Here is a 68,565-nt window from a genome sequence, read left to right on the forward strand (position 1 = left end):
CGGCTTGACAAAGCCCTGGCTGGGATGATTTAGTTGGAGATTGGTCCTGCTTTGAGCAGGGGGTTGGACTAGATACCTCCCAGGTCTCTTCCAACCCTGATATTCTAGGATTCTGTGATCTGCCCCCGAACTGGGACAGGCCAGGCCTGGAGCTCTTACACCTGCACTGGCTGGCGAGGGGATAGAATCAAGGGATGGCTCCATCCGTGTAAAGAGGCCTTGGTGTAACTGAGAATCCGGCTCACATGAGACATGAAAGAGGAGGTGAACCAGCCTGTAGCAGCCCGGGCCATGGAAACAGAAATGGACGGTGACCTCCCCCACTGTGGGCAAACCAAAGTGGTTTGGTTCGGATGTTTGGTATGGGAACGAGGCACAGCTTGTGCAGTGATTTCAGGGCTGTCCAAGTTTTCCTACTCGGAGAATTGAAATGACCCCATTTGGGTACTATTGGTTTTTGACCTGGCTCTGCCACATGCTGACTGTGTGGTCTTGGTCAAGTCCCTTAATCTCTCTCTGCCTTGGTTTCCCTGCTTGTAGAATGAGGATAACTCTCTTTTCCTACTTGACAGGAAGGCTGTGAGAATGACCAGATGCTCTGGGTTCCCCAGATGGAAGGTGCCATAAAAATACAGAGACCCATATCCATAGTATCTGTATCCCTGGAGCACTAAGAACTGTGGAGCCCCCTCCTGTACATGGGTTCTGCCCTGCTCTTCTTACCCTCAGCCTGCAATTCCTGCCTGGAGGAGGTGCCATGCAAAGCACCATCACCTCTACCCCCAGGATGGCACGGAGTCTAGCTCCAGTGACTGCCAGTTATCAGATGCCCTACTTATAGGAATGCTCTGGCTGTATGTTACTTTAGCACCAGTCAGGATCAGGCCCCATTGTGTGAGGTGCTGTACACACACAGTAAATGACTGGCCCTTCCCTGCAGATATTAGGGTAGGAGGTGACCTTGGAAACCGAGGAAGGAAAACCTGGCAGCCGAAGGACGCAGACAGGGCTGAGTAACTGCTTGTGATTTCAGGTGCAACTGACCGTTGAAGATGTCACCATCTCTTTCTCCCGGGAGGAGTGGGAGGTGTTAGCTGAGTGGCAGAAGGAGCTGTACCGAGAGGTGATGAAGGAGAATTGCGCCAGTCTGATCTCACTGGGTAAAGATCAGGGGTCGTTTTCTGGCATGGAGCTGTGGGATCTTTGGAGGGTTTTTTTAAAGGCTTTTGATTCAGGGCTAATCTCCCAACCCCGGGGATTCCTGATGGAGCCCAGCTACGCCCACTCTAAACAAACGTGGAGCAATCTCGCTTACTTCCATCCATCCACGTGGAATGGGGCACGATGGAGTCCCAGAGCACAAACGGACAGAAATAGGATTTACAGCTTTGTTCTGGTTTAAGATTAATGTTTCTTTGCAACTGACATTTCGGGGTCTGATCCTGCTAAGTGCTGAGCACCCTCAGCTCCTGCAGATGGTGATCAAGAGCTCATGGGACTGGGCCAGCTCCTACCGATGGCTCTGTAATCCCTTTATCTGTGTTCACAGGGTATCACTTTGGGAGTCCTGCCATTTTATCGCAGATTGACCCAGAGGAAGAGCCGGGCCTCTCGGATCAGCTGGATCTGAAAGGAAAAGAATCACCTGCGTGTGAGTGTGAGTGGCAACATTTACATAGTCAGTAGGCCTGCACCTGCTTTCCTGGTGCATTCAAAACACCCAGGGGCAGATCTGCTCCTGGCATGGGGGGAAGCTGATGGAGCGTAAATCGAAGTTGTTGGAGCTGTGGCAATCCCACAAGCTGTGGATCCAGTGACGTCCGGGCGACGGGCACGTCAGGAATGCAGGATCAGGCAGGGCTGGCCCTTTGAATTGCACTGGCTGCGTGCTGCTCAAGTGCTTGGTGCTATTACCGCCTCCTCGCTGCAGAAGAAGGCTCAGCCTCAGGCAGATGTGAGGGGGTTCATATTGCTGCAGAAAATAGCGAATGTTTTATTCTTGGCACCAGAGTGCACGTGCAACACTTTTCAGGGCTAATCTCGGTGCGTGGGGTGAATCGCTGTCACCTGCTAACGGCATGAGGGAGTCTTGTCTGTGCCCACCAGGGGAAACTCCCAAAGCTACACAAATTCCACAGCAGGCTCTTTCCCACTGCAGGTTAGCAGTTTAGTACAGCGAGTGCCTCGTCCCCTGTCTTCAGGACCCCCACAACGGGTGCTGATCTGTGGCCTCCCTGGAAGCAGTGCTCTCGGGCTCACTGGCCTCACCTCAGTTCAGCGTTCTCTTTGGCACAAGGCACTTAGACGTGTCGACGGTAAAACCAAATGGAAGTTTATTTAGCAAAGCTTCAGTAAAAGATTCAAATGAAAGCAAGTGAAAGGATTTGGAAACATCAGGATACAGGTACATAAAATGCTCACTAGCGCCTGTGGTTATTAGACTGGCAAGGCACTTGTTATAAGGTATTTCTCACCCAATGGGCAGTCAGTCCCTCCAGCCAGCGCTTGTCCAGCCCAGAGATCGGGGATCCCCCTTCCATCCGCTGGCAGAGCAGCGCCTCTGGATGGATAACATTGTGTGCCCTTTCTTCAGCCCTTATACAGCCCAGACTTTTCTCTGTTTTCATAATCGGGCCATCACATTAACTTCAGCTCAGCCCAGCCCTCAGGGCCCCCTATTCGGAGTCGTCTCTTGGGGTCCTTTTGTCTTTGTCAGTGCTCAGGCCTGCAGGTGGTCAGGTGCTGGGCCGGTCGTGTTCGCACTCCTGATTGAGTTAGTTCTGAGCCCTGCCCCTCCTCAGGTGACCTGCTGTGTCTCCAACAAGTAACGTCCAACGTTTTCCATAGCTCTGCAAACCTCTCGTATTCTCCATGATGATCAGGGAGTTCTGAGCTTTCGGCAGAGACCACACACGACCCTGCCCTGAGGTGAAGTATCAAGGAGGTGATTGGACATGCAGTAGATCTAATGCCTACCTGGGCATGCCTACATCACAGCCCCTCTCTGATCAGACCCGTCTTCCCTCACTTCGTGTTTTCCTTCTTGCCTCCCTTTATCAACGGGAAGTTTGCGGTGGGTTCTGTGGTGTCTGGCTGGTTGGGGATTCCCTTCCTTTGCTCAACACGGCTCAGAAAAGAAGGTGTCGACAGTGATCTCTGTTAACATGGAATTTCTGCCCTGTATTTTGGGCAACTCAGTGCCGTTCTGTGCAGGTATAATCCTCCAGCCAGTAACAGGGAAGGGGGTGCAGCTGCATTGGGACAACCAACCTTGCAACCCCCAGTAATGGTTGGGGTCAGGGCGATTAGAAATGTAACCAGTTCTCTCCCTCTGCCAAAAACAAAATTCTGCCAGTCTGTTGTTCCGGATGAAATGGCTTCTGCTCTACCCGCACTTAGCTGGGAAAGTGATGTGGGTCAGATCCAGGCCCAAATCCTTGTGGGGGGTTGTATTCATTTCACTGTTGAATTCACATCTTGGTGTGGATGGGGGGGGGGGGGGATTTTTTTACAATTCAGGTCTAGAGCACAGTGTCTGGATAGCAAATTACCTGCCAAGACACGTCGGTGGGTTTGTGGAGTCAATTTTGTCCATCTTAGGCCAAGTCTACACTACGGACCGTACAGCAGCACAGCTGCAAGGTCTCCGTGTAGCTGCTCTGTGCCAGCAGGAGAGAGCTCTCCCACCGGCATAATTAAACCACCGCCAACGAGCAGCAGGAGCTATGTCAGCAGGAGAGCGTCTCCCACCGACATAGCGTTGTCCACACTGGCACTTTCGTTGGTGACACTAATGTCCATCGGGGGAGTGGGTTTTTTCCATACCCCTGGCCAACAAAAGTTTTACCGACTAAACTGCCGAGTGTAGACAAAGCCTGAGAAGAGCCCTTGTGTTCTGGACTAAGAGCCTGATGCTACACGTTGCAGAGTTCCTCTTGCCAAGTGGATTTGTGAGTCCCGAGCAGTTCCCCTGGCAGGCCCAAGTCTCCATGTCTTGGAATCCCCCGTGAAACAAAGTCTATTGTCCTGTCAAGGTTCTTTGTCACTGACCATTGTCTGGCCATTGATTCTAATCCTGCAGATGCTCTGGGGGTCCAGCTCGAGGTGGAGAGGCACGACGAAGGGTATGATGTAAGCCTGGAACAAGTCAGTATATTACCCGGGGACTCTAGGGAGCAGGCCTTGCAGGCGTCCGTCAAGGCAGAAGACTGCCCAAGTGAGAGCAGTGTCTCCAAGCAGAACAAGAGACTGCCCACGACATTAGCTCTGTCCAGCCTGAGCGACAGGAAGTCAGCTCCAATCCCAAATCCCTCGGGGCGGGACAAGAGGAAAAGGACCCAACGGGAGAAGCACGTCTCAAAGCATGCAGATCCGGACCGTCACCAGCTCACACGTGCAGAGTGGAGCCGCGTGTGCGCTGAGTATGGGAAATGCTTTGCTCAAAAGCGAGACCTGGCAGTGCGCCTGAGAGTCCACACAGGGGAGAAGCGGTTTAAATGCACCAAGTGCAAGAAGTGCTTCGCTCAGAAGCAACAGCTGCTCAGGCACCAGGAGACCCACGTCACCAAGCCACTGTGCCTGTGCAGAGAGCGTGGGAGACATTTTCAAGCCATTCGTGATCTTCGGCGCCACCAGATCACTCACGCAAGAAAAACGCCGGTCTCGGTGATCATGGTTCCAAAGTTCACGTTTCCTGTTGTGCGTTACAATAAAACAAGCCAGGAGGCTTAATCCGCTGGGCAGCAAGTTGCACAGAAAGAACAAAAATGCAACATCTCGTTGCATGAGGGGAAGACTTTCCCCGACAAATGGAAACGTATCATGCACCCAAGATAGGAACAGCGTCCAAAAAGTGTAAGAAATATTCCCCCACCCATCTGATGGGATGGACACTTTAACGCTCATTGTTCAATCCACCCTTAATAAAACCACCGTACATCAGCACACAGGACTTGAACGGGACTATTTAAAGGGTGGTTTTACACTGAAGAGTAAAAATGGCACGTTCTTGCTCAACACAGCTGCTGGCTGTGTGTGTTTGTTTTGCCCCTGTGAAAATGACTTGAACTTAAACAATTCTGTGGATGGTTTCTAGATTCCAAGGCCAGAAGGGACATTGCAACCATCTAGTCTGACCTCCTGGATAACACAGGCCATAGAAAATCCCCACAACGATTCCTGCTGATGTCCAAGAAGGTTTAGAATCCAGCTCTCTCCCTTACCTGGTCTAGCGCTGGAGAACTAAACGGAGTCAAAGTAGTGGACATCTTTGTCGTTAAAGTCGGTCGAGAGGACTGTGAAAACGTGTGCGCGCACACACAGATCTGTCACTTAGGAAAGTCTCCAGGAATTGCTTTGTGACCTTTAGGGTGGTGTGGTGCTTCAGCTGTCTTCTGGTAGACGTGAGGTGACACAACATGTGCTGAGATGTTAGAGCTGATGCAGCCACAAGGCTTCGCAGAATCTCCAGGCAATTTTTTAAAAAGTCGAGCACTGAACAGCAGTTCCTAATGCGAGGGTGAGCTTTCTACTGCTAGGCTGTCAGTTTAAATCTCGCTGGGGTTGATAGTGATAGAAAGTGGCCCATGGGAAATGAGTATGCTGGGTCTCAGCCATTTTACCAGTAGACAGATCTCCATGTACCCTTCCTGGTATTCCCAGCAGAGAGGCTGAGGTTTGAATGAGCTGTGCAGAATTACTGGTCCTGCCTGCTAGACCTGGACTTCCCCACATCAAGAGCACGGTTTGGGTTGCTTGCACCACGCTGTCTATGTACATGCTCTGGGAATAGAGGAAGCCTGTCTCCTGGGCTGTCACCTTCCCCCAGCACCACGCTGACACACACAAACATTCAGACACTTTTTCAAAAAAATCTAGTGTGACGTTTGTGTGCCTGGTGCTTCTCTGAGCCAGGCATGGGCTTGATCTTCCTGTCCCAAGCTCCCACAGAGGAGGAGGCGCAAGCAGGCCCAGGAAGGGCTGGCATCAGCGGCGGCGTTGGGTGTGTGCTGCAGACTTCACTCGGAATGCATATTACTCGTTCACTGATGTGAATAGCAATGGCAGAAACCAGTGTCTCTCTCTCGTGCTGAGAGAAGGGATTTATTGCATTGTTGTCGCATGGGGTAGAATCGTCCAGCAGTTGGGGATGTAAAATGTTAAATGGTTAATGATCAGTATTAGTCTTACCGTTAATAGATTCCGGTTAACGTTTAAAACAGATTGTAATAGCCAACGTGCACATCAAAAATGGCACAGCAATACCCAGAGGTTGCGGGAGCTTGCAGCGCTTTCGCAGCTCAGGGTGCCGCTGGATCAGCCTGTGCCCGCCAGAGAGGGCACCGCTGGGGGCAGTCCGGCAGGCCCCCCAGCTCTGCTTCTCTTGCAGCTGGCTGCAATGGTGGGTCTGCCTGGGAACACGGATCTGCAGGAACACTTGGGTCTGCCCTGGCCCCGCTGCTCTCCCGGCAGTGATCTGCCGAACTAGCCGGTGCCTAGACACTGGGAGAGCGAGGGGTGGCAGCGCCTAGCCATGCACACGCAAACGATCCCCCAGGCCACTGCACTCCACCTCCGAGGAGAGACAGCAGGGTGGGTCCCCCCACGCCAGGGGTAGATTGTGAACTGGTGAGTGATTAAACGGTTAACGATTTTAATAGTTTAAACGGGTACTTCCTTAAACGATAGTTACATCCCTAACAGCAGTACCTGTGAATCCTGTGTAATCTCATGTTCCGTGTGCAGGGTGTTTGGAGCAATAAAAATAGTGTATTACAAACCGAGCTCTTACTGCAGATCTAATTAACTCGAGGGCATGGCCGCTGGCTTCTCAAGCACGGATTCATTACAGCCTCAATCCATTCAGCCATAGGCGCTGACTCCGGGGGTGCTTAGCACCCACCAGCCACCAAGCTCCCCTCCCTACCCTCCCAGTGTCTCCCCCCTTCCCACTGCCCCGCTGATCAACTTCTCCCCCTCACAGACTTTAAGGTCAGAAGGGACCATTATGATAATCTAGTTTGACCTCCTGCACAATGCAGGCCACAGAATCTGACCCACCCACTCCTGTAACAAGCCCCTAACCTATGTCTGAGTTATTGAAGTCCTCAAATTGGGGTTTGAAGACCTCAAGCTGCAGAGAATCCTCCAGCAAGTGACCTGTGCCCCACGCTGCAGAGGAAGGCGAAAAACCTCCAGGGCCTCTGCCAATCTGCCCTGGAGGAAAATTCCTTCCCGACTCCAAATATGGCGATCAGCTAAACCCTGAGCATGTGGGCAAGACTCACCAGCCAGCACCCAGGAAAGAATTCTCTGCAGTAACTCAGATCCCATCCCATCTAACATCCCATCCCAGACCACTGGGCATATTTACCTGCTGATAATCAAAGATCAATTGCCAAATTAATTGCCAAAATTAGGCTATCCCATCATACCACCCCCTCCATAAACTCATCAAGCCCATACGGTCCCCTCCCTCCCAGTGCCCGCTACAGTTCAGTTGTGCCATGGTGTGCAGGAGGAGCGGGGACAGGGTGTGCTCAGGGCAGGGGGCAGGAAGAGGCAAGAAGGAGTGGCGCTGGGGGGGAGCAAAGGGGAAGGGGTGGGGTGATGGCTTGGGGGAAGAGGTGGAGTGGGGGCAGGGCCTGGGGAGGAGGTGGGGGTCGAGCACCCTGCCAGGGAGAGAGGAAGCCGGCGCCTATGCGTTCTGTGGCAGAACTGACATAATGCTTCAGCAAATCCCGCTAACAGTTTCCTAAATCCCCCAGCGGAAGGGAGTCCAGTGCAGACCCCACAGGACCTACTTACCCAGCCGTAGAGAGGGGGTGGGAGAGAGTCGAAGTGGGTGTCGTTTCCAGGCCACCCTCCCCTCTTGGTTCCTCGCTGAGTTCCACCAGTTTTGACACCCCTACACTCAATAGTCCAGCTAAGGGCCGGTTAACGTGTAGCTCAGAGAATCTGGCCTTCACTTGTGCGTCTCCTCCAGCCTCCGCTCCGTCCCGACAGCTGCTGGCCTGGGCTGGCAGAGGATGGACGAAGGCAGGTCTAGTCCGTGGTGCAGGGCAAGGCACCCAGTCCCCGTGCTGCCCGCTCACTAACGGCAGCTTGTGACGCTTCCCCCGACCCCCCCCCCCCCGACCTGTCCTTAGTGGGAGGACATCTTGGCTGGGCCTGCTGTGGATTAGCTCCCACCAGCCTCCCAGGCCTCCGCTGCCCTCGCTCTCTGTACAGGTTAGTGATCGGCATCCGCCACTGGCCAAGTCCTTGGAACATCCCTCTGGCGCGCTCAGCCCTGATCCACTTGGGCAAGGGCCTTTCCATTCACCCCCTGCCCCGGTCCTTGTCATGCAGACACAGCAGAAGTCTGAAGTGCAGGCAATGCCATCTTCAGTGGGGTTAGTTTCCAGCAAGCCTCCATAATTCTGATGCCACACAGCCCTGTTTCCCAGTGTCCTGGTCCCAGCTCCGACGCCACCAAGCATTCACCCCGCACCCCCCCTGCCCGGCTCTGACGCTGCAGAGCGTTCGCCCCGCGCCCCCCCTGCCCGGCTCCGACGCCGCCGAGCCTTCGCCCCGCGCCCCCCCTGCCCAGCTCCGCCGCCGCTGAGCGTTCACCCCGCGCCCCCCCGCCCGGCTCCGACGCCACGGAGCGTTCACCCCGCGTCCCCCTGAGCGGCTCCGCCGCCGCCGAGCGTTCACCCCGCGTCCCCCTGCCCGGCTCCGACGCCGCCGAGCCTTCACCCCGCGCGCCCCTGCCCGGCTCCGACGCTGCCGAGCCTTTGCCCCGCGGCCCCCTGCCCGGCTCCGACGCCGCAGAGCCTTCGCCCCGCGCCCCCCCTGCCCAGCTCCGACGCGGCCGAGCGTTCACCCCATGTCCCCCTCCCCGGCTCTGACGCTGCTGAGCGTTCACCCCGCGTCCCCCCTGCCCAGCTCCGACGCCGCCGAGCCTTCACCCCGCGTCCCCCCTGCCCAGCTCCGACGCTGCCGAGCGTTCACCCCGCGTCCCCCCTGCCCAGCTCCGACGCCGCCGAGCCTTCGCCCCGCGTCCCCCCTGCCCGGCTCCGACGCCGCCGAGCCTTCGCCCCGCGCCCCCCCTGCCCGGCTCTGACGCTGCAGAGCGTTCGACCCGCGTCCCCCCTGCCCAGCTCCGACGCCGCCGAGTCTTCACCCCGCGCCCCCCTGCCCGGCTCCGACGCCGCCGAGCCTTCACCCCGCACCCCCCTGCCCGGCTCTGACGCTGCCGAGCGTTCGCCCCGCACCCCCCTGCCCAGCTCCGACGCTGCCGAGCCTTCACCCTGCACCCCCCCTGCCCGGCTCTGACTCGGCCGAGCGTTCACCCCGCGTCCCCCCTGCCCGGCTCTGACGCCGCCGAGTGTTCAGCCCACGTCCCCCCTGCCTGGCTCCGACACCGCCTAGCGTTCACCCCACACCCCCCCTGCCAGGCTCTGACGCCGCAGAGCGTTCACCCCACGTCCCCCCTGCCCGGCTCCAACGCCGCCGAGCGTTCACCCCGCTCCCCCCCTGCCCGGCTCTGACGCGGCCGAGCGTTCACCCCACGTCCCCCCTGCCCGGCTCCAACGCCGCCGAGCGTTCACCCCGCGCCCCCCCTGCCCGGCTCTGACGCGGCCGAGCGTTCACCCCGCGCCCCCCTGCCCAGCTCTGACGCGGCCGAGCGTTCACCCCGCGCCCCCCCTGCCCAGCTCCGACGCCGCCAAGCGTTCACCCCGTGCCCCCCCTGCCCAGCTCCGACGCGGCCGAGTTTTCGCCCCGCACCCCCCTGCCCGGCTCCGACGCCGCCGAGCGTTCACCCCACGCCCCCCTGCCCAGCTCTGACGCGGCTGAGCGTTCGCCCCGCGCCCCCCTGCCCGGCTCCGACGCTGCCGAGCATTTGCCCCGCGCCCCCCTGCCCGGCTCCGACGCGGCCGAGCCTTCGCCCCGCGTCCCCCTGCTCGGCTCCGACGCCGCCGAGCTTTGCCTGCATCCCCATGCCCCTCTAGCAGGCATAATTATACCTGCAACGCACACCCTCGGTCCCACCCCTTACATGGGCGTGTCCCATTTGGGGAGGTCATGAGTCTGGGGTCTTCGTCCCACCTCTGTTGTACCCCATGGGAGGGGTGAGGAGTGGGGTTGTGCTACCGTCAGGGACAGGCGTTTCTTTGGCCTTTCAGTGTTTTATACCTTCCCCCCAACCCCCTTGTGCCTCCCGACTGGTTGCTTGACTTGCCTGGAGATAGGGCTGGGCAGTCTTCAAGTGTGCGCTCGGCTACTCCCCTCCCACCATGCCCAGTAACACTTCCACCGTTATCATCTGTTCTGCACTTCAACTGTTCTTAGCCGGTCCCGTGATACTAACAAACCCAGCTGGCCAGGCAGAAGCAACACACGCAGTGTCTGTGTCCTTTGTTCACACATATTAGTAAGAATATAAGTGTATCGAGAATCAAACAGGCAAACAAGGTGAAAAATACAGGCCTGAATCCTCCATTATCACTTGCACTCCTAATACCACTGAACGCAGAGCTCTCGGCTGCGCTGCTCCCAAAGGAACAGAACCCGCCCGCTCAGGATCCCTGCTCCGTGTCCCACAGCTCCGGTACATGTATAGCGACAACAGGGATACGGTTAACATCAGAGAGCTGAGATTCAAGCGAGGGACAGAAAGAATGTTGGAAACAAACGGTTACGTATGAAACAAAATCATAACATGCTCGCTAGCCCCTAAACAGAACTCTCAAGGCATGGCCCCGGCTCCTGCAAGCTGGCTGGCCCCCAGCCTTTCCCCAGCCTTCTCAACCCCTTCCCATAAGATCAAGCCAACTTGTTCATATAGATTGAAGAACATAAGAACGGCCGTACTGGGTCAGACCAAAGGTCCATCTAGCCCAGTATCTGTCTACCAACAGTGGCCAATGCCAGGTGCCCCTGAGGGAGTGAACCTACCAGGCAATGATCAAGTGATCTCTCTCCTGCCATCCATCTCCATCCTGTGACGAACAGGGGCTAGGGACACCATTCCTTACCCATCCTGGCTAATAGCCATTTATGGACTTAACCTCCATGAATTTATCCAGTTCTCCTTTAAACGCTGTTATAGTCCCAGCCTTCACAACCTCCTCAGGTACGGAGTTCCACAGGTTGACTGTGCGCTGCGTGAAGAACTTCCTTTTATTTGTTTTAAACCTGCTGCCCATTAATTTCATTTGGTGACCCCTAGTTCTTATATTATGGGAATAAGTAAATAACTTTTCCTTATCTACTTTCTCCACATCACTCATGATTTTATAGACCTCTATCATATCCCCCCTTACTCTCCTCTTTTCCAAGCTGAAGAGTCCTAGCCTCTTTAATCTTTCCTCATATGGGACCTGTTCCAACCCCCTAATCATTTTAGTTGCCCTTTTCTGAACCTTTTCTAGTGCCAGTATATCTTTTTTGAGATGAGGAGACCACATCTGTACGCAGTATTCGAGATGTGGGCGTACCCTGGATTTATATAAGGGCAATAAGATATTCTCAGTCTTATTCTCTATCCCCTTTTAAATGATTCCTAACATCCAGTTTGCTTTTTTGACTGCCTCTGCACACTGCATGGACATCTTCAGAGAACTGTCCACGATGACTGCAAGATCTTTTTCCTGACTCGTTGTAGCTAAATCAGCCCCCATCATACTGTATGTATAGTTGGGGTTATTTTTTCCAATGTGCATTACTTTACATTTATCCACATTAAATTTCATTTGATCTTTTTGAAGTTCTTCACAATCTGCTTTGGTCTTAACTATCTTGAGCAGTTTAGTATCATCTGCAAACTTTGCCACCTCACTGTTTACCCCTTTCTCCAGCTCATTTATGAATAAGTTGAATAGGATTGGTCCTAGGACTGACCCTTGGGGAACACCACTAGTTACTCCTCTTGATTCTGAGAATTTACCCTTAATTCCTACCCTTTGTTCCCTGTCTTTTAGCCAGTTCTCAATCCATGAAAGGACCTTCCCTTTTATCCCATGACAGCTTAATTTACATAAGAGCCTTTGGTGAGGGACCTAGTCAAAGGCTTTCTGGAAATCTAAGTACACTATGTCCACTGGATCCCCCTTGTCCACATGTTTGTTGACCCCTTCAGAGAACTCTAATAGATTAGTAAGACACAATTTCCCTTTACAGAAACCATGTTGACTTTTGCCCAACAATTTATGTTCTTCTATGTGTCTAACAATTTTATTCTTTACTATTGTTTTGAAGGAGACTGGGGGTTCATCTACACCCCAGATATACTGTAAACAGGATAAGCCCAAGTGTTCTTGTTTTGTCCTGCAACCTCCAAAATCTAGTGACTAGCATTTTGCTCAGTCCGTTGTGAATTGTACAGTACTTAATTTGCACATGACTGCGGAAATAAAGGAAGAGGGAGGCACTCGTCAGGACCCTAATTGGGCCCTGGGTGATCACTACTTCCCACCGCCCAACACAGATGTAATGAGGTTGAGTAGTGCCCGTATAAGAAAAATTAAAACTACTGATTATGCCTCAAAAAAGTTTTTTAGCAACTTTCGACTATAAAAGCAACACGGACAAAATAAGAAAAGCAAGATTAAAGACCAGCACGGAATAAGGATTAATATAAATGGCAAGTTATACTGAAGACAAGCACAAGTACATGTAAAATTATTATTCATTAGCTACTTACTGCTATTTTAACACTATAGTATCGATACAACTTGAGATCAAGTCTGCCCGAGCAACCAGACTTCTTCACTCCATAACCTTAGCCTGCATTCACCCGAGAATACGTTACCCTTCAGTCGGCCGTTTTCCGCACGGCCAGGTACAGACGGTCGCGAAGTGCACGTCCCTTAGGTTCAGGGGGTGTGGGTCAGGTTTCCCTTATGTCCGAAACGCACACACAGCCCTGTGCCTTTGTACTTTTTATCTGATCTGTCCACTATGTCTTAAAACAGATCGACCGATGAGGGTCAACCAAATCTTTATTGTGGTTAGCGTTGTCACCTTGGCTGTATAATTTATGCTTATGTATTTTCTTGTAGCCAATTGTTTTAACTGTGAGTTAGACAAGCTGTGCCCCGGGGCACAACTTATCTCCTTTTATTGGAGTTAGAATGTGTTATCTGGCTGCAGTGCGTTTTGACCACAAGTCTTAGCTTACTTCTGCCAAGCGTGCCCCCTTCGCCTCTGCCAAGCGTGCCCTTTTTACCCTTCCTGATTTGCATCATCACCTCACACAACAAAAAATGGCCTCCTCTGACCAACCCCCAAACCACCTCTGCTGGAAAGAAAGTACTGAGCATAGCATCCTGGAATCTCAGGGTTGGAAGGGACCTCAGGAGGTATCTAGTCCAACCCCCTGCTCAAAGCAGGACCAGCCCCAACTAAATCATCCCAGCCAGAGCTTTGTCAAGCCTGACCTTAAAAACCTCTAAGGAAGGAGATTCCACCCCCTCCCTAGGGAACCCATTCCAGTGCTTCACCACCCTCCTGGTGAAATAGTGTTTCCTAATATCCAACCTAAACCTCCCCCACTGCAACTTGAGACCATTGCTCCTTGTTCTGTCATCTGCCACCACTGAGAACAGCCGAGCGCCATCCTCTCTGAACCCCCCTTTCAGGTAGCTGAAGGCTGCTATCAAAGCCCCCTCCCGCCCCCTTCTCCACCAGTCACCCCGGGGCTGGGGCAAGTAGCTAATGGGAGGAACCAGCCCCGCCCCTAACACGCTTTAGGGTGGGTGGATTTTGGACCCAGAACCAACTTCTGTTACTGGCGCCTTACACCTGGCCTGGCCGCGACCCCCGCCCCATCGCGGGCTGGGCCCTGGAGCTCCTGCCGTTCGCACGTGGGGGCGGGGTCTCCGGTAATTACACACACGTGGCGCGGCGGGGGGGGGTCAGAGAGCCCCGCAGGAGGCGCTGCCCGGGCGGAGCGGGAGCGTGCGGGGAGCCGGCGGCTCCCATGTGCAGGGCTCGGCGGGGTCCCCGCTCGGCTGCGGCGGCGCCCGGGCCATGGCTGGCGGGGCCCCTGCTCGGGTAGGAGCCGGGGGAAGCTGCGGGTGCTGGGCGGGACCGGGGGGTGGCTCCCAGCAGGGCGAGGGAGGGGCTGGGCCGCTCGCGGGGACCCCGCCTCGCCGGGCCCTGGCGGCCTCCTCGGGGGCTGCGGGGAGCAGCTTCCCCTGCTCCCGGGAACAGCTGCCCCGCTGCTGCCCCCGCCTCGCGCTCAGGGGAGCTGGGGGCGGCCCCCGGGCATAGGGCTGTAACGGGGGGGAGTCCCGGGGCTGCCATCCGCTGGTGCCAGGCAGGGCAGGGGGCGGGTTCCCCTGGCCCCACGCCGCTGGGCACCTGCACTCCATGGGGATAAGCCCTGGAGCCGGGACTGGGCGCCAGCCAAGCCTGGCCCAGCACGTGGCGTGTGCGCTAGGATCGGGGCCCGAGGTTGGGGCGCTGCTGACATGCAGCGTGTCCCCTGGCCCCCTGCAGGTAACGCGCCACCCTTCTGCCCTTCCCAATGTGTTGGCTGGGCAGAGAGACAAGGCGGGTGAGGGAATCTCTCTTGCTGGAGCCGCTTGGCTCTCTCCCCAGCAGAAGCTGGTCCAGTTAAAGATCTGACCTCACCCACCTTGTCTCTCTAATCTCCTTGCACCAACAGGGCAGACGTGCCAAACCCGTGGGGAAAAATGCAGAAATTTGGGCTTGTTTTGGGGTTAATTGGCTTGTGAGTTGCTTGTTGGCTAGTTTCAGAGTAGTAGCCCTGTTAGTCTGTATCCCCAAAAAGAACAGGAGTACTTGTGGCACCTTAGAGACTAACACATTTATTTCAGCTACAGCTCACTTCTTCGGCTGCATAGAATGGAACGCACAGACAGGAGATATTTATACGTACAGAGAACATGACAAGCTGGAAGTACTCATACCAACAGGAAGAGTCTAATCAATTGAGATGAGCTATCGTCAGCAGGAGAAAAAAAACTTTTGAAGTGATAATTAAGATGACCCACAGAAGGTGTGAGGAGAACTTAACATAGGGGAATAGATTCAATTAGTGCAATGACCCAACCATTCCCAGTCCCTGTTTAAGCCTGAGTTAATTGTATCTAATTTGCATATTAATTCGAGTTCAGCAGTCTCTCTTTGGAGTCCATTCTATGTGTTCTATTCTGTGTGTTCCATTCTATGCATCCGAAGATTTCAGTAGGCTTTAAATCAGCCCCCTGTGAGATAGACCATGGAGATGTGTTTTCGCGAGAAGCCGTAATCTCCTATTAGGTGTGGAGATTGTATATGTGCAATTTATAGAGGTGATGGAGTCAACACACTGTAAGGAATAACCCACTAGTGGGGCACAGAAAGGCGGGGTGCAGAACTATATACTCAAAAGACAAAACCTCTGGCTAGTAAAGTGCCTCCAACCAATCATGACTTTACTTTTCTCTCATGCAAGCTCCTATGTCACTGACCGATGTTGCTCGGGAGGTTCTGGTTGGTCAGAAGGGGCCTATAGCAAGTGATTGGCCAATGTATTGTGTGAGACTAAGACTTCCAGTTGTCCAGGAAGAGTGGAGGAGAGGCCTGTGTGCGTAGAGATGGAGCAATGAGGAAGCCATGTAGCAGCAGCAGTAAAGTTCAGACTACAACTTCTAAGCTCCTTTGGGGCTTTTTATCTTTTTGTTGAGGTGCTCAGATACCACTGGATAAATTAGTGAGCAGTGACTCTGTACCAAACGCAGTTCCTATTCCTGGGAGTTTACACGTGTCCAAAAATGAGACTGTGTATGAAACATCCACAGCAGAATAAAAACATGCTGCACAGCATAGAAACACGTCCCTCTGCCTGGCTGAGTCTCAGGGCATCAGCAGTCGGTGCTGAGTGTGTCCTTCTGGATTTCAGATGCCAGTGACATTTGAGGACGTCACTGTCTATTTCACCCTTGAGGAGTGGGAGAAATTGACAGAATGGCAGAAGGCGCTGTACTGGGAGGTGATGAGGGAGAATTATGATCATCTGATTTCACTAGGTAAAGAGCAGTTTTCATTGCTTGACTGCATGTTGGAGGAGCTTGACGTTCCTGGGTGGGATCAGAGATTGAGGCGAATATCTGAGCCCGCAGCTTTCCTGGTACATAAAAAGCTGCAGAGTTTTTGCAAATGAACATTGAAGTGCCGAGTCCTGGCCCCGCTGCGAGTGATGCTGCTCAGATGCGGGTGTGGATTGCTAGCGCGGTTGAGAGCCTCTTGCTCCAGGGGGTGGGAATTGTGAAGTCGAGCACAGGGTGGAAGGAGAACCTTGCAGACTGTTGTGTAATCCTGTCTTTGTGAACAGGGTATCCAGTTCCCAGAGCTGCTTTTGTGTCGCTGAACAATCCGGAGGAAGAGCCATTGCTCTGGGAGCATCAGGATCTGGAAGAAATAGAATTACCTGAGAGTGAGTAGGAACTTTACTAGCTTCCCTGCCATAGAAACGGTGAGCAGATTGTTACCATCTGAGACAAGAGCAGCAATCAGAGATGAGTATGTGTGTTGGGCTATACTGGGAAAGTGATCCAGGCCGTTATCAATCCCAGGGAGGGACCCATGGGAGAGTTTACTGTCTAGTGAAAAGAATGAATTTTTGTTTTGGGGAGATTAACTGGAGGACGAGAGCCAATGGAGTGTGGAGCTGGAATGGAAGATTCAAGGATTTTTAGAGCAAACGCAGAATGGGTTGATATCCGAATATCCAGGAAAACTCTCTGAGGCCTGGTCTACACTGGGAGGGGGATCGATCTAAGTTATGCAGCTTCAGCTGAAGTCGACTTACTTAAATCAACTTACCATGGTGTCTTCACTGTGTTTTGTCGACTGCTGCTGCTCCCCCGTCGACTCTGCCTATGCCTCTCATGGTAGTGGTTTAGTCTAGGAGTTGATGGGAGAGCGCTTGGGGGTCGATTTATCATGTCTACACTAGACGTGATAAATCAACCCCTGTTGGCTCCATCGCAGCCTGCTGATCCTGCGGGTAGTGTAAACATACCCTGAGGGGTCCATGCTGTGAAACCTGTTATCTGAACAGGACTTACTCCTGCAAGTGTGCTCCTGAAGTCTGCTTCAGAGAAGCCCTCAGCTACATCGACCTTACAACTTAATTCAATACCACACACTTCTTGAAAAACTGTTCTAACATCCAGCCATATTTTTGTCACCCGTATCTCACCTTACTCCAAAGACAGTCCTGCTGATTTCAATGGGTGTGCCTAATGCAAGGTAGCCCCGCTGATTTCAATGGCAGTGCCTAATGCAAGGTAGTCCCGCTGATTTCAATGGCAGTGCCTAATGCAAGGTAGCCCCGCTGATTTCAGTGGCAGTGCCTAATGCAAGGTAGCCCCGCTGATTTCAGTGGCAGTGCCTAATGCAAGGTAGCCCCGCTGATTTCAGTGGCAGTGCCTAATGCAAGGTAGCCCCGCTGATTTCAGTGGCAGTGCCTAATGCAAGGTAGCCCCGCTGATTTCAATGGCAGTGCCTAATGCAAAGTGGCAGAATCCGACCCGTAATTAGGCCAGGCTCACACTTGCTGCTCGCAGTGTATTGAGCCGCAGCTGTAGCAGACCTGCGTGACAAGGGCTGAAATGTCTTGGAAGCAAGTGTTAGTTGGTAACAGATTTGGTCTTTGCAACCAACACATGTGGATGCCCAGAATGTTTTTTTCTTTTTAATTCCAGCAGCTGATTTCAGGCTCCTAATTAAGGAGGATGAGGATGATAAGGAAACTGCTGAGAACCTGGGACAACTCGAGACACCGTTCAGAGACCCGGGAAAGGAATATAATTTGCTTTTTTCTATCCAGGGCAGCCTTGCTGTGAGGAGCAGACACAAACGAGCTGAAGGCCACCGGAAAGGAAAGCACGTTGGAACCACAAACCCACAGCAGCTCAGTCCAGATGAGAAACCTCACAAATGTAGCGAATGTGGGAAAAGCTTCCAGAAGCGCGGGAATCTGAAACGCCACTTTCGGACGCACAGCGGGGAGAGACCCTACCCCTGCCCGGAGTGTGGAAAGAGCTTTCGCCAAAAGCGCCATCTGGTAACGCATCAGAGAACCCATTCAGGGGTGGCGCCGTATAACTGCCCCCAGTGCGGGAGGAGCTTCAGCACGTCTGCCCGCTTTAAAACACACCAGAGCACCCACCTGGGAGAGAGGGCGATTCATTGCAGCGAGGGCGGGGAAGGCTTCCAGACACGCAGGGTTCTTCAGGTTCACCAGCGAACTCACGCTGGGGAGGAGCTGCACTTGCCTAATGACTGTGGGAGAAGTTTCAGCTGTAAGCAAACCCTTAGGGTGCACCAGAGAATTCACGCTGGAGAGAAACCGTACAGAAGCCCTGGCTGCGGGGAAAGCTTTTGCACGTCCGTGCCTCTCAAACTGCAGCAGCAGATCCACATGGGGGAGCGGCCCCATACGTGCGACGAGTGTGGGAAAAACTTCCGGAAGAGCGAGCACCTGAAGCGGCACAATCGGATCCACACAGGGGAGCGACCCTTCGCGTGCACGGCGTGCGAGAAGAGCTTTGTCCAGAAGCAGCACCTGGTGAAGCACCAGAGGATCCACACGGGCGAGCGGCCCTATCTGTGCAATGAGTGCGGGAAGAGCTTCCGGTTACGCAGGGATCTCGGCATTCACCAGCAAACCCACACAGGAAAGAGGCTCCACGTGTGTGAGGCTTGCGGGAAGAGCTTCAGCCACAGGCAGTCGCTCGTGAGACACGCGAGAACTCACGCCGGGGGGAGCACCTACACGTGTAACGACTGCGGAGCAGGCTTCGCGGTGCACAAGCAGCTCCAAGAGCATCGGCAAAGTCACGCTGCGCAGAAGGCCTCCGAGCACACCTGCAGTGAGTGTGGGAAGGGCTTCCGGAGGAGCGAGAACCTGAAGCGCCATTTTCACATGCACACAGGGGAGCGCCCGTTCCTCTGCACCGAGTGCGGGAAAAGCTTCATCCAGAAGCAGCACCTGGTGACGCACCAGAGAACCCACACGGGCGAGCGGCCCTACCTGTGCAGTGAGTGCGGGAAGAGCTTCAGCACCGGCGAGTGCCTGAAGATCCACCGGAGAACCCACACGGGCGAGCGGCCCTACCTGTGCAGCGAGTGCGGGAAGAGCTTCCGGACACACCGGGTGCTGAAAGTTCACCAGCAAACTCACACCGGGGAGAGTCCCTTCATCTGCTGCGACTGCGGCAAGAGCTTTCGGCACAAGCAGTCTCTGGTGACGCACCAGAGGACGCACGCTGGCGAGAAGCCCTACAGCTGCACCCTTTGCGGAGACGCCGTCAGGACTCTCCAGCTCCTCAGGATGCATCAGCACCAGCACACAGGGGTCCGGCTTTACACCTGCAGCGAGTGCGGGAAGAGCTTCCAGAAGAGCAAGAACTTGAAACGCCACTGTAAGACTCACACGGGGGAGAGACCTTACTCGTGCACCCAGTGTGGAAAGGGCTTCATTCAGAAGCATCATCTCCTCAAGCACCAGCGAACCCTCCACGGGGACAGAGCACATGTGGGTGGGGGATACGCACCCGTCTGCCCCCAGGGTGAACGTCTGCAGTGTCCCCTGGAAACCCACTTGCACACGGAGGAGCTGAGTGGGGAGCTCCCATTCCGGGTGGTCATTGTCGAGGACTTTCCTTTTCCTGGCAATGAGGCACCGGGGTAATAGCCTATCTGGAAGGAGATGGCAGATGAACATCTCAAGCATTGGGAACTGAATCCAGGAAAATCTCCTGGGTGAGTGAAGATCAACAAAAAGATATTGGAGATTCTCCCAATTGCTGTGAACATCTAACGAGCCACAAGAAATCCAGGGTAACCATCTACCCCTTTTAAATATGGGGAGATGTAGAAACACATATCTGGGGAAAAACTCCTCAGCAAAGTGGCCGCCTTATGGACTTAGGAATGGAAGGAATTCTTTCAGGTGTATGAACTTCTGCTCAGCCAGGGAAGGCTGTCAGAGAGCGACTTTCAGAAACAAGCAATGAACTGTTCAGCACAAGGGAGCCCACACAGGAGAGAGGCCAGATCGATGGGTGTATGACTGGAGATCACTGAGCAGAGTAATAACCAAAGGAAGGAGACGAGATGTCTAGCGTGGTGAAGGGGGAATCATTGCAAATAACAGGCGGACACGGAGCAATGGTAAATGTCGGCTGAATCTCAGTCCTACTTGTCTGTGACACGGTCTCCCAGAGGAAGCTGAGGAAGCCCCAAAGCTGGGACCTTTTACAAGAAGATTGAGCAAAGCCTGGGGGAGTGGTGCTGCCATGGCGAAGGGGAGGAGCGGTTAGGGTGACCAGACGTCTCGATATTCAGGTGTTTGTCCCACGTTCTGACCGATCTTTGTCCCAATATTTTTTGCTCTGCCGGCAGCACTTGGCTCTTTTTTTTTTTTTTTTTGCTTTGCTGGTGGACTCCCTCCCCTGCCCCTTGTGTCCCGATATTTTCTCCCTCTCATCTGGTCACCCTGGGAGTGGTTGAGGTGGCTTAATATGTGTCTCGTGTTCAGCTGCAAAATCAAGTTATCATCCACAGCAGACCAGTGAAGGGAGAAACCAGGACTCAAGTACAACAGCTGGAAATGAAAACCAGACCCAACCCACCTGTTCGAGGGGATGCCCAGGTAAGGCCAGATCCTCAGCTGGTGTGAACTGGTGTCGCAACAGTGACCTCAAAGGCGCTATCCCAGTTCACACCAGCTGAGGATCAGGCTGTCCTTCAAAGTGGTGCCCAGAGGAAGGACGTGAGTGGATTTGCTGTTTGACAACGCTCCAAGTAATGGCCCTGCAAATTTCAGAAATGCTCCTGAGAATGAGTCCTCCTCAAATCTATAGGCCAAAGGCATCCCTGATGTAAATATCCTGACTTCAGTGGCAATACACCAGTGGTTTGTTTGGCCCTTGGTCTCATGCTATAAACAGGAGATGAAGCATTGCCAGTGTTTGCGTGTATTTCACTACTTAAAGAAACAAGCTGCGTGGGCTGTCGCAGACAGGCCAACCAATTGTCCAGCCTTGGGTACAGGATATCCCATGTGCTTTGTTTCAAGGCAGTTCTATTAGAAACGTACCAAAGTTTATCTGGAGAAAAGACCCGACGGGGGGTACAGATGGGTTTTGTTTCTTTCATCGTGTCCATCGTGGAGCACCCTGAAGGGTCAAGTAGGAACACACCCAGTAACCCCCCCAAGGGCTGAAGAAAGCTCCTTGCCCCAGCAGGTGCAGAGGGAGCCTCGTGAAGCAGGTTCCCGCAGGCCGGTTACAAGAGCCCCGCTTGTGATGCTGAGCTCATGGGATAAAGCTGGGAGGCGGGCATTAGCCATCTAGAGATGTGGGGCTGGGCTGCTCGTGGCGCGGGGCGTTCTGCCCGCCTGCCGATGCCCAGGAGAGCAGGCAGCACCGCCTGGGAGGTGCAGCTTCTGGAAAAGAAATCCACGTGAGAGGTCAGCGCTGCCCACCAGCAGGGGAGGTGGGCAGAGGAGGGAGCAGGCATTGGAGGCTCCCGGACTTCTACGGGCGCTGTGCAAGAGAGGGCCAATAAACAGACTGCCCTCAACAGGAGTTGTGGCTGAATTTTGTCCAGCAGGTCTAACAGCGAGAGCATTGCGGGGGAAATTCAGCCCATGCAGATGGCCTATGCACCTCTTAAATCCCACTTTGGCCAGCGGCCCCAGCATGCACACACGTACACTGGTGCTCAGCGAGCGAGCACAAGTATCACTAGCAGTCTGGCTGTGGCAACAATGGAGACATGACTGAGCTGGGCCGAGTACAAACACGCCTGAAAGCAGCGGGTCTGTGTTCTGCACGGCTCAGCTGTGCCTCTGCTACCCGTGCTGCTGCCGCAAAACTGCTAGTGATACTTGTGCTAGCTTGGTGCGAGTGTGCGTGCACAAGCAGGAGCCTCGTGCCCTCGCACGGAGAGTAGACATAGTTTCGGAGCGAACAGCTCACGAAATGTAGCCATAGAGGCAGGTATGTTGTGAGCCACACCCTAGGAGCCGTGAGCTCCTGAGTTCTGGTGCTGACTCCCTTGGGGGCTTGGGGAGATCAGGTACTGTCCTGGTGCCCTGTTTCCTGATGGCTCACACAGGGCGGACGGGAGGGGGTTGGGAGGGTTATCTAGCACTTGAGCTTGGCTGCCGCTCGATGTCCCCTAAGGGAGTGAGCGGTGGGACGGGAGAGCAATCCGGTTAGCTGGGGTGGCTTGGAGGCTTTGGGCGGTATCCCTGTTCTGTCAGGATGTGCTGACACTGTACCGAAATGAACGGGAGGGACTCGTAGGGTAACCCTCAGCTGCCTGCTCTCCCCATGGCCTTTCTGGGGCAGGGGGGAGGTTCTGAATCAGAGGGTTGCTGGGTCTAGCTTCTTGTGTCTGTTCTGCTGGAGGCTTGGCATTAAAGCAACAGCAGGTGTGTAACATGGAAACACCTGCTGCTGCTTCATGGAATCGGTTCGGCTGATTCGTGTTCTCTGTTTCCTCTGCCCCCCACCTGCATTTTTATCCAGTGCCAGAAAAGATCTGGGTTCCGTTAGCGCTCAGCTGTGTCAACTCTCGTTTGCCACCTTAACTCAGCCCCCCCCACCCCCACTGCATTGGTGGCAGCACAACTAGTCACTGTACTCTTGGGGGCAGTGTGTCTAGGGGACTGACGAGTCGGAGACTGATAAATGTGGTTTTACAGGGACACTGGGGCATGGGACAGAAAGCACAAACCTGTGGGCGAAGTGACCCTCCCCTAAATGAACCAAGACTCTGACCTGCTAAAGATGCAGGGAAACTGCAGCTCATAGGTCTGAGTCCATCAGTGAACAGGGCCTAGGAGGGCTTCCAGTGGGGTCTACAGCTCTGGTCAAAATGACGGTGACGCTCTAGGGAGTTGCTGTGCATGACCTGGCTGGGAACGGGGCTACTGTCCCCACCCCAGCCAACCACTCTAACAACCCAGTGACGATTCCCCTCTGTCCCTCTAAGGCTGTTCAGCTCAGCGGGGTGGTACGTGCTGTCTGGCTGACTTTCCCCTGAGAGGGGCTGAGGGTAGGGTCTTTTCTGACCAGGGACCTCACTGCGGGAACTCCTTCCCCGGGATACCTGCCACAGCCCTCGGCGCTTTGCTGGGAGGGTCAGTCCAGCCGGGACAGTTTGGACTCCATTTTTTTCTCCACAAGGAAGGAAGGAGGGACTTGTATCTAAAGCATTGGCGTGGGGTCAGGCCACCCCAGGTATTTGCGGGCGTGACCCCAGCCAGCTGCTTAATCTCTTTGTGCTCCACTGTCCCCAGCTGCAGATAGAGTAAAACTCAGCTGCTTGAAAGCAGGGTGGTGAGACTTAATAGTAATGAAGCATTTGGAAAAAAGTGCTTGGGAATGGGAAAGCCCCAGGGCCTGTTCTATTTTCTACTTTGTCTAAAGAGCCAGACGCTGGAGCCTAGAACTTGGCATTTAACAATAAAATAAAGGAGCCTTTTCCCCCGGCAGTGGCTTTTCACACTCCTGCTTCATCCAAGAGATTTGGCAGCTACACGAGTACTTCGAAAACAAAATCTTCAGCTCCCTGGTAAATGTTTCCATTTTCCACCCCACCCAGCTCTTCTCTGTCCTTGCACGGCTGAGACGCTGATTTCCCAGGTTCATCACGAATCGCTCCGAGGAGGGGCGCAGAGTGAGGGCTTGTCTACGTGGCGAAGTTGACGGGTAGAACTGTAGTGGTATAATACCCGTGTAGTCCAGCTCCCGGTGAGAATCACATGGCCATGGGATCAAACACAACCTGTAACCCTATCCCGGGTGTGTTGTTCCCTCCCCTGAGACACAGGCGAGGGCCCTGTCCTTTTTCTTTTTTTCCTCCTTATACTTTGGCCACACTTGTATCATAACTTGTCAGGCCAATAGAGTTTCAGGGGCTTGAACATACGCAGCAGGTGCTGCTGTGCAAGGCTGAAGACTGGGCTAGTGATGAGAGAACATTTGCAACAGGACGGGCAAAAATGCTCAACCAGGCAGGCCCCGATGAACTTACAGCAACGTCTCCCAACCTTTTTGGGGGGAGCTACCATTTACCAGTGGCAGAATCCCAGCCAGTGTCTGCTGCCTCCCATTCGCCTCTGACCTACAAGGAAGTTGAGCTGCTCCTGACCCCGGTCTCATGCTCACGGTGCTGTGGGGCAGGCAGCAGGGTGGTGCCAGGGCTCCTGCACAGAGGCGCATCACTAAGGAGAGGGGACAGTGTGCCTCTGGTCCCAGTAGTGCTCTGGTAGGCACCAAACGTGGCCGCCTCTGCAAAACGGAGGGTACAGATCACGTAACACTGAATATGGTAACGGAATTTCTGGAGCTTTTTGCCATCTGTCCCCATTCAAGTCCCTGAGTATCTGGGCACCTCAAAGTTTAGGTTGAAGGCAGCTTGTAACTAGTCTGCTGTTTGTTACCAGTTTTGCTTTGTTTTTCACTGAAAGTGGGTTTCAATCTTTCCCTGGTGTATGTCGAATACAGGGTATCTGCCCCCCGTTGAGCTGTCTGGAAGGGCACGAATACCAACCTCAGGGCAGACTGTTAAAAACCAGGGCACAAACTCCAGATTGGCTGTGAGTTCTATACTGAGATTTCACCAACCAAGTATAAATTCCTCAGGCACTGTAACCGTCTTACCATGGAGTCTCAGACCGTCCCCTGGGGTACTCTGGTCTGTCTGGCCACCCAGGCAAGCTTGCCTGTGCGATAGATGGTCACTTACACCCAAAATCACAAGGATATTCAGGTTGTTCCTAGTCCCAAAGGACCAGTTACTTACCCCAGGTCAATTGCACTTTAGATCTCACACCAAAGGCAATCCTAGAGTAAAGGATCTACAGATTTATTAAGTAAGGAAAAGAAATGAGCGTTATTTACATGGTTAAAGCAGGTAAACGTACCCACGCAAATGAGTTACAACAGGTGATAGAGCTGCTGTAATCTGGCAGTGCTGTACATCTCTTAGGGCTAACCCAGGCACTCCAGTCAGGGCACCCTTCCTCATGCTTAGAAATGTGTCTCCTCCCGAACCTCAAGCAGCAGGGGGACCCCAAATTCTCCTTGTTGGGGCTTTTTATCCCCGTCTCCCCAGAGTCCGAACTGTTGGGCTCATTCACATGATGGCTCATTTGGTTTCAATGGGGCTCCTTGGTGGGCAGGACCGAGCATCATCTGTAGAACCCTGCAGCTGACAGATAATGCTGCTTTCCTGTGTGGTGTCTTACAGAGACAGAGGTTTACAATGCAAACACGATCACTGTACAATGGGCTGCTGAGCAGTGAGATCAATACATACAGCAGCCTACAAGCGTTTCATAAAGTCTAAACACTAATCACATTCTTAGAAGCTTGACATCTATTTGAACAACATTAACACACCGGGGAGCCAGACTGGTTTCCAGCTATGCATGGTCTGTGTTCAGCTGGGGCCTAGGGGCCTTGGCATGAGCTGGCACCTGGTCTGCCAGTGTCACAGTTGGAGTCAATTTTTTTCTGCAGTATGAAGAATACAGGGAACGTGTATTACAGCACATACAGGGAGAGAACAGCTTGAACGGTAGGAGGGGAAACAGCACAGTAAGGATAATGGAGTTCAACCTAGGTGAAGCTACAATAAGGTGGGTGCAAAGCTGGTTGGAAAACGTTCCCAGAGAGCAGTTATCAGTGGTTCACAGTCATGCTGGAAGGGCATAACGAGTGGGGTCCCACAGGGATCGGTTCTGGGTCCCGTTCTGTTCAATAGCTTCATTAATGATTTAGATAATGGCAGAGAGAGTGCACTTATAAAGTGTGCAGACGATACCAATCTGGGAGGGGTTGCAAGTGCTTTGGAGGATAGGATTAAAATTCAAAATGATCTGGATGAAATGGTCTGAGGTAAATAGGATGAAATTCAATAAGGACAAATGCAAAGTGCTCCCCTTAGGAAGGAACCATCAGTTGCACACATACAAAGTGGGAAATGACTGCCTGGGAAGGAGTCCTGCAGAAAAGGATCTAGGGTGAGAGCGGCTCACAAGCTACATATGAGTCAACACTGTTACACTTACAAAAAAAGCAAACATCATTCTGGGATGGGTTAGCAGGAGTGTCGTAAGCAAGACACGAGCAGTAATTTTTCCATTCTACTCGGCTCTGATTAGGCCTCACCTGGAGCATTGTGTCCAGGTCTGGGCACCACATTTCAGGGAAAATGTGGACAAATTGGGGAGAGTCCAAAGAAGAGCAACAAAAATGATGAAAGGTCTAGAAAACATGAGCTATGAGGGAAGCTTGAAAAAACTGGGTTTGTTTAGTTCAGTTTGGGAGAAGACTGAGGGGGGACCTGATAACAGTTTTCAAGTACATAAAAGGTTATTACAAGAAGGAGGGAGAAAAATGGTTCTCCTTAACCTCTGAGGACAGGACAAGAAGCTATGGGCTTAAATAGAAGCCGGGGCAGTTTAGCTTGGAGATTAGGAAAAACTTCCTGTCAGGGTGGTTAAGCACTGGAATAAATTGCCTGGGGAGGTGGTGGAATCTCCCTCATTGGCGATTTTTAAGAGCAGGTTTAGACAAACACCTGTCAGGGATGTGATAGATGGTGCTTGGTCCTGCCGTGAGTGCAGGGGACTGGACTAGAGACCTCTCAAGGGCCCTTCCCGTTCTACGATTCTATGGTGCGGGTGGCTGTGGCGCTCCCATCGCCTCTTGCTGCTCAGGGCTGCAGCTGCTCCTCAGCTTCCACCGCCTTCGCCCGCTTGCAGGCCGTAAGCTCTGCCTGGGCAGGGGGAGCTGGCTGCAGGGGGCAGGGCCCAGGAGCATGGGCCGGAGCAGGTCAGTCTGGGCTGCTGTGGGGAGCCCCAGACCCTCCACCTGCCCTTGGCAGCATGCCCTGGCGGGTTGGATGTGGGTCATGGGCTGCTCTCCACACCCCCCCCCATCGCTTGTGCTTCCCTCTGTGCTGCTGCTGGTGGGGGGGGGGGCTGCCTTCAGAGTGGGGGGAGGCAGAGAACAGCAGCTGCCAGCAGGTGTAATGTCAAAACCTGCTACCTGACAGAATTTGCTATTGACTTGTACTGAGCATGTGCGAATGGATTGAGCATGCTCAGTAATATCTGCTGAAGCCACTGCCCTCTCTGTGCCCTTACTTGGGATTAAAATCTGCTGCCTTCCAGTCACAGGGTTTCAAAGGCAAGGGCGGGTCCAGGCACCAGCGCTCCAAGCGCGTGCTTGGGGCGGCAAGCCGCGGGGGGCGCTCTGCCGGTCACCGCGAGGGCAGCAGGCAGGTTGCCTTCAGCGGCATGCCTGCAGAGAGTCTGCTGGTCCCGCAGCTTCGGCAGACCTCCGGCAGGCGGGCCGCCAAATCCACAGGACCGGAGACCTCCTGCAGGCAAGCCGCCGAAGACAGCCTGCCTGCCGTGCTTGGGGTGGCAAAATACCTAGAGCCGCCCCTGTTCAAAGGGGGGATGAGCAGGGGGCAGAAACGACTGCACAGTTTACATGCACCCTCCCCCTGCCCCCACCCCCAAAAAAGTGTGCCATATATTTTGAGTATTGAATCCCTTATCAGTTTATATAGTCATAGGACTGGAAGGGACTTCGAGAGGTCATCTAGTCCAGGCCCTGCACTCATCGCAGGACCAAGGACAAAGTATATGTCTGCATAACTTCTCCTAGCAGTTCACAAATGTGTCTTATCTGCTGCTGATTTCCTGAATTGCACTTTCTTGTAATGAATTTTAAATATAGCTTTGCTCCTTCTAATTTACTTTTAAAAAAATGTTTTTACTATTCTTATTACTCGTAGCACTTCCATCATTTACCTTTGTCAACGTTGTGCAGATGGGTATCATGCTATTTAAGTTATAGCTTAATAGCAAATAATCATTGAAAATATTTATAAGTAATTAGTTGCTAGTAGTTTTAGCAATGACACCTGTGTTTCTAGTATTGCACTTCCTATATTTTACTGTGACTTTTCTATTGGAATTTTTAATTCAATTTTTTTCTTTTTCTAGCACAAATGTATTCTGTTGGATCATGTGATTTCCAGTCTGACAGATTTCCTGGCCTGGTGTCAAAACATCTTCATTTTCATTTCATCCACCAATGGGGAGTGCCGTTCTCAACTCTTATTTTGCCTCTCAATCCAGCCCTTAGTGATTTTCCGCATGTGTGTTGAACCTGGTTCCCAAATATTCATTAAGGGCAGCATACTATCAAATATTAAATCCTTCTCAAAGGCAAAAATCTACTATAATTTTTACTGTACATAAGAACAACCACACTGGGTCAGACCAATGGACATCTAGCCTAGTGTCCTGTCTTCTGACAGAGGCCAGTGCCAGGTGTTTCAGAGGGAATGAACAGAACAGGGAAATTACTGAGTGATCCATCCCCTGTCGTCCAATCCCAGCTTCTGGGAGTCAGAGGTTAAGGACACCCAGAGAATAGAGTTCTATCCCTAATCATCTTGGCTAATAGCCATTGATGGACCTATCCTCCAGGAATTTATCTAATTCTTTTTTAAACCCAGTTATACTTTTGGCCTTCACAACATACTGAACACACATCTACAGCCCTAAGATTGCTTGACAACCACACACATTCAAAAATCATGAGTTATGCACCCCCAAGCCATGACATTTAAAAAAGAAATAAATGAGATTGGCTTCTCTTCATGTGCCCTTCTGATCTTCAGCCTTTCAGATGCAGGAGGCCCAGATCCGCAGAAGTAGGAGTCTAAACCCCTGAGTGAATCTCGGCCTCGCCTCATACTTTTGCTGTTACCTCTCCCGAACAATTCATATATCTAAGGCCATATCTACACTACAAACTTGTTAAGTTATGTCAGCATACAGGTGTCACTTGTGCATGTGCCTGGTTGGCTCCTTGTGTCAGCGGTGAGCATACGCCCAGGAGCGCTTGTTTTGATTCAGAGTGCGGTGCATAATGGGTACGTATCCCTTGTGCAGCTCATCACCGTCCACTGCACTGTATTTTGGGAACACATGCTGGGGCCCAAACGGTCGCACAGGGGTGACTGGGAGCATGGGATCAGCTTCCCATAATGCAGCATTCACCATACCATAATTTTATACATGTCCCATAATTTTTGTACCTTTTTTCCTAAATTCCACAAACCCTCCTTACAGGGGCCCATTTCAGATGGGCGGGGGGGGGGGGGACCTCACAACTTTATCCGTGATTCCAAGGGCTACTTAGGCAACTGAAAACTCTAGTTTCTTTGCAGATCATAATTAGAAATTAGCTGACAGGAGCCCTGCATCTAATTTCTATATAAAGAAAGAAAAAAACAAACACACACAAATTAAAGCCACATTTTAAGTTTATATGCAAGTTTAGAACAATCAGGAGATAATACAGCACGATATTCCCAATCCCAAACCTTGAGGTGTCAGTTTTGGAGCCTTAACACAGATATCAGCAACACAAGTTTGATACTTTGTACACTATCGATAGTAGAGATAAATAAAAATAAATAAAATCTGCTTACAGACACACTCTGTGTTACTGCCATTATCTACTCTATTTTAGTCAACTGTTTCTCACTCCACTATAAACATATTTACTTAATTTTAACATGTGGTTAAGTTTTTCTCTTTTATTAACAGGAATTTATTTTGCTGATTAATTCAGCATTTATGTTTACTGATCTCAATCATGTACATGACTCACTAACGTTTGACTCTGTCATTACTATTAGCAGCAGACATGGTACCACATTTATTTTCATCTGTATTAAATTATTTTACAGATATAATTAAAAATACAATTTGAAAATAAACAACCTTCATCTGCACAGTGTCTAAAGTTATGTGTTTAGCTATTTTTTTATACCGGCACTGCTAAGGTGAGTACAAGCTAAATTTACATTCTAGACGCATACTATTATTATTTGACTGTACCACTTTAAATAATAAATGACAAAGCACAATATGTAACAATGATAATTACTCCAGCCAGGACAGGTTAGGCATTTTAGCACTTGCTACTCAAAGAATTCAATTTAAGCATGAGAGAGAAATAAAATTATGAAATGCACAGACCAGACCAGAAACTAAAATAACAGCACTGTGATCCTTAATGAACTCTGAAAGATACCAGAATGTGTGTGTCTTGCGCATTTCGACAGGAAGTACCAAGAAGTAACAACAATAATACAAGGGTGTGAGGGCGAGAGAAACTGTGCATGTTGCAGGGAGAGAGAGAGAGAGAGTGTGTGTGTGTGTTGTGGGAGTGCATGAGGGAGACTGTGTGAGAGAGAGAGGGAGACAATGTGTGTGTTGGGAGGAGTGTGTGTAGGGCCTGTGTGCCTGAGTGTGTCAGCGCGCCGTCTCTTTAAATCAAGCCCTCAGGAGCCTGAATGCTTGTTCAGCACAGAAGCAGCTGCAGCTCCCACTCCTGAGCCAGAGGCGCCCTGCCCCCCCCAGCCCCCTGCTCAGCGGAGACCCACTTGGGCATACCCACCTCTAGCATTGGGCACGCTCCCCCAGTGCCACGCCAGCCACAGAAGGGGAGACGCCCCAGTGGCAGGAGCTGGGTGGCCAGAGCTGGTGGCAGCTGCTGGCCGGGCACCCAGCTCTGGGAGGGGTGGCTATGGGAGAACTAAGGCAAATATTGGGGTGGCAATAGCCCCCACAACACCCCCCCCAGCACTGCCCCGGCTATGGAACAGACCTGCCTCGATGGCAGTGGTGTGGTAGCTGTGTCAGTCCCAGGAGATTAGAGAGACAACGTGGGGGAGGTGATGCCTTTTATCAGACCAGCTGCTATTGGGGAGACAAGCTTTCGAGCCACACCCAGCTCTTTAATTCTTAGCTGTCTGGCAGGTGCTTTCGGAGGGCGGCAGCAGCTGATTTTGACCTGCCAACTATAGGCACATTTTGATCCTCAAAGGGAAACGCATTTCGAGGCTTTCCACTCTGCAACATCAGGCTACAGCCTCGTGGTGGAACAAAACCAAACGCCCAGCAAAGAAAGCGAGAAGCTTAATAGCAGGAAATATTTAGCTCCTCTACAGCTGCCTGGTCCGAGTTCATATTCGTCCTCTCGCCTCCACTTAGAACAGCTGCGCCTGTTTCGTTGTCAGAGCTCTGTAACGCTGGACCTCTTCCCAGGCATCGGACAAACTTTATCCCCCACCGAAACCTCTAGATATATATACACGTTATGGAAGTCAGCATGAGAGTCCCTCTTTCAGAGGGGGAACGGAGCGAGAAGGGAAGTGACTTGCCCAGGCACAGAGGGACACAGGAACTGCCTTTTCCAGGCGAGGTTTGTACCCGGACCTGGCTCCCCTTCATTGTGAGCTCCCCGGATACCAGTCATAGCATTGCTGTATCTAACGAGCAGCCACTGAGCAGATCAGTGGAACACACTGTAACCCTGGGAAACGAGGCTGGCACCAGGGAAATAGTTAATATTGGTGGAGGAGTTGACAGAGGTGGGGGCTGCCATGCTGGAGCCGGGAGGGGGAGGATTCCTGGCTGCGGGGAAATAAGGGTGGGAGTCACAGCAAAATCTCCCTCCCTAGTAGGATTCCACCCTCCTGCCTTCCCCTGTACCACTGCCCTGCCGCGGGATCCTGAGCGTTCCTTCAGGCTGGGAACCAGCAGGAGGTGGCTCCTTGGGCTGGCCAGGAAGCAGGGAGGAAGTGGCTTCGCATGGAGAGTCTGGGTATGTCTACACTACGGGATTATTCCAATTTTACAGAAACCGATTTTAGGAAACAGATTGTATAAAGTCGAGTGCACGCGGCCACACTAAGCACAGTAATTCGGCGGTGTGCGTCCATGTACCGAGGCTAGCGTCGATTTCCGGAGCGTTGCACTGTGGGTAGCTATCCCGTAGCTATCCCATAGTTCCCAGGCTCCCCCGCCCATTGGAATTCTGGGTTGAGATCCCAGTGCCTGATGGGGCAAAAAACATTGTCGCTCGTGGTTCTGGGTACATCCTCCCCCTCCCTCCGTGAAAGCAACGGCAGACAACCGTTTCACGCCTTTTTTCCTGGGTGAACTGTGCAGACGCCATACCACAGCAATCATGGAGCCCGCTCAACTCAAGGGTCTGTGCAGGGAGGTGGGGTCAGCAAGGTGTTCGGGTGCTAGGGGGAGTCGGGGTGATTTTTCTCAGCTGGGGAAGAGAGGCACCAAGTGTACTCATCTCCAGTGCCTCCCTGCACAACCCAGAGGAGCGTCCCCACAGCCATAGGTAAGTTACACTGCTGAATTCAGGAAGGGCCAAGTGTCTGCGTCTTCAGGGGCTTGTGGGCATGGATGCCCCGAGCATCTCTGTGATCTTTACCAGCCAAAATGGTACCCTACAAAATAACAATACAATCCCTCCCGTTCTCCAGGGTTCAAAAAAGAACTAGGTAAGTTCATGGAGGACGGGTCCATCAATGGCTATTAGCCAGGCTGGGCAGGGATGGTGTCCCTGGCCTCTGTTTGCCAGAAGCTGGGAATGGGCGACAGGGGATGGATCACGTGCGGATTCCCTGTTCTGTTCATTCCCTCTGGGGCACCTGGCATTGGCCACTGTCGGCAGACAGGACACTGGGCTAGATGGACCTTTGGTCTGACTCAGTATGGCCGTTCTTATGCACATCAGTGGTCTGATCTCACTTCACCTGAGCTGTTGCTGGAAGCAGCCCTTTGTCTCTGTAGCTCTCCTGTTTCACTCTGGGACATTCTGTTTTACAGCCAGAGCCCAGAGCAGCCCTAGGAACCCAGCCAGTTGAATATTACAGACCTGGCTGTTTTCCATGCAACTGCTTAGCACGCAGCGTGTTCCGAGAGCAGGTTCTCAACAGCTGCAATTGCCAACACCACGGAGCTCTGCGGTTTGATTTTTCCTCCCCACTCTCCTTTCCAGCTGCTGACACACTTGGTTCCTGATGTTCAGCATCCCCGGCGGCTACCTGCAATCTGGGGAGCTCCCTGGCCCGACACTCTGACTTTGCATCCAACGCAGTGTTAGGCCTTGATTCGGTAGCTCTGATCTATGAGGTTTGGCAGGTGGAGGCTGCCTGTCCCACCCGCTGCAAGGCCTGGCACTGTGGCTACCGACAGTTACTCGGGGTCCTCTTCCTTCTGCACAAACCACACGGCTAAAGGTCTAATCATGGATTTTAAGGCCAGAAGGGGCCGTTGTGATCAGCTAGTCTGGCCTCGTGCACAGCCACAGAACCCCACCCCGCAATCCCCGCACCAAGCCTGTATTTTGTGGTTGAACCAGAGCAAGTTTATTACAAAGCAGCCGTTTCTGTGGGAATTTTCAGGGGCTGTGCAAGATTCGACTTCAGAGGGAAACTTTCCCCACCTGCTTCCATATGTATCTTTCCAAGCAATCCAAGTTACAGCACTTAGAAGAGGCAGCATTTCAGAGAACGGAGTTCTCCACCTTAACTTGAGCAGAGCCACGGGAGGCCAGTCACTCCGCTAAACCAAACAAGGAGCCATGGCCCTCCTTTAAAACAAAACCCTTTCCCCTTAGCCCAGTCTGTGGGTCAGGGCTTTTCATTCCCTGAGCTTTCTGGAATTTGGACAGTCCCCCCCTTGAGGTAGGGAATGTCCCCCAGTCACTTCAAATCCCAAACGTTTACATGCTCAGCTGCACCAGTTTAACAGGTCTGATATTGACCCTCTTTACTTAAAAGGACCAAAAACTCATGTGAACACTTGTCTCTCTCTTTAAACCAGGCTTACTTCATTTATTTTAAACTGACCAAGAACAGATTTAACCTAAGCCCAAATAAACTTAACTAAGAGTGTCCATACAGGGCTTGTACTGGTTTAACTAAACTGGTGCAAACGTGTGTGTAGACAACCCCTAAATCAAAAGTTCAGTCTCTGTAAAATGAGCAAACCAAACCAAACCAAACCAAACAATAGATAAGCTGCCCCTTCTTCTCAGAGACCCCTCCCGGCTTCCTCTGAGTCTCTCCCACATTTGAAGGAAGGCAGATTCTTACATACCCCACCCCAGCCCTTCCTCAACAGGCCTATTACAGTCCTGGCTTCTCTGGAGCCTACAATTCCCAGACTGCCTTGCTCTGTGGGTCTGGTGAAAGAGAGGCTGGATGCATCATACAGAACCAGCTAGATCCCTCAGTATTAAGAACAGAGGGTTCCAGCCCCGCCTGCACCTTGGAATCCTGGCTCAGGCCCTGAAGAGGGGCAGCAGTCGGGAGATATTTCCCTGACCACACCCTGCCCTCCCAAGACCACTCCCGCTTCCTCCCCACATTCCTAACTCACAGATACGTCTCTTGGAGACACTCCTGGAATGGGGCAGCGCTGGGCCCGGAGGGCTGGTACATGTCCAGTGTGGTGCTGTCCACGCCCAGCTTCCATAAGCACGAGGTTATGGCTTCTTCCCCGCGTGGCTTTTCAGGTGCTTGGCCAGTTCGTTCTTCCGATGGTAGCTCCTCTGGCACTGGGGACACTGGTATGGCTTTTCTCCGGTGTGGACCCTCTGGTGCGTGGCGAGCTCCTTCTCACTCCGGAACCTTTTCCCGCACTCGGCACATTCTGGTCGCTTTTTTGTGTGGATTCTCTGGTGTTTGCGGCGTTGCGAGACCCGGTTGAAGCTTTTCCCACAGTGGCTGCAGTTGTAGGGTCTCTCCCCGGTGTGGGTCCTCTGGTGATCCGTGAGCGTGCTCCTCGTGCTGAAGCTCTTCCCGCACTCCGCGCACGGGTAGGGGCGCTCCCCCGTGTGGATCCTCTGGTGCTTGACAAGCCCGTTCCGGCGGCGGAAGCTGCTCCCGCACTCGGTACATTTGTAAGGCCTCTCACCGGTGTGGATGCCCTGGTGGGAGGCCAGAGCCGACTTGTGCCGGAAGCGCTTGTCGCAGTCGCTGCACTGATAAGGCCTCTCTCCCGAATGGATCCGCAGATGATATTTCAGGCGGGAACTGGTGGCAAAACCTTTCCCGCACAGGGCGCAGGGGTACGGCCGCTCCCCAGTGTGGATTCTCTGGTGATACCTCAGCCCTGGCCGTGTGGTAAAGCATTTTCCACAGTCGGCACATAGGTAGGGCCCTCCCTCCCCGGCATGACTTTTCTGGTGCGTCAGGAGCACCTTCCTCTGAATGAAACTCTTCCCGCACTCCAGGCATTTATGCGGCTTCTCTCCCGTGTGGGTTTTCTGGTGCTGGGTCAGGTAGACTCTCTGGCTGAACCTTTTCCCACATTCTGTGCATTTAAAGGGCCTCTCCCCCGTGTGGATGGTCTGGTGCGTGAGGAGGTTGGACTTCTGGCTGAAGCGCTTCCCGCACTCGGCACACTGGTAGGGACGCTCGCCCGTGTGGATTCGCTGGTGCGACACGAGGTGCTGCATGCGGCTGAACCTCTTCCCACATTCGCTGCACTCGTAAGGTCTCTCTCCAGTGTGGATTCTCTTGTGCGTGCTCAGATTCTGCCTCCTGGTGAAGCTTTTCCCACACTCGGTACATTTCAGCAGCTTCTCTTTTGTGCTGCAGCTCTGGAGATCAGGGTCGCTGGAGAGTTTGCTGGATCTTCTGGTTTGTTTGCACAAAACTTTCTCTTTGAACGTTTTTGATGAGGTCCCTTGAGCTTCTGGGTTTCCACGACATCCTTGCAGGTCCGACTCCCTTTTAGTTTTCTTCCTGGACCAATTCCCTAATGGAAAATTACAGAGAAATTCCGCACGGATGATAGGCTTCATATTAGAAATCTGTATCGTGATGAGGTGGGAATTAACTGTCTAACCACTGTGAAAGGTCAAGTTACAGACACTCTCCAGGTAAAATTCATACCTATTCCATGCAGAACAACTGCATTAAAGGAACGTTATTTCGGTGGCAAAGCCAAGCATCAGAATGTTGGAAAATTCAGATTGACACATGCCCATGCAAACATAATTCCACCCCCTTGTCCATCCGCCCTGTGCACTGAATGAGGCCAGAGAGCTGCGCAGAACCAGTATGTGATCATGTAATTAAAGATCGTAATGATACAAGGAGCTGAATTTAAGTTGCAGGGTAAACATACATTTGGCATTTCCTAGCCTTGGAGCGTCTGACTCTGCAACCCAAATAATGTTATTTTAACATGGATTTTGTAATGAAATTTCCTAGTTATTTTTTAAATGGAAACAGAGAAAAAAACCAATGATATTCTGTTCACCTGCAGCAACCCCACCCACTCTTTTCTGCATCGTCAGTCAGGTTTGAACCCCAAGCTGTTAGCACTGCTGCCTAACTTCTCCCACCTGAGCTACTAGATCAGGGGAGGGCAAACCTTTTGGCCCAAGGGCCACATCTGGGTGGGGAAATTGCATGCAGGGCCGTGAATGTAGGGCTGGGGCAGGGGGTTGGGGTGCGGGAGGGACTGCGGGGTGTGGGAGGGGATGCGGGGTGCAGGAAGGGGCTCAGGGCAGGGGGTTGGGGTGCAGGAGGGGTACAGGGTGTACAAGGGAGCTCAGGGCAGGGGGTTGGGATGCAGGAGGGGTGCAGGGTGCAGCAGAAGGCTCAGGGCAGGGGGCTGGGATGCAGGAGGGGTTCGGGGTGCCGGCTCCAGCCCGGCGCTGCTTACCTTGAGCAGCTCCGGGGTGGCAGCGGTGCGCAGCAGGGCTAAGGCAGACTCCCTGCCTGCCTTGGCCCCGCACTGCTCCCGGAAGTGGCCGGCACCACATCCCTGTGGCCCCTGGGGAGGAGCGGGTGGCAGAGGGCTCCGCACGCTGCGCTCACCTGCGGGTACCTCGCCTGAAGCTCCCATTGGCCGAGGTTCACCGTTCCCAGCCAATGGGAGCTGCGGGGGCCAGATCCAAAGCCCTGACAGGCCAAATCCGGCCCACAGGCCATTGTTTGCCCACCCCTGTACTAGACAAACCACGTTAGCTGGCAGTTATCCCAGCTGATTTTCATGGTGGTTAGGTACCAAGGTCCTACAAGGGGCAGAGGTTCATTTATAAAATGCTGCTTTTACTTCACTAATCTTGATGAAAACTCCCCGTTTATAATGGGCTGCACTTTGAATTCACGTCTCAGGTTCTGATCTGTCTCAACTCAGGCAAAACTGGCATTAACTTCAACAGCCCAAATCCTGATATCGTAGCTCAGGGAAAGTCCCAGGCTAGCCGGCAGGGCTGACAGAGCTGGGTCTAAGCAGTCATTGGGAATACTCACCCCTGGAAACATTTGGAAGAATTTCTCTCCCCTCCGGGGCCTGCTGGTCCTCAACACACAGCTCTCCCCCTCGTTCAAGTTTGGTTATGATCTCAGGTTTGGCATCTGCCTGGCCTGCTTATGTAGAGAGAGAAATGCATTAGGTTTGGACAGAGCCAGCCCCTGGCACCTGCAGAGCTCACTTGTCTGCCTGATTTTAGGGCTCTAAATGTCAATCTGGTTTTAACGTTCACTGAAGGGAAACATCAATTTCTACTCTTGTACTGCAGAGATGGCTTCAAAAATCTAACTAATCATCAGGGTTGGAAGTGCATCACTGATTACTGACGGTGCCCCCTACAAAGGGTTAATGTAAAACCCGTCTTGGGATCTGTGACACTCACATCTGTGGATCTCTGCATATTTGGAGGTCACCAAACCAATCGGCAGCAAAGTTAGTGCTAGCCAAGCTAGCCTGGTTGGGGCTAGGGCTCTCTCCTGGCTACTGGCCAGCTCCCTTTAGCTGAACTGATTCCTGTATTGGCAAGCACGGCGGCTGCATGGCTAATACCTGAGTGAATGTTACAAAGGGCACAGGTTATTTCAGGCCACCCCAGGATATTTCAAATGCTTATCGAAGGGATTCTGAACGTGTCTGAACACGAAGCGGTGACCACGCCTCCAAAATCCCGTATCCTCCAGCCCAAGTCACTTGTTACCTAGAAGAAATAGATTCTCATAGTTCTCCAGCATCACGGCCCGGTACAGCTCCTTCTGCCAGTGTGCCAGCATCTCCCACTCCTCCCGGGAAAACCAGACGGCCACCTCCTCAAACGTCACCCGGCCCTGCAATCACAAGCATTTCACACTCAGCCCCTGCTGCTGCTCCCACCTCCTGACACCTGCCGCCCGGTGTGCACCAGCCTGACAGCAGACACCTGTCCTGAGGGCAGCCCAGCTGTCAGCTGATCACAGCACCTCGCATGGGTGTAACGTCAAGGTCCTGGAAGGGAACAGGAGGCACCTGTCCTGAGGGCAGCCCAGCTGTCATCTGATCACAGCACCTCGCATGGGTGTAACGTCAAGGTCCTGGAAGGGAACAGGAGGCCCCTTTGCTTTCTCAGGGCTCATTGGGCTGACGGACACTATCCAGGGCCTTATCAGAGCTCTCTCGTGGCTCATTCGGATGGCGCATAAGCTATCCTAGGATATTAACAGGGAAGCCAGGCCTGATCCGGCCTCCACTCAGACATGCTTGTATTATCTAATACGTGCATTTCGGTAGTGCCCAGAGGGCCCAGGCAAACCCAGCGCCCCACTGCCCTGGGTGCTTCGCACACGCAGACAAAGGAACAGCCCCGGCCCCAAAGAGCTGACAGTGTCAGTGGGTAAGACAAACCCGAGCTGGGAAAGGAGCCGTAACACACAATACCAGAATCAGAGCAACGCAGGGCTGGACACCTCAGGTCGTCATCGAAAGTCCAGCCCCGTGTACTGAGGCAGGACCAATAAACTTCTGGGAGGGATAGCTCAGTGGTTTGAGCCTCGGCCTACTAAACCCAGGGTTGTGAGTTCAATCCTTGAGGGGGCCATTTAGGGATCTGGGGCAAAAATTGGTCCTGCTAGTGAAGGCAGGGGGCTGGACTCAATGACCTTTCAAGGTCCCTTCCAGTTCTAGGAGATTGGTATATCTCCAATTATTATTATCCCTGACAGGTGTCTGTAGCCACCTCTCTCCTGAAGTGAGGTGCCCAGAACTGGACACAGGACTTCAGCTGAGACCTCACCAATGTGAGCGCAGCAGGACACTGCCCTCCTGTGTCTTACGTACGACACTCCTGTTAATACACCCCAGAATGCTGTTAGCCTTTTTCACAACTCCATCACACTGCTGACCCATACTCAATTTGTGCCCCACTCTAACCCCCAGCTCCTTTTCAGCAGCGCTGCCACCAAGCCAGTCACTTCCACACACAACCAGAGCAAACCATGAAAGTGTCAGGTACCTTCCACAATATTTTTGTTTAGATCTGTAATTTGGGAGTAGGGTTTTCTTACATTATTATTAGGGCCCTACCAAATTCACCGTCCATTTTAGTCAATTTCAGGCTCATAGGATTTTAAAAATTGTAAATTTCATGATTTCAGCTATTTAAATCTGAAATTTCACAGTGTTGTTATTGTAGGGTCCTGACCCACAAAGGAGTTGTGCGGGTGTGTGCGCGGGGGGGTTGCAGTTCTGCAACACTTAATTCTGCGCTGCTGCGAGCGGCGGTGTTGCCTTCAGAGCTGGGGAGCCGGAGAGCGGCGGCTGCTGGCTGGGAGCCCAGCTCTGAAGGCAGAGCCGCCGCCAGCAGCAGCAGCGCAGAAGTAAGGTTGGCAATACCGCAACACCACCTCTAAAATAACCTTGTGACCCTCCCCCCCACAACTCCCTTTTCGGTCAGGGCCCCCAATTTTAGAAGTGCTGGTCTCCCCCATGAAACCTCTATAGTATAGGGCAAAAGCGCACAAAAGACCAGATTTCATGGTCTGTGACGCGTTTTTCATGGCCGTGAATTTGGTAGGGCCCTAATTATTATACATAGTCGGCCTACAACAGGACAGGAGTGGGAGGGAAGGGAACACAGGAACTGATTAGCTCAAAGGAAGATGCAGGAGAGGAAGTCGGGGACTGGGGGAGGCAAGGGCAGGGAGAGGGTGAGGATGGAGGGCAGCTGAAGTGAACAAATTGGAGGGGGGCGCCCGGGCTCTGGAGCAAGCAGCCAAGCAGCAGAAAAGAAAGACCATTCTGAGTTTAAAAGGGCTTGTAGGCAGCTGCCCCTCAGTGGAGAGGGGGCTGTATGGAGAGGACAGCCTGCATCTCACAGGTGGGGGGGGGCTAATCTCGGTTGGAGACTAGCTGGAGCAGCCAGGAGGGCATTAAACTAACAATAAAGGGGGAGGGAGAGAGTGTTAAGGAAGCAAAGGTGATATAAACTCACACTCAGCGTCTCACAAACAATCTGAATAAATGTGACAGAGAAGGAAGGGAAGAAGTGTTTCTATTGCTTCTATACCAATGTAGGAATCTGGGTAACAAGCAGACGGAATTGGAAGTTCTCACGGATGAGAAGGAATTTGATACAACTGGCATCACAGTTTTCAAGTACATAAAAGGCTGTTACAAGGAGGAGGGAGAAAAATTGGTCTCCATAACCTCTGAGGACAGGACAAGAAGCAATGGGCTTAAATTGCAGCAAGGGAGGTTTAGGTTGGACATTAGGAAAAACTCTAACTGTCAAGGTGGTTAAGCACTGGACTAAATGGCCTAGGGAGGTTGTGGAATCTCCAGCATTGGGGATTTTTAAGAGCAGGTTGGACAAATACCTGTCAGGGATGGTCTAGATAATACTTAGTCCTGCCATGAGTGCAGGGGACTGGACTAGAGACCTCGCAAGCTCCCTTCCAGTTCTACGATTCTATAACTACTAAAGCCTGGTGGGACAATTTGCAAGACCGCCATGTTAAAATGAATGGTTATAACCTGTTTAGAACGAACAGAGGGGCTAAAAGAGCTGTTTGGGGGGGGGGGGACAGATTTCTACACCTGTTTTAGAGTTTTTGATATCTCAGAACCTCAGGCTCTTGAATGCATCTGGATCAATGTGCTAACTGCAAAGCACAGGAAGGGGTCCTGGGAGGGGTCCGGCACGCACCACCTTATCAAGCCAAAGAACAGAGTGAGTTTCTCCAGAGGCACCTGTCTGTAATGTGGGGACAGAAAAACTGGGCCACTCGGGGGGACTTCAACTTGGAACGATGTGTTGGGGGGCCCCATGCAGCCAGTAATAAAACCTCACTAGGAGTTTCTAAAAATTAGGAACCATTTTTTTGTTCTGTTTGTACAGTTTAACGAATGGCATCTGCTCTGACAAGCGCATCTAGACACTACAGCAATGCGGCTATTATTTGTCTAACTCGAAAGGTGTTGCCCCCAGCACAGGGTAACTGTGGGACCTCATTCCGGCTGGCAAAGCTACATTAACCACTACACTGGAAGCTGTGGTTGCCTCAGGACCAATGATCATGACCTGATTACATGCAGTCTAGGCAAACAGGACAGTCCCAACCAGTGAGACATATACATGGTGCTTCAAAAGGGCTAATTTCCCAAAGCTGAGGAAAATTTTCAGTGAATTTGACTGGGAGGAAAAACACAGACAGAAAAATTTGACTGAAAATTGGGAGTTCTTTAACAGGAGTTGGTTAGGGGGCCAAAAAGCCACAATTCCACAATCAAGAAAGAGAAATCCTACAAACGCACCCCCCACGAATCCACCCCAGGGACCTTCAACATGCTTCCAAAGACACACAAACAGGGGACCCCAGGCAGACCCATCGTATCTGGCCACGGCACTCCTACTGAAGGACTATCAGGACTCACTCAAACCATCCTCAAACCACTCATCACACAAAGGGCCAGCTTCTTCCAGGACACAATCAGCTTCCTCCACAAACGCTGCAACTTTAACAACCTCCCTAACCTAACATTGGGGGGTGGGATAGCTCGGTGGTTTGAGCATTGGCCTGTTAAACCCAGGGTTGTGAGTTCAATCCTTGAGGGGGCCACCTAGGGATCTGGGGCAAAAATGAGAACTTGGTCCTGCTAGTGAAGGCAGAGGGCTGGACTCGATGACCTTTCGAGGTCCCTTCCAGCTCTAGGAGACAGGTATATCTCAAATTATATCTCCAGGTATAACATCCCTCACAATGACAGTATCGCTGCCTACCTCAAATATCTGCAAGACAATGGATGACCCTGAGAGATCCACACCAAACACATCATCCAAGTCATCCTAACAACTTCACACTCAACGAACACTTAGTCCACACCATGGGAACAGCCATGGGTGCTAGGATGGCTCCCCAATATGCCACCCTATTATTATACATAGAAGAATTTCTGGACAAATGCACCACAAAACCAATGATAGACTTGAGATACACCGATGATATTTTCATCCTCTGGACAGACGACAAACTCCCTCATAGATTTCCACCACAACTTCAACCACCACTCATCCATTAAATGCTCTCTGGAACACTTGCACACCAGCATCAACTTCCTGGTCACCTTGATCAGCTTCAGCAATGGAACCCTACAGATGACTACATACAAGAAACCCACGGATCTCCACACCTATCCTGACAGGTCCAGTCACCACCCAAAACACACCAAGAAACCTGTTATCTACAGCCTGGCACTCAGATACCACAGAATATGCTCTGAGGCGAAAATCCGGGACTCACACCTTAAGACACTCAAAACCGCCTTCACCAAACAAGGACACTCCCATAGCGCTGACTTCCTCACTTTCCCCTGGGTACCCTGCCCCCAGCCCCGCCCCCACTTCACCCCTTCCATGCAGCCCTGCCCTTGCCCCACCTCTTCCCACCCTTGCGCTGCCCCCATTCCAACCCTGTCCCCAAATCCCCGCCCTGCCTCTTCCCCGCCTCCTCCCCTGAGCACGCCCCCATTCCCGCTCCTCCCCCTCCCTCCCAGCACGCTGCCAAATGGGGGGAAGTGCTGGGAGGGAGGCGGAGGAGCAGGGACGCGGCATGCTTGGGGGAGAGGAGGAGGTGGTGTGGGGGAGGGAGGATAGCTTGGCTGCCAGTGGGTGCAGAGCACCCACTAATTTTTCCCCGTGGGTGCTCCACGGAGTCGGCGCCTATGGATACTCCACCAGAGAACTAGATTGTATCATGGAACAGGCCACCCACATACCTCGAGAGAGCCTGCTTTCATACAGAAATAAAGCCCCCTGACTATACACCCCTAGTTGTCACCTACCACCCCACAACTGGAACCCATATGGGGAATCATCAAACAACCCATCCTCAATGGAGACCCCATCCTGAAAGAAATATTTCCTGAACCCCCACTTCTGGGCACCAAACAGCCCCCCACAACTCCAAACTCATCATCAGACGCAAAGTTCCCGCAGACCTGATCACACCAACTCAAAGCAGCACCAGACCCTGCCAGAACAGATGCAAAACCTGCAGACACATCTCCACTGCTACAATGATCAACACCGCCCACAACACACCTTTCAGGATCCATGGTCCTACACATGCCGATCACAACCTGTGGGGTACCTCATCCAGTGCACTAAATGCCCTGATAGCAACCACGTGGGTCACACCAGACTATCACGATGCTCTCAAATGACCTCATACAGGCAAATGTTAAAAGACAAAAACACCCTGTCACCTGTGGGTGATCACTCCATATCTGACCTCTCAGATCTCCTCCCCAAAGGAAACCTGCACAACACCTTCAAAAGAGAAGCCTGGGAGCTTAAATTCATAACCCTGCTAGGCACTAAAAATCATGGACTGAACAGAGACCCTGGATTTATGGCTTATTACAACAAACTGTAACTTTTTGTCCTTTGACTGCAGAGTTGTTAACCAGCCATTCCACCATGAATGGTCCTAACGACTTACTCTCGGCTAAACAATCTCTTCCACCTTGTACTTAGCTGCGAGGCTCCAGGACCTTTCCCAGACCCGAAGAAAAGCTCTGTACAGCTCCAAATCTCGGCTCGCTCCCCACAGAAGCTGGTCCAGTCAACCACAGGCCCTCACCCACCTGGTGTCTCTAATCAAGAGGGCGGCTTTGGCTAACAGCCCATCCCGGTTCAGTGGTGAAGTAAAGGCAGCAATTAGGTATAAAAACCAATAGAAAAGTAAAAAGAAGGGAAACGTAGAGTGACCAGATGGCAAGTGAGAAAAATCGGGCCAGGGAATGGGGGGTGATAGATGCCTGTGTAAGAAAAAGCCCCAAATATCAGGACTGTCCCTATAAAATTGGGACATCTGGTCACCCTAGGGAAACCAGACAGAAATCAATAGACATCAGCAGATAAGAAATGAAGAAAAAGACAGGAGCCAACCTCCTGTCCCACTCTGGGGGCAGGACCCCACACGCCCCCCCCCCAATAAAATGGATAAAACAATAAATTCCACCAAAGAAAACGAACCATGGTTAGAAAATGCCGGGAAATGCGGGGGCTGGATGGGCCCCTGCCGGCCCAAGGGCTTTACTGGGGAGGGTAATTCAGCAGCGGGACAAGTCTGCCCCGCGGGGTGCCCGTCCCCGGCCAGGTTTCGGCCCAGCCGGGCTGTTTTCCTGGGAGCTCTGCTCGGGGGGCACCTGCAGCTGCAGGCGGGTCTCCGGCCAGCCCAGAGCATCCCCAGGGCGCCACGGGCAGCTCGCCCGGACCGGGCATGCGGGGCGGGGCGTCCCTCCGGCTGCGCCTTCCCCGGAGGGAGGGAGCCGGGGGCTGGGGAGCCCCTGCGGCCAGCCCGGGCAGGAGCGGACCCGGGCCCCGCTGTGACCGCTGCTGGGCCGGGGCAGCTGCCCGCTCGCCCGCCCTGAGCCCCGGCCTACCTGAGCAGGGGGCGCCCCGGCCCGCGGCCTCTTCCTCCCCATGGCGCCCGGCCGCGCCCCTGCTGGCGCCCCGGCGGGACGGGAAGCGCGCTCCGGAGCGGGGCGCGATGGGCCGGGAGTCCTGCCACAGGGACGCCTGGCGGCCCCGCTCGGAACAGCCCCGGCCTGCCGGGAGCGGCGGCACCGCGGGGCCCCCTCGCCAGCTCGCCGCTCTCCTCCCCTTCCCTTCCCTTCCCAGCGCGTCCTGCGCCGCGCCCCCGGGGCCGCTGGGGTGTCCCGCCGCGCTGCGCCCCCAGCCCCGTTCCCCGCCCGTCCCGGCTGTGCTGGGAGCGGGCCGGGCTGCTGGCTAGGCCGGGGAAGGGGGAGGCCTGGCCGCGCCCGGCCTGGCAGGGGAACCCGGGGGCACTGCTACGGCGGCCCCCACCCCACCCCGCGCTCTGCTTAATGGCAGACAAGCTGTGACGGTGTCTGTCGCCGCTGTTTCCAGAGGCCCGAGCCCGGGGTCTGGGCCACCTGACAGCAGGAACACGGGACCTGCCCCCTTGGATCAGAGCAGGGATTTAGTGCCTTCGCTGACAGCGGGCAGCTTCGGAGGCAGATGCAAGAAACCCCACAGTAGCTGTGGGATAATCTGCCCCATTCAGAGTTTTATCCTCCTCTCCAATAGTTGGAGATTGTTCTAAACCAGTGGCTCTCAACCTTTCCGCAGGACTGGACCCCTTTCAGGAGTCGGATTTGTCTTGTGTACCCCAAAGTTCACTTTGCTTAAAAACTACCTGCTTACAAAATCAGAGCTAAAAATACCAAAGTGTCACAGCGCATTGTTACTGAAACATCGCTGACTGTCCCATGTTGTCTGTATGAAATTGCAGTTTGTACTGACTTTGCTGGTGCTTTTTCTGTAGCCTGTTGTAAAACTAGGCAAATCTCTGGATGAGCTCATGTACCCTGGGAAGACCTCTGCATACCCCTGGTTGAGAACCACTGTTTTAAACCATGAAGCTCCCTTCCCTTTTTGTTAGCATTAACTGTTGAATCTCTGACTATCCTGGTGAGCCATGCAAACATCAAATTCCTCTTTGAATCTTATTGCATTCTTGGATTCCATGTGGCAGGCAGTTCCACAGTCTAAGTGTGCATTGTGTGAAAAAGATTGCCTGCTTTCAGTTTTAAATCTCCAGTTTCATTGATATAATGTACTGGCCAGGGGCTACGGCTTTGCAATGAGTATGTGTCTCCTTCCCCTTCTCCCATACAAGCTTCCTTCTAGTCTTTGATCCCAAATACAGTCAGGTTTATTTTTAGGCTCTCGTGTGGTGCTCAGCATAGAGGGAGCAAAGCAGTTCACAAACGAGTGATTTTATCCTTATACAAGCACCAGCATTCCCCATGGGGGGCTGTTATCTCCATTCAAAAAAGAACTAGATAAGTTCATGGAGGATATGTCCATCCGTGGCTATTAGCCAGGCTGGGCAGGGATGGTGTCCCTGGCCTCTGTTTGCCAGAAGCTGGGAATGGGCGACAGGGGATGGATCACTTGATGATTCCCTGTTCTGTTCATTCCCTCTGGGGCACAGGTGCCAACTTCCCAAAGTGCCAGAGGGTGCTCAACCCCTGGCTCTGCCCTGGGCCCCACTCTCCACCCCTTTCCTCAAGGCCCCACCCCTGCCCCGTCTCTTCCCCCCAAGATCCGCCCCCTCCCTGAGAGTGCTCTGTTCTCGCACCTCTCCCCTCCGCCCCCGCCTCCTGAATTCTGCGAAACATCTGATTGCAGCGGGCAGGAGGCACGGAGAGGGAGGGGGAGGCGCTGATCTGCAGGGCTCGCCGGCAGGTGGGAGGTGCTGGGGGGGGGATGGGAGGCGCTGGGGGTGGGTGGGAGGGAGCTGATAAGGAGGCTGCCAGTGGGTGCTCAGCACCCACCATTTTTCCCCTGTGGGTGCTCCAGCCCCAGAGCACCCATGGAGTTGGCATCTATGCCTGTGGGGCACTTGGCATTGGCCACTGTCGGAAGACAGGACACTGGGCTGGATGGACCTTTGGTCTGACCCAGTCTGGCTACTCTTATGTGCTTATTATGCAAATGGAAATTGAAGCCTCGAGAGATTAAGCAACTCACGCAAGCCCCACAGGAAACGTATGTGATAGTCGGTAACTGAGACCAGGTATCCCGAGTGCTGGCCCTGTGCCTTAATGACAAAACCACCCTTCCTCCCACGTGTCTTTTCATCTTGGGCTTTGTGACGGAGTCACAGGCCCGATGCTCTGGAACTGCTCTGTATGCAGCCAGCCAGGACTCTGGGTAACGCGACTCCCCTCAGGGCTGTCCAGGGCAAAAAGCCCCCTTGGCTACGGCCCTCCTGATCTGACCTCAGAGCATTCCGCACCTCCCCCCGTTCACACCGCACACTTCCCCTTGGCGGGTGCACATGGGCAGGACCCCTGGGGAAGCCAGAGGGCCTTGCATCCCAACTCTGCAGCCAGCCGTGACTCTCAGCCAGCGTGTAACACAGAAGGTTTATTAGTCAACAGGAACACCGCGTAGAACAGAGCTTGTTAGTACAGAAATCAGTGAGTTTCAGCAAAGTCCATCTTGGAGAATCCCAGGCCAGACGTCCTGGAAACCCCCTCCGAGTCCCAAACAGGAGACTGCCCAGTTTCCAGCAACCCAACCTCTGACACGCCCGTTGCCCCTCCTCTTGGTCTTTGTCTCGCTTCCAGGGCAAAGTGTCACCTGGTCGCATCCCCCTCCTCGCCTATGTGCAGGCAGCTGGACACCCTCACCTGCCCCCGAGGGTCTCAGCAAAAATCACACACCCTTATCCCCACCACCTAGGCATTGGTGCAATACACAGGGAAACTGAGGCACACACAGTATGTGTGAAAAACAGTAAGACTCACATAGGCTCCCGTACAACATAATAAGGAGGAAAAATCCACTTTGTCCCAGGCTTCACAGTAGGTTTAATGCCCCATGCCCGTCTGTAATTGTTTGGTCTGGCCTGGCAGGGGCAATACGCGCACACGGCCCATCTGTGCTTACCTGAACTTTGATTCTTCTTGAACTTCATTGTGGCGGGAACTTTAAAGCGGCACCGTCTTGCTCTTTACTCCCTGTGCACAGGCAGCGTCTGAGCTCCTACATTTTAGCCACACAGGTTTTCCTGGTTTTTACTCCTGTCAGCCCTGCAGTGGCAGAGAGCGGGTGAGAGTTCTGGGAGAGTGAGCTGCATTTTAGTCCAGCTCAGGCATCAGCAGCAGAATGTTAACCACGTTCTAACTGTGCGGTCTTCATGAGTGGCGGGGGACCCGCCAGCTTGCAGAGACTAGCCCCTGGCTGGCCCTGCCCCTCCCACCACCAGAGCCCAGAGCCCCCACACCCACAGTCACCAGCCCCCTCCCCCCATATAAGTGTCAGGCAGCACACGCCCACCCCCCGCAAGCAGGTGGGTGCCCCACGCGTGCCAGGCAGGCAGCACGCAGCCCCCCGGGCAGGCGGCACGTGGGCCTCCCTAGCCCCCCCAAGAGCCAGGCAGCACGCCCCCAGCGACTCCCCAGCCCCCCAAGTCCCTAGCCCCAGCCCCAGCACGCTTCCCTGAAGAGGAGCAGCCACCCTGCCTGGGCTCGGGGGCCAAGCGGGAAGGGCAAGCACAGGGGCCACGCTGGGCGATTTGGTGTGCCACAGCCTCCCCCAGCCCACAGTACGCGCCGCCCAGGGCAGTCTTTATTGTTGGTGACTTTTATTGCCTCTTCCCACCCCTGCTCCTCCCCCTCCCAAGGCCACGCCCCTGCTCCGCCTCTTCCTGCTCTCGTAAGAACGTCCACACTGGGTCAGACCAAAGGTCCATCCAGCCCAGTGTCCTGTCCTCTGACAGTGGCCAATGGCAGGTGCCCCAGAGGGAATGAACAGAACAGGGAATCCTCAAGTGATCCATCCCCTGTCACCCAATCCCAGCTTCTGGCAGACAGAGGCCAGGGACACCTTCCCTGCCCAGCCTGGCTAATAGCCATTGATGGACCTGTCCTCCATTAACTTATCTAGTTCTTTTTTGAACCCTGTTATGGTCTTGGCCTTCACAACACCCTCTGGCAAGGAGTTCCACAGGCTGACAGTGCGTTGTGTGAAAAAATACTTTCTTGTGTTCGTTTTAAACCTGCTACCTATTAATTTCATTTGGTGACCCCTAGTTCTTGTATTATGAGAAGGAATAAATAACTTTTCCTTATTTACTTTCTCCACACCACTCATGATTTTATAGACCTCTGTCATATCCCCCCTTAGTCACCTCTTTTCCAAGCTGAACAGTCCCAGTCTTATTAATCTCTCCTCATACAACAGCTGTTCCATATCCCTAATCACTTTTGTTGCCCTTTTCTGAACCTTTTCCAATTCCAATACATCTTTTTTGAGATGGGGCAAACACATCTGCACACAGTATTCAAGATGTGGGCGTACCATGGATTTAGACTCATAGACTCATAGACTTTAAGGTCAGAAGGGACCATTATGATCATCTAGTCTGATCTCCTGCACAATGCAGGCCACAGAACCTCACCCATCCACTTCTATAACAAACCTCTAACCTATGTCTGAGTTGTTGAAGTCCTCAAATTGTGGTTTGAAGATCTCAAGCTGCAGGGAATCCTCCAGCAAGTGACCTGTGCCCCACGCTGCAGAGGAAGGTGGAAAACCTCCAAGGCCTCTGCCAATCTGCCCTGGAGGAAAATTCCTTCCCGACTCCAAATATGGCGATCAGCTAAACCCTGAGCATGTGGGCAAGACTCACAAGCCAGCACCCAGGAAAGAATTCTCTGTGGTAACTCAGATCCCACCTCATCTAACATCCCATCCCAGACCACTGGGCATACTTACCTGCTGATAATTTGGCAATTGATCTTTGATTAATTGCCAAAATTAGGCTATCCCATCATACTATCCCCTCCATAAATTTATCAAGCTTAGTCTTAAAGCCAGATATGTCTTTTGCCCCCACTACTCCCCTTGGAAGGCTGTTCCAGAACTTCACCCCTCTGATGGTTAGAAACCTTCGTCTAATTTCAAGTCTAAACTTCCTAGTGTCCAGTTTATATCCATTTGTTCTTGTGTCCACATTGGTACTAAGCTTAAATAATTCCTTTCCCTCCTGTAAGCGGGGCGGCCGTCGCTACCTCCGCTTGCGGAGGGGGCGGGGCGAGGAGCCCGGCCCACGCCCTTCTAAGACGGGCAGGCCAGCAATTGTCCACAGAGCGCCCTCAGGCCGGGGAGGCCGGGAGAAGCCTCTGGCGAGCCCCTTGTGCGGGGGGCCGCGGGCAGTGACTCACGGCGCGCCCCAGGCAGGGGGGCGCCGGCAAAAAGTCTCTAGCGGGCCCCTTTGAGGCAGGGGACCGCGGGCAGTGGTTCACGGCGCGCCCCAGGCAGGGGGAACGCCGGCAAAAGTCTCTAGCGGACCCCTATGTGGCAGGGGACCGCAGGCAGGGGTTCACGGCGCGCCCCAGGCAGGGGGAACGCCGGCAAAAGTCTTTAGCGGGCCCCTTGTGGCAGGGGACCGCGGGCAGTGGTTCACGGCGCGCCCCAGGCAGGGGGAACGCCGGCAAAAGTCTTTAGCGGGCAGTGGTTCACGGCGCGCCCCAGGCAGGGGGAACGCCGGCAAAAGTCTTTAGCGGGCCCCTTGTGGCAGGGGGCCGCGGGCAGTGGTTCGCGGCGCGCCCCAGGCAGGGGGAACGCCGGCAAAGGTCTCTAGCGGGCCCCTTGTGACAGGGGACCGCGGGCAATGGTCTACGGCGTGCCCCAGGCAGGGGAACGCCGGCAAAAGTCTCTAGCGGGCCATGGTCTACGGCGCGCCCCAGGCAGGGGAACGCCGGCAAAAGTCTCTAGCGGGCCCCTTCTGGAAGGGGGCCGCGGGCGGGGGTCCGGATGCACAAACCTCCGACTCGGTCGGGTAGACGGCAGCGGGTAGCTCCGGCTCGTCAAGGGGTTCGGGGTCCTCCGATTCCCCGGGGTCAGCAGCTGGAGCGGGGGGAAGCAGTCCGGCGTCAGCCTCTACCTCCTCCCAAGGCGCCGCCGCCCTGGAGCAAAGGGCCCTGCCCTTTGTACGCCCTGCCCCGCCCCTCCCACAGCTGGGGACGGGGCGAAACTCCCCTGGCCCTGCCTCCTCCTGCGGGACGTGCGGTGCGTCCCGGCTTACTCCGCCCCTCCCGCAGCTGGGGACGGAGTGAGTTTGCCGCGGCCCCGCCCCCTCTCGCGGAAGCCGCGGCGTGTCCCGGGCCGCTCCGCTGTTGGGAGCGGAGCGGATGTGCCGGGGCCCCGCCTCCGTTGGCGGGGGCCGTGGCGCGTCCTGGCCCTGCTCGGTAGGGGGCCACCCTGGCTCCCTACATACCCCACCCCTCAAGTCCAGCTCCCGAGCACCGGAGCTGGCGTCCTCAGCCTCACCGAGGCGGGACAGGAAATCCGCATTAGTGTGCTCACGCCCCGCCCGGTGCTGCACCGTAAAGGCGTAGGGCTGCAACGCGAGGTACCACCGTTGCAGCCGGGGGTTTGTATCCTTCATATCGTTGAGCCACTTCAGAGGGGCGTGGTCCGTAACAAGCGTAAAGGGGGCACCCAGGAGATAATAGCGGAGGGCGTCTACTGCCCACTTAACCGCCAGGGCCTCTTTCTCCAGCACGGAGTAGTTCCGTTCCCGAGGGAACAGCTTTCGACTTAGGTAAACAACCGGGTGTTCCTCCCCATCGACCTCCTGCGAGAGGACGGCGCCAAGCCCGACGGCGGAGGCGTCGGTCTGCACGACGAAGTCGCGGTGAAAGTCCGGACTGAAAAGCACCGGCTCGCTACACAGCCGGGCCTTGACCGCCAGAAAGGCCGCGGCACAGTCGGCTGACCACCGCACTCGACGGGGGCTATCCTTCGTCAGGAGGTCGGTCAAAGGGGCTGTCAGGGTTGCAAAATGGGGTATGAACCGTCGGTAATAGCCGGCGAGACCCAGGAACTGCCGTACCTGTCGTTTGGTAGTCGGCGGCTGACACGCTTGGAGAGCTTGAACCTTCCCTATGAGGGGCCGCACCAGTCCTCGGCCCAAGGTGTAGCCCAGGTACGTCGTTTCCTCTCGACCGATTTGGCACTTTTTGGGGTTGGCCGTAAGTCCGGCGGCGCGAAGGTCGCGGAGGACAGCGGCTACCTGATTGAGGTGGTCCTCCCAGTCGCTGCCGTAGATGACTACATCATCAAGGTAAGCCGCCGCGTAGGTCGTATGGGGTCGCAAAACCCGATCCATCAATCGCTGAAAGGTTGCGGGGGCCCCATGGAGGCCGAACGGCATTCGAGTGAAATGATAAAGTCCAGAGGGAGTGGCGAAGGCAGTCTTCTCCTTAGATAGCGGCTCCAAGGGGATCTGCCAATATCCCTTTGTAAGGTCTAGGGTGGTAATATATCGGGCGTCCCCGAGCCGCTCCAGGAGCTCGTCGATGCGAGGCATGGGATACGCATCGAACTTGGAAATGGCGTTGACCTTCCGAAAGTCGATACAGAATCGGCGGCTCCCGTCGGGCTTGGGGACAAGGACGACAGGGCTCCGCCACTCGCTCTGGGAACGCTCAATAACCCCGAGCTCTAACATTGCTCGGACTTCGTCTTCCACGGCCCCCTGCATTCGCCGAGGCAAGGGCCGCGTCGTCCCCCGGACTACCACCCCGGGGTCGGTTTGGATCACATGTTGGGCCAGGGTAGTCCTTCCGGGCCTTGAGGTGAAGGTCGTGGGGAAGGCGTCTATCAAGCGGCTAGCTTGGTCCTGCTGCTCGGGGGTGAGGGTCTCGGCGAGCTGGGGCCGGCTGGTTTCAGGGATCTCCGGGGGCTCCGGGCCCAGGTCTGGCTCAGGGGGGTAGGGGGCAATCAGTAGCCCTTCCGGTTCCCTCCACGGTTTTAACAAGTTTATGTGATAGACCTGCTTTTCCTTCCGGTGGCCGGGCTGTCGAATTTCATAAGTAACCGGGCCCACTCGTCGAAGCACCTCGTAGGGGCCCTGCCAGCGGGCGAAAAGCTTTGACTCCTCCGAGGGGAGTAAGAGAAGGACCCGGTCCCCCGGCGCAAACGCCCGGGCTTGCGCGCCCTGATTATATTGCCTCTCCTGGGCTCTCTGGGCGATGCTCAGGTTTTCCCTAGCGAGCTCACCTACCCGGGCGAGACGCCCTTGCAGCCTTAGGACGTACTGCAGGAGCCCTTGCGCCGCAGACGGGGTGTGTTCCCACGTCTCCCTCAGGAGGTCCAACACGCCGCGGGGTCGTCGTCCATAGAGGAGCTCGAAGGGCGAGAATTTCGTAGAGGCTTGCGGGACTTCCCGGATTGCCAGTAACAACGGAGGAAGTAGTTGGTCCCACTGGCGGAGGTCCTGGGTGGGGAAGCGTCGTAGCATCCCCTTCAGGGTGCGGTTGAACCGCTCGACGAGTCCGTCGGTCTGGGGGTGGTATACGGAGGTTTGTAACTTCTGGATCCCCAGGAGGGCACATACTTGCCGGAACAGCTTGGATGTGAAGCTGGTCCCCTGGTCGGTGAGAACCTCGCGCGGGAGGCCTACCCGGGCAAAGATTTTCAGAAGCTCGGCGGCAATAGCACGCGCGGTGATACTGCGTAAGGGTACGGCCTCCGGGAAGCGGGTGGCATAATCCATCACCACCAGAATGTACTGATACCCCGCCTGGCTTTTGGGGAAGGGCCCAACGAGGTCCATTGCCACCCGCTCAAATGGTACCCCTACGACTGGCAAGGGGACCAGTGGGGCCTTCCGGACCCCCGCGGGGGCAGCGTGTTGGCAGTCCGGGCAGGAGTTACAATAGTCCTTCACCTCGCGGTGAATTCCGGGCCAGAAAAACCGGGCGAGGACCCTGGCTGCGGTCTTCTCTGGCCCCAAGTGGCCCGCGGCGGGGATGTCGTGGGCTAGCTTTAAGACAGCCCGCCGATGGATGCGGGGAACCACAAGTTGGGTCCGAACCTCCTTGGTTCGGGGGTCTCGCTCAAGACGGTAGAGGCGGTCGCGGCGGAGCTCGAACCTAGGCCAGTGGGTGATTCGGCGGGGGTCCGCGACCTCTCCCTCGACTCGGGCTAGTTGTTCGTATGCGAACCTGAGCGTAGGGTCTTCTCGCTGATCCCGACTAAAGTCCGAGGTGCCGTCTGCGGTGTCCGCGGGAGAGACGTCGTCCAGGTCGGCCTGGATACGAGGGCTGGTATCGGGCTCAGAGGACGCGCCCTCGAATGCTTCGGCGGAGCCGACGGACCGGAGCACGTCGACAAACCCGGGCCAGTCTCGGCCTAAAATGACCGGATAGGCCAAGGACGGGGCCACGGCCACGCTGAGCAGCTGGGTTGCCCCGCCTATCGTGAGCGCGAGCTGAGCGGTGGGATACGCCTTCACGTCCCCATGGATGCATTGAATCCGAATCTCCCCCGTGGTTTTCTGCCCCTCCGGAAGGAGTGCCTGTCGAACAAGAGTCTGTCCGCAACCGGAGTCGATCAGACCCACCACGGGGTTCCCGGCGACCTCCATGGGAGCCGTCAACTTGGCCGCTGAGGGCGGACGAGCCCGTCGTTCCCCTGTCTCCACGTGCCCGAAGTCACACTCCATGGCGGTGCAGTCGCGTTGCAGGTGACCGCTCTCGCCACACCGGAAGCAGGGGCCCAGCTCTGAGCGCGCGGGCCGGGTGGGGGCGCTCGGGGTCCCGCGGGGTTGGCCCGGTCCTGGGGGTTGGATCCAGCGCCCGGAGCCGGTACGTGGTGGCGGCTCAGGGGGTCGGGAGAAAGAGGTTCCCCCGCCTTCCGGGCGCCGAGCCCGGGGCGGGGTTCCCGGCTTGGAGCTGGGGGCCCGCTCTGGCCTCTGGGCGCCTGGTCCGGCCGGGTGGCCGCGGGCTGCTGGCCCTAGAGGGGCCTCCGCTTCTAGGAAGTCCTCCATGAGGGTTACGGCCGCCCGCAAGGTTTGGGGTCGGTGCCGCAGCACCCATGCCCGTCCGGGGGTCGGGAGGATGTGGGTGAACTGTTCGATAACGATCTGTTCTATTACTTCCTTGGCAGTCCTATGTTCCGGCTGGAGCCACCTGCTGGCCGCGTCCTGTAGTTCCTGGGCTACGGCTCGGGGCCGGGCGCCGGGAGGATATCGCTTTCCCCGGAACCGCCGCCGAAAGGTCTCGGGGGTAATATCGAGAGCGTCCAGGATAGCGGCCTTCACGCGCGCGTACACCCGAGCCTCGTCGTCCGGGAGTCCCCGGTACGCCTTCTGCGCCGGCCCCGTCAAATAGGGGGCCAGGAGGGTCGCCCACTGCTCCGGGGCCCACCCAGCTACCGTCGCCACCCGTTCGAAGGTGACGAGATATGCCTCGGGATCGTCGTCGGGCCCCATCTTGGCCAGACGGATCGGTGGGGCGGGAGCGGCGGGGGACGCAGCCCCCCCGGGTGCGGCGCCGCCGGGACTCGGCCACAGGGTGGCGAGCTGCTGAAGGCATTGGGCCTGCTGCTCTCGATGTTGGACCCCCAAGGTCTGGAGCAGCTGCTGCTGGTGGGCTCCCAGCTGCTGCACGAGCTGCTGCTGCTGCTGCTGCTGGCTCTCGGCCAGGAGTTTGATCAGGGCCTCTACCTCCATGGCCGACCCAGGGCGGCCCCGGCACCCTGGTTCGGATCCCTTCCGGCAGGGATGGGTCGAGGTCCCTGGTCAGGTGCCACTGTAAGCGGGGCGGCCGTCGCTACCTCCGCTTGCGGAGGGGGCGGGGCGAGGAGCCCGGCCCACGCCCTTCTAAGACGGGCAGGCCAGCAATTGTCCACAGAGCGCCCTCAGGCCGGGGAGGCCGGGAGAAGCCTCTGGCGAGCCCCTTGTGCGGGGGGCCGCGGGCAGTGACTCACGGCGCGCCCCAGGCAGGGGGGCGCCGGCAAAAAGTCTCTAGCGGGCCCCTTTGAGGCAGGGGACCGCGGGCAGTGGTTCACGGCGCGCCCCAGGCAGGGGGAACGCCGGCAAAAGTCTCTAGCGGACCCCTATGTGGCAGGGGACCGCAGGCAGGGGTTCACGGCGCGCCCCAGGCAGGGGGAACGCCGGCAAAAGTCTTTAGCGGGCCCCTTGTGGCAGGGGACCGCGGGCAGTGGTTCACGGCGCGCCCCAGGCAGGGGGAACGCCGGCAAAAGTCTTTAGCGGGCAGTGGTTCGCGGCGCGCCCCAGGCAGGGGGAACGCCGGCAAAAGTCTTTAGCGGGCCCCTTGTGGCAGGGGGCCGCGGGCAGTGGTTCGCGGCGCGCCCCAGGCAGGGGGAACGCCGGCAAAGGTCTCTAGCGGGCCCCTTGTGACAGGGGACCGCGGGCAATGGTCTACGGCGTGCCCCAGGCAGGGGAACGCCGGCAAAAGTCTCTAGCGGGCCATGGTCTACGGCGCGCCCCAGGCAGGGGAACGCCGGCAAAAGTCTCTAGCGGGCCCCTTCTGGAAGGGGGCCGCGGGCGGGGGTCCGGATGCACAAACCTCCGACTCGGTCGGGTAGACGGCAGCGGGTAGCTCCGGCTCGTCAAGGGGTTCGGGGTCCTCCGATTCCCCGGGGTCAGCAGCTGGAGCGGGGGGAAGCAGTCCGGCGTCAGCCTCTACCTCCTCCCAAGGCGCCGCCGCCCTGGAGCAAAGGGCCCTGCCCTTTGTACGCCCTGCCCCGCCCCTCCCACAGCTGGGGACGGGGCGAAACTCCCCTGGCCCTGCCTCCTCCTGCGGGACGTGCGGTGCGTCCCGGCTTACTCCGCCCCTCCCGCAGCTGGGGACGGAGTGAGTTTGCCGCGGCCCCGCCCCCTCTCGCGGAAGCCGCGGCGTGTCCCGGGCCGCTCCGCTGTTGGGAGCGGAGCGGATGTGCCGGGGCCCCGCCTCCGTTGGCGGGGGCCGTGGCGCGTCCTGGCCCTGCTCGGTAGGGGGCCACCCTGGCTCCCTACACCTCCCTAATATTAATCCCTCTGATATATTTATAAAGAGCCATCATATCCCCCCTCAGCCTTCTTTTGGTTAGGCTAAACAAGCCAAGCTCTTTGAGTCTCCTTTCATAAGACAGGTTTTCCATTCCTCGGATCATCCTAGTAGCCTGTCTCTGAACCTGTTCCAGTTTGAATTCATCCTTCTTAAACATGGGAGACCAGAACTGCACACAGTATTCCAGATGAGATCTCACCAGTGCCTTGTATAATGGTACTAACACCTCCTTATATTTGCTGGAAATACCTCGCCTGATGCATCCTAAAACTGCATTAGCTTTTTTAATGGCCATATCACATTGGCGGCTCATAGTCATCCTGTGATCAACCAATATTCCGAGGTCCTTCTCCTCCTCCATTACTTCCAACTGATGTGTCCCCAATTTATAACCAAAACTCTTGTTATTAATCCCTAAATGCATGACCTTGCACTTTTCACTATTAAATTTCATCCTATTACTATTACTCCAGTTTACAAGGTCATCCAGATCTTCCTGTATGATATCCCAGTCCTTCTCTGTGTTAGCAATACCTCCCAGCTTTGTGTCATCCGCAAACTTTATTAGCACATTCCCACTTTTTGTGCCAAGGTCAGTAATAAAAAGGTTAAATAAGATTGGCCCCAAAATTGATCCCTGAGGAACTCTACTAGTAACCTCCTTCCAGCCTGACAGTTCTTCCTTTCAGGACGACCCATTGTAGTCTCCCCTTTAACCAGTTCCTTATCCACCTTTCAATTTTCATATTGATCCCCATCTTTTCCAATTTAACTAATAATTCCCCATGTGGAACCGTGTCAAATGCCTTACTGAAATCGAGGTAAATTAGATCCACTGCGTTTCCTTTGTCTAGAAAATCTGTTACCTTCTCAAAGAAGAAGATCAGGTTGGTTTGGCACGATCTACCTTTTGTAAAACCATGTTGTATTTTGTCCCAGTTACCATTGACCTCAATGTCCTTAACTACTTTCTCCTTCAAAATTTTTTCCAAGACCTTACATACTACAGATGTCAAACTAACAGGCCTATAGTTACTCGGATCACTTTTTTTCCCTTTCTTAAAAATAGGAACTATGTTAGCAATTCTCCAGTCATACGGTACAACCCCTGAGTTTACTGATTCATTAAAAATTCTTGCTAATGGGCTTGCAATTTCATGTGCCAGTTCCTTTAATATTCTTGGATGAAGATTATCTGGGCCCTCCGATTTTGTCCCATTAAGCTGTTCGAGTTTGGCTTCTACCTCAGATGTGGTAATATCTACTTCCATATCCTCATTCCCATTTGTCATCCTACCATTATCCCTAAGCTCCTCATTAGCCTTATTAAAGACTGAGGCAAAGTATTTGTTTAGATATTGGGCCATGCCTAGATTATCCTTAACCTCCACTCCATCCTCAGTGTTTAGCGGTCCCACTTCTTCTTTCTTTGTTTTCTTCTTATTTATGTGGCTATAGAACCTTTTACTATTGGTTTTAATTCCCTTTTCAAGGTCTAACTCTACATGGCGTTTGGTCTTTCTCACTTTATCCCTACGTGTTCTGACCTCACTAAGGTAGCTTTCCTTGCTGATCCCGCCCATCTTCCACTCCCTGTAGGCTTTTATATAGAGGCAACATGATATTTTCTGTCTTATTATGTCTCCCTTTCTTAATGATTCCCAACATTCTGTTTGGTTTTTTGACTGCTGCTGCGCATTGAGTGGATGTTTTCAGAGAACTGTCCACTGACTCCAAGATCTCTTTCTTGAGTGGTAACAGCTAATTTAGACCCCATGCTTGTTTATGTACAGTTGGGATTATGTTTTCCAATGTACATTACTTGCATTTATCAGCATTGAATTTCATCTGCCATTTTGTTGCCCAGTCACCCAGCTTTGACAGATCCCTTTGTCGCGCTTCGCAGGCTGCCTGCGACTTAACTATCCTGAGTAGTTTTGTACTCACTCCACTTCTTCCTGCCCCGTCTCAGCCCCTCCCCCAAGGCCTGGCCCTTGCTCCGCCTCGTCCCACTCCCGGTCCGACCCCTCCCCCGAGGCCTCCCACATGCCGCTCACTACTCTCCGCCCTCCCCCGAGCACCTCCCGCCAGACGTCAGCCTCGCTGAACGGCTGTGGCTTGTGGGTGCAGAACACCCCCTATTTTTTTCCCATGGGTGCTTGAGCCCCGGAGCACCCACGGAGTCGGCACCGACGCTTTACGGGCCAGCACTGAGGCATCTTGGCATGGGGAAATATAGGCTGTTGGTGCCCCTCCAGCTTTGTACCTTTTTGCTGAGGATCCAGAGCTGTCGATCTGGCACGTTGCGTCTGGTATAAAGGTGTTTCTGGGGCATGTTTCTGAAGGTTGGGAGGAGGGCACCTTCTATCCACACAGGGAGGATGGGCAAGGTCCTTTGGGAGTGTTTACAACTCGGTCTTTTCCATCTCCAGCTTGTGTAGCTCAGTGAGTGCCCATCAGCTAGGAGTGCGCAGGGAAGAACCCCTGCTGGTTCATGTGTTTGCTAGTGGAAGACAACATCTTCCCACCCCTCTGCACATGATGTGTGTAAACGGGATGAGTTAAAGGAATTATCCTGTAAATTGAGATCATATTACACAAGAGCTTTTCTCAAAAGACCTACGTTCGTCTTCACCTCTCCCTTGAAGCTGCCGAGGTCAACAGGCTGTTAATGAAAATGACATCATAAAGAAAGGAAATATCCCCATTGGCTAATAAAGGATCTTGCTTCCCATTGGTTCATACCTGACGAATCAAAATGTAAGGTTGCCATCCTTCCTCTCTCCCTTCTCCCCACCACCATAGCGTTGAATCCTCAATCTGAGCCCTGTTTCGCTCATCTTGCTGTTTACTGCAGGGAAAGCCACTGAGCCGCAGGAATTTGCAACCATGTCTGGGCCGGGGAAGACCAGGGAGGCACCTCAGGCAAACTCCAAGTCCCAGTTTTCTCGGGAGAAGTTGCAGTTCCCTGTGGACCATATAGAGAAGATGCTGCGTCGAGGACACTGCATCAAGCGGATCAAAGGTGGAGCACTGGTTTACCTGGCTGCTGTGATTGAGTACCTGACCACTGAGCTCTTGGCACTGGCTGGGAACGCCACCCAGGACGACCCGAGGAGATGTATCACACCGTGGCACCTGTGGCTTGCCATCCGCCGTAACAAGGACCTCCACAAGCTGCTGCTGGGCGGTGCTGCTGTCTTCCAAGAGGGAATCCTACCCAACAGCCAGGCCATGCTGCTGAAGGCCAAGAGCAGCAAATCCTCCAGGAGCAAGAGTCTTCACCTGCCGGGGGACAACACCCTCCAGGAGAAATAGGAGTGACTTTGACCCTTCCCTTTCACAGCCACCCATGTGCTCTATTAAAAGATACAAACCCAGTGCTGCTTTTCATTGCCAGGGATGGATTCATAAAAGTGTATACAGAGAAGAGAAAGGGGGTGCCACATGGGATGTATCTGAGCCCGGGAGGCGTGATGTCCTGAGTTCTAATCCCAGCTTTGCAGTCAGGCCTTGGGCAAATCCCCTAATCTCTGTGTCTCTCAGCTTCCCTATCTGTAAAAGGGGGAAATCAGTTTTTACCTACCGTGGACTAGTCAATATCTCCACAGCACTTTGCACATGAAGGGCCAGACTCTGTCTCATTGAAGCCAATGGGAGTTTTACCGTTGGCTTCAACAAACCAGAATTCGGACCATAAAATCTTAGGTGCTGTATGGAGACGTGGTTTAAAGAACCATGGCTGTTGGTAGCGTATTTTGCTCTCTGTCTTTTGTGATAGGCTGGAAGCCTGATCATTCCTCCCACGAGAGCAGCTGAATTTGCACTAAGGTTCTGGAAAGTAAAAGGCAGGAAAACAAACTTATCCTGGGGCACGAAAGGCCTGGCAGGGGAGGAGAGATGAAACAATGTTAGATTTGTTGGTTTGAAACCCAACTTAAAATGTCGTATTAATCACGTAGGGCCAGATCCCCGGCTGCTGTTGATCAGCATAGCTCCAAGTCTTCAATGGATGAGCTCTGCTGATTGACACCAGCTAAGATTCCAGCCCTTCGTATTTTTCATGCTGCTGTGTTAGTCGGCTCAGTTGGTCTGCCAGGCCTCCACCCTCGATCTAACAGGCCTCTGCTGCTTTCAAAACTTTCCTCGGAGCTTCACTTCCTCCACGAAGGCCAAATCTTCCCTGGTGGAGCCAATGGCATCAGCTCAGGCATGTTCTTCAGACCCCTAACCCTAGCCTTCCTGCAGGGGCACCACTCTGGGGGGGCTCCTCCACCCCAGGTTATGAACCAGAGGTCTGCTCACAGCACATGCCCCAGCCCCCAGAGAGAGCTTGAGTGTGGACTGTGATGAGTTCTCTGCTGCTAACAACTTCTGCCCTTGGGGCAGGGAGTTTGTTTATAAACAGAGGCAGGGTGATTGAGATAACAAAGGGCTTGTCATTAAATTAAATGAAGGATCCTTAGATGATCCTGAAAGCATTGCCAGGCACTCCAGTTAAAAGATAGGAAGCAAAGGGTAGGAATAAATGGTCAGTATTTCCTAGTGGATCGAGGTAAATGGTGTCCCCCCGGGGTCTGTATTGGGCCCAGGGCTGTTCAACATGTTCACAACTGAGCAGGAAAAAGGGGATAACAGTGAGGTGGCAAAATTTGCAGATGATTCAAAATTATTCAAGATAGTTCAGTCCAAAGCTGACTGAGAAGAGTTACAAGGAACCTCTCAAAACTGGGTGACTGGGCAACAAAATGGCAGATGAAATTCAGTGTTGATAAATGCAAAGTAATGCACATTGGAAAACATAATCCCAACTATACATACAAAATAATGGGGGGCTAGATTAGCTGTTACCTGTCAAGGAAGAGATCTTGGAGTCATTGTGGCTAGTTCTCTGAGAACATCGACTCAGTGTGCAGTGCAGTCAAAAAAGCGAACAGACTGTTAGGAATCATTAGGAAAGGGATAATAAGGGATAGATAATAAGACAGAAAATATCATGGTGCCCTATATAAATCCATGGTACAGCCACACCGTGAATACTGTGTGCAGATGTGATCACCCCATCTCAGAAAAGATACAGACACTCCCCGGATTACGCAAACCCGATTTACAGAAATCTGGATTTACAGAAAAAGTTCTGTATGCTTTTTTTCCCCGTAATTGTCGGAGATACGTTCCCTACTTATGCAAAATGTAAGTCAGGGAGCTTCTGTATATTGGATTTGGAAAAGGTTCAGAAAAGAGCAACAAAAATAATTAGGGATATGGAATGGCTTCTGTATGAGGAGAGCTTAATAAGACTGGGACTTTTCTGCTTGGAAAGGAGATGAGTAAAGGAGGATATGACTGAGTCTATAAAATCATGGCTGGTGTGGAGAAAGTGAATAAGGAAGTGTTATTTACTCCTCCTCATAACACAAGAACTAGGGGTCACCAAATGAAATTAATAGGCAGCAGATTTAAAACAAACAAAAGAAAATCTATCTTCACAGTCCAATCCATGGAACTCTTTGCCAGGGGATGTTGTGAAGGCCAAAACTATAACAGGATTCAAAAAAGAACCAGATAAGTTCATGGAGGATGGGTCCATCAGTGGCTATTAGCCAGGCTGGGCAGGGAAGGTGTCCCTGGCCTGTTTGCTAGAAGCTGGGAATGGGCGACAGGGGATGGATCACTTGATGATTCCCAGTTCTGTTCATTCCCTCTGGGGCACCTGGCATTGGCCACTGTCAGAAGACAGGACACTGGGCTAGATGGACCACTGGTCTTACCCAGTGTGGCCGTTCTGCTGTTCTTATATATAACCCAGATGTACCTGCCCCTGCTGTAACCCACTAGACCCCCCTCCCCTCCCAGAGCTGGGCTAGAACCCAGGAGTCCTGACGGGGTCTCTCTCTCTGCAGAGTTAGTAACAAAGTAAGAACAGACATTACAATTTTAAACCTAATTGGTGTCCCTTCAGTGACTGCCACAAGATGTCAGAACATGTTATATTCAAGCTACGTGGGCTAGTAGTTATTTAAATGTTCTTCCTGTTATATAGGAATTAGATACAGGGCTCCTGTCAGTTAATCGTTACATTATCTGGTGCCTACAGACCACATACAAACTAGAGTTTTCAGGTGCCTACTGCTACATAGCCCCTGGAATCACAGGTAAAGTTGCCCCCCCCCTTCACTGAAATCTGAAATGGTGCCCCTGATTTTCCTCCTCCTCTCCCCTGAATTCACCAGAGGAAGCTTGGATTTCCCAGCTGGGAGGTGGCAAAGCAGCCGGCACAATGGACACGCCAGGCTGAGCCAGGTCCTTCTCTCTCCTGGCCTAAGGGCCGTGGCAGAGGCAGTGGCAGGATCTCAGGGGTGAGTGAAGAGGAGCAGCGGGGCAGGAGGGATCTGGGGCTGGATGGTGGCAGGTAGGGCTGGAGGCAGCGATGGGATGTCGGGTTGTCTCTATGGGGGAGCGACGGGCAGAGGAGACCCTCAGCTCTGCCCTCGGTGCACAGAGCCCCATCAGTAAGAGGATGCCAGCCTCCTTCATCAGCCCAGCCCCATTAACTGTCCCCTGCCTGCCTGGTGCTTGCTGCTTCTCCCTCTCCTCCCCTGGCTGGGGACCGCTGCTCTGCTCGGCGCCCGGGCCAGGGAGGGTGTGAAAAGAAGAGGTACAAATAAAAGGCACCTGGAGCATTTCAGCCTGAGACGGGCTTGGCTGCCAGCAGCACCTCTGGCTGGGAGCGTGGGGTGAGCTGGCCCTGCTGGGGACAGGCCTCTGAGCGCTCGACTGTGCAGTCAGAGGAGATGGAATAGCCTGCGCCAGGTGCAGGACAGGGGACCAAGGGGCGCTCCGCTCCGCTCCCCCCCTCCCTCGGTGCATTGCCAGTGCAGCCGAGCGCCGCTGCCGCCCGTGTTCCCCACTCCTCGGCCCGCCAGACCCCACTTTGAGGAGCGCAGTGCAGGGGCCTCACTCCGGTGGCAATAGTGCTCAGCTCTGCAGGACCAAGCGCAGGAGAGGCTGGCAGAGGGGCTCTCCCGGACGCACCAGCCCTTGAGGAAGCTGCTGGCACGCAGGCCTTTCTGGGAGCTGAGCTCCCTCTGCCTGCTGTCTCACTGGACTGGATGCGAAGGGAGAGGCCTGGCTGGCCACAGGCTGGCTGGCCCTTTAGGGAGAGTCGGGTCCAGGCCCACCTGTGACAGATCACCTCCCCCAGCTGATCCCGATTGGCTAGTGTAGCAGGGGGGGTGGTCACCCCGCTCCTGCCCTGAAGGGGTTAAAATGGCCCTGGGAGAGGGCTGGGGCAGGGGAAAGCTGGGCTGGTGGGGAAGCAGCCACAGCTGTAGCCAGTGCAGTCAGGGCCCAGCTGGCCCCTATAAGAGGTCGGTGGCCAGAAGGACACATTCTCCCTCTAGCTGCATGAGAGAGCAGGGCCTGGCTGCCTGGGAGCTGAGGCGGGTACCTGGGGTGGAGCAGTGCTGGGGAAGGGTAGAGGGAGCTGGGGGGCTCCAGCCTAGCAAAGCCCCAGGCTGCAGGCCGAGTTAAGGGCCCACAAGAGGTACTGGGGTTGCAGAGGGGCAGCCCAGAGCTAGGCAGAGGCAGCTGGTCCAACCCCCCCTTGCTGATGCTGAGTGGCTCACACACTGCGTCTGCCCCAGGCAGTGGGGGCTGGATGATGACGGGCAGTAGCCACTGAGGCGAGGTGGGGATAGAGGGTTGGGGGTTCCCCTGCATGGGGAGACCCAGATTGTGGGTTACTGTGGGGGCAGACTCCTGACATAGAAGGGCACCAGGGTCCAGGAGGGACATGGGGGCCAGTGGCAGGTGAGACACCGGCCTGCAGAGGGCGCACCGGAGGCTGGAGAGCTAATTCCCTGGATGACCAGCAGGAGGCGCCGTGCTGGTGAGTCGTCGCCCCGCCACAGTGAGGGAGCAGGCAGCCCTGGTCAGTCACTAAGCCCGGCTGGGAAGGGGTCCTGCAATGCCAACAAAGGGCGAGATCGCTCAGTTAGTGCGAGGAGCTGTGGAAGGCTCTGGGGACCGGCCCTGGAAGAGGGGAGGCTCCCGGAGGAAGCGCCAAGAGAGGAGCAGGAAGAACTGGGTGCTGAGCCCATGAGAGGCCGAGGCCCTTCTCTTCATGCTGCCCTCGGGCCTGTGGTCTAAGGGTGTGTCCGGCGCAGAGAGAGACCAGTGCCTGGGAGCGTCTCCCCGGAGGAAAGGCAGGCCTGAGGCAGGCAGCGCTGGTGGGGGTAACTAGCTAAACCCGAGTAGAAGGACAGGGCCCAACCCAAGACTGGGACCGAGGATCTTCTGCTGTTTTTGTTATATTTGTTTGGGAACGTTGGTTTCCTGGGAGGGGTGGAACGTCGAGTGAGGGGTAAGTCGCCGCAGCATCAGACCATGTGGGAGGCAGCGGTCAACCACGAATGGAGGGAAACTGAGGCAGGGTGAGTAATGTCCCAGTGGGCAACCAGGGGGCACTGCAGAGGCTGACTCTGCCACATCTGGCCCGTGCATGTGTCTGGTTCCTAAGATTTTTGCAGGGCATTTTAATGAGACACTTAAACTCTCATTCACGCAGTGTGAGAACACGTGGTTTAATAGCCCCAACTGATGTGACCATTCAGACCCTACGATTCTTAACAGGGGGGTTGTTACTGTGTGGAGATCATCCACCCACCACTGAAATGGAGCCACTATCAAGGCAGTGCAGCGGTTAAGGAAAGGAAGTGAAGGAGAACAGCAGATCCAGTTGGAACCAGGAGGAAAAGGCATGGAGGGAGGTGCAGAGGGTAATTAAACTGGAATTTGGCAAGGACAATCTGGCTCTCATAAATAGTGTCATCCAGAGGAGGGGGTAGATTCACACGTGCTGGCTCAGAGAGGGGTAAATTCCACCTTGTTCCACCCTGGAGAAAGCACACCAAGGGAGGATGCCTTCCTAGGCTGGGCTCTGACTCAGGTTTGAGCCCAAGCCCTGCTTCCATCCACACACAAATCAGCAAGTACTGAAGGCCTAGGACCCAGCTAGGAGGGTGGGTCAGAGCCCGAGTCCAAACCCTGTCACTTTGCAGTGTGGACACACAGCTCAAGCCACAGACTCGAGTCCGAAGGTCTGTGCAGTGCAGTGTGGATGCGTTCGCATGGCTCTGAGACCTGTGTCCAGCAATTATAAATCCAGGTCTGCCGTGCAGTGTAGATGCTGCAGTGCAGGCTTGGAGCCAGCGAATCCACAAGAGAAGACCTGTCCAGTAGCACACCATGGACGGCACAGACAGTTCCCCCATGGCGGGGGGCATGAGACATCTGGGTCATTGGTTCACAGAATCAGAGATAACCAGCCCCAGTCCTTACAGTGGAGACTGCAGCTTAGGGCCGTCTTGTGGGCACTGCCTGTATCCAACAGGAGGTGCGGAGGCGAGAGGACGCAGGCTAGGGCGACAAGGAGACGCCAGACTCTGAGTGAGCTATTTCATCCACTATGTTCTTGGTGTAATAACGGAATAAAAGCAATTCACTTGGGACTCGCTGCTTCCTCATGAGTAGCAGAGGGGCCACCTGGATCCTGATGCACCAAAATCCTGAACTGAATTCAGGTCCGCCTAGACCAGTGGTTCTCCACCTGGTTGGGCTCAGGACCCATTTGTAACCTTGGCATCCCGTCGTGACCCAGTAAATAGCTTTAATGCAAAAACATCTGGTTTACTACATATTTCATATCCACAATATATAATATCCACATTACTGTAACATGTACTAACTAGGCACACTGTGCGTACCGTCCCCGTGGGGGTGGCTCCCGCCGTTCCTGTCCCATGGGGCTGGCTGGGCTTGGTCGGGTCCCCTCTCCCAGTGTTGTGACCTGCAGGATTGCAGTGCTGCTCAGGTTTGGCTCTTGCTGAGGGGTGGCCAGCCAGGCCAAATTTGCATGACTGGTGGTGTGACCTGGTGCATGGGTTGCATGGCCACACACTCAAATTTGGCCTGGCTGCACCCCTGTTATCGTAAGATTGGCCATACTGGATTAAACTAATGGTCCATCTAGCCCAGTGTCCTGTCTGCTGACAGTGGCCAATGCCAGGTGCCCCAGAGGGAATGAACAGAACAGGGACTCATCAAGTGATCCATCCCCTGTCTCCCATTCCCAGTTTCTGGCAAACAGAGGCCAGGGACACCATCCCTGCCCAGCCTGGCTAATAGCCATTGATGGGCCTGTCCTCCATTTGATTTGGATTCACGGAGGTAGCTGTGTAGAAATAACAATACAGTGCCCCACTATGATCCCTCCCCTCTGGGATGTCGATAAACACAGCGGGGATCTCGACACCACATCTGAGCCAGCACATCTCACGGGTTTTAATAAAAAACCCTAATTAGGAAAATAAAGAGTTCAGCCCTATGATGATGTGAGGCCAAATCTTCAGCGGTGTAAAGTCAGTGGAGCAACAGGATTTACACCAGCTGAGGATCTGGCCCTTGATAGCTCAAGAGGCAGCCATGTTATTCTGCGAGCCCGCAGTACACGGAACACCTCCCATTGACTAAATAATGGCCTGGCAAGATTGAGCTTTTAGTTAATGAAGCCCCTTGTGCAATGAATACAATCCCCCATTTACACCTGAGGAAACTGTGGCACAGAGAGGTGAAGCGCCTTTCTCAAGGGCAGAGAAAGGACGAAAAGCGGGTGCGTGTCAGTTCCTAACCACTAGACTTTATGCCCTGCTGGGTGGCTAATGTGACACACGGAGCTGCCACTCCCCAGTTTAAAGCTCCCAGGAGTGAGTTAGGGCAGGTCTACACTACAAAGTTACGTCGGCGCAGCTCCACCGCTGTCGCACACCTGCTGAAGACGCTCTAAGCCGACGGGAGAGGCGGTAGCTATGCGGCCGGAGAAGCTCTCCCACCAAGACAGCACTGTCTACATGGGGGGGGGGGTGTGAAGGTTGGCATAGATACATCGCTCTGGGGTGTGGATTTTTCATGCCTCTGAGCGACATAGTTAGACTGAAGTAAGTACGTCGTGTAGACCAAGCCGCAGTCACTCACAGAAGGGGAGACCAAATTACCATATCTGCATGTTGCCCTTTAAATGTAACAAGTTAACCCTTTTCTAACCAAGCGGCTGAGAAGTAATAAACCCTGCCTCATAGGTCTTCAGCAGGGTTTCAATCCCAAACCTTCAGCTCTACTGAATCAACCTCTACCACTTGAGTTAAAGGAGTAACTTAAGAGCAATAGCAGTAGTAGGCCATTATCCTTATAGAGGCCAGCCAGTTGAGGGGGACATGACACAAGCCTTGCCAGTGGATTGCACAGGCATCTCAACAGGGCTGAAATGTTTATTTTCCAGCTTGGATCTACTGATGTGGGAAACATTTTGGATTTTTTTCCCTTGACAGCCGTGGTTCAAGGATGAACTAATCTAGAAGCACAGTGACGGAGCAGTCTGCCTACACATTGAATAAAAGTATAACCCCAGTGAGAGTTGGAAGTTCAAACCAGAGACGTTACCCATTAGGCTACCTAGTCCTTTGGTACAACAGACCCACATTTACAGGCCTGAAAACCACTAAAGGGAAGGTGCCATAGTGAGACAATCCCACGTTAAAAAATCCAAACCAAAGAGCAGAGCTACAAAGTCATTTCCCTGGGCCACGCCGAGACCTATGTCCCTGCACAAGCCCCTGCAAAGGAGCCAGCACTCACTTTGCTTCAACACCACAAAGAGCTTCTTTAAACACCTGCAATAAATAGGAAGGGCCAGGTCTTGGCACAGCAGCTCTGAGCCGGGGAGACCTAGGAATTTGCCACATGCTGCTCAAGCCCTAGGGGGCGGATTTCACACAGCACAAGTCACACAGCAGGGCACTGAGGGATGCAAGAGTCCAAAGGGAAGAAATGTTCCTCTCGGGGCCCAGGCTAATGTGTCTGTAACTCCGAGGTATTAACCTGCAATACAAACACAGGGCCTGTGCCTGCAACCCAGCCTCATGGGAGTGCTCCCT

The 68,565-nt window shown here is 54.1% G+C and overlaps 4 protein-coding genes across 11 annotated transcripts in view; 3 read left to right on the forward strand and 1 right to left on the reverse strand.

The window, feature by feature from the left end:
* LOC123363303 (zinc finger protein 69-like) overlaps positions 1-6,790 on the forward strand; it is a 9,316-nt gene extending 2,526 nt beyond the window's left edge. Inside the window, exons 3-5 of the mRNA XM_045004164.1 lie at positions 1,034-1,160; positions 1,550-1,657; positions 4,082-6,790. Coding sequence (XP_044860099.1) covers positions 1,034-1,160; positions 1,550-1,657; positions 4,082-4,731 — 885 coding nt within the window. The 3' untranslated portion in view covers positions 4,732-6,790. The remainder of the gene's footprint in view (positions 1-1,033; positions 1,161-1,549; positions 1,658-4,081) is intronic.
* Positions 6,791-13,917: 7,127 nt separating this feature from the next.
* On the forward strand, positions 13,918-21,670 carry LOC123363134 (oocyte zinc finger protein XlCOF6-like). Of its 2 annotated transcripts, none has more exons than XM_045003984.1 (4): positions 13,918-14,040; positions 15,896-16,022; positions 16,328-16,429; positions 17,706-21,670. In XM_045003984.1, the coding sequence occupies exons 1-4, from the start codon at positions 14,017-14,019 to the stop codon at positions 19,691-19,693; spliced, it is 2,241 nt and encodes a 746-aa protein (XP_044859919.1). In that variant the 5' UTR covers positions 13,918-14,016; the 3' UTR covers positions 19,694-21,670. The 2 variants fall into 2 exon arrangements, with proteins under 2 accessions (XP_044859919.1, XP_044859918.1); XM_045003983.1 differs by having other exon boundaries at positions 17,703-21,669.
* Positions 21,671-33,738: 12,068 nt separating this feature from the next.
* Positions 33,739-59,244, reverse strand: LOC123363151 (zinc finger protein OZF-like). Of its 7 annotated transcripts, XM_045004027.1 has the most exons (5): positions 58,839-59,240; positions 47,655-47,797; positions 37,896-38,022; positions 37,198-37,314; positions 33,739-35,689 (listed from the first exon to the last, which is right to left on the reverse strand). In XM_045004027.1, the coding sequence occupies exons 3-5, from the start codon at positions 37,966-37,968 to the stop codon at positions 34,413-34,415; spliced, it is 1,467 nt and encodes a 488-aa protein (XP_044859962.1). In that variant the 5' UTR covers positions 37,969-38,022; positions 47,655-47,797; positions 58,839-59,240; the 3' UTR covers positions 33,739-34,412. The 7 variants fall into 7 exon arrangements, with proteins under 7 accessions (XP_044859962.1, XP_044859956.1, XP_044859957.1 ...); XM_045004021.1 differs by lacking the exon at positions 47,655-47,797 and having other exon boundaries at positions 58,839-59,244; XM_045004022.1 differs by lacking the exon at positions 47,655-47,797 and having other exon boundaries at positions 37,198-37,311; positions 58,839-59,242.
* Positions 59,245-59,303: 59 nt separating this feature from the next.
* LOC123363161 (histone H2A-like) lies at positions 59,304-59,946 on the forward strand. The gene has a single exon (XM_045004049.1). It carries the CDS (start codon positions 59,462-59,464, stop codon positions 59,888-59,890), a length of 429 nt encoding a protein of 142 aa, XP_044859984.1. The 5' UTR covers positions 59,304-59,461; the 3' UTR covers positions 59,891-59,946.
* The last annotated feature ends 8,619 nt before the right edge of the window (positions 59,947-68,565 follow it).

The sequence above is a fragment of the Mauremys mutica genome, chromosome 2 (assembly GCF_020497125.1).
Source record: "Mauremys mutica isolate MM-2020 ecotype Southern chromosome 2, ASM2049712v1, whole genome shotgun sequence".
NCBI lineage: Eukaryota > Metazoa > Chordata > Testudines > Geoemydidae > Mauremys > Mauremys mutica.

Bases quoted from the DNA above. Each gene is read 5' to 3' on its own strand.
- LOC123363151 (XM_045004021.1), bottom strand. From the start codon at position 58,907: ATGCCCCAGAAACACCTTTATACCAGACGCAACGTGCCAGATCGACAG. The intron at 38,023-58,838 runs GTACAAAGCTGG...TTGTGATTGCAG, and splicing joins TCTGGATCCTCAGCAAAAAG to GGCCGGGTGACGTTTGAGGA. The intron at 35,690-37,197 runs GTGAGTATTCCC...ATTTTCCATTAG, and splicing joins TCTTCCAAATGTTTCCAGGG to GGAATTGGTCCAGGAAGAAA.
- LOC123363134 (XM_045003983.1), top strand. From the start codon at position 14,017: ATGGCTGGCGGGGCCCCTGCTCGG. The intron at 16,023-16,327 runs GTAAAGAGCAGT...CTTTGTGAACAG, and splicing joins TGATCATCTGATTTCACTAG to GGTATCCAGTTCCCAGAGCT. The intron at 16,430-17,702 runs GTGAGTAGGAAC...TTTTAATTCCAG, and splicing joins AGAAATAGAATTACCTGAGA to CAGCTGATTTCAGGCTCCTA.
- LOC123363161 (XM_045004049.1), top strand. From the start codon at position 59,462: ATGTCTGGGCCGGGGAAGACCAGGGAGGCACCTCAGGCAAACTCCAAG.